The sequence below is a fragment of the Antrostomus carolinensis genome, unplaced genomic scaffold (assembly GCF_000700745.2).
Source record: "Antrostomus carolinensis isolate BGI_N321 unplaced genomic scaffold, ASM70074v2 scaffold305, whole genome shotgun sequence".
Classification (NCBI taxonomy): domain Eukaryota; kingdom Metazoa; phylum Chordata; class Aves; order Caprimulgiformes; family Caprimulgidae; genus Antrostomus; species Antrostomus carolinensis.
Window position 1 is genome coordinate 1 of NW_010318221.1, and position 70155 is coordinate 70155.

General features: G+C 38.6%; 2 protein-coding genes across 2 annotated transcripts; both read right to left on the reverse strand.

Annotated features, from left to right (window-relative positions):
* Nucleotides 1–80: 80 nt before the first annotated feature.
* KCNE4 (potassium voltage-gated channel subfamily E regulatory subunit 4) lies at nt 81–1278 on the reverse strand. Its single transcript, XM_010168798.1, has 2 exons — nt 1222–1278; nt 81–785 (listed from the first exon to the last, which is right to left on the reverse strand). The coding sequence occupies exon 2, from the start codon at nt 757–759 to the stop codon at nt 268–270; it is 492 nt and encodes a 163-aa protein (XP_010167100.1). The 5' UTR covers nt 760–785; nt 1222–1278; the 3' UTR covers nt 81–267.
* An 18390-nt stretch (nt 1279–19668) lies between these two features.
* Nucleotides 19669–50761, reverse strand: ACSL3 (acyl-CoA synthetase long chain family member 3). Its single transcript, XM_010168799.1, has 14 exons — nt 50337–50761; nt 43910–44087; nt 37480–37589; nt 36048–36186; nt 34015–34165; nt 33305–33428; nt 32962–33033; nt 32313–32452; nt 31428–31600; nt 30268–30342; nt 28945–29136; nt 27531–27645; nt 22696–22853; nt 19669–20357 (listed from the first exon to the last, which is right to left on the reverse strand). Exons 1-14 carry the CDS (start codon nt 50685–50687, stop codon nt 20194–20196), a joined length of 2142 nt encoding a protein of 713 aa, XP_010167101.1. The 5' UTR covers nt 50688–50761; the 3' UTR covers nt 19669–20193.
* Between the last annotated feature and the right edge of the window lie 19394 nt (nt 50762–70155).

The following is a 70155-nucleotide window of genomic DNA, read 5'->3' on the forward strand; positions in this document are numbered from 1 at the left end:
TATATATATATATTCTCCTTGTTCTTAGCTCTTATGGTAAGAAATAACAATGCAAAAAAATAAAACTAAGCATCCCAATTATGTGCAAGTTACACGTTGGAGTTGGGTACCACTGCTTCCTTGTCCTGCCAGCTCTCAGGAACACCTCAGGCCCTGGGGCACAGACACCCAATGAGAGTTCATTGGAGAGCAGGAAAGTAGAACCACAAGTTCTTAGTGGGAGCTCCACTTATGCTTTGGCAGCTGATCATGGGAGCCCTGCAAGTGCTAGGAGTTCTTGTGGATGTTTTCCGCAGATCCCTCGCTACTCTCGTTGAGGAGTGTTTCTGACACTTCCCCCAGTTCAGCATCCAGCACTTCCTCCTGGATGGTGAAGTGCACATCTGGGGAGGAGGATTCGGAGCTCACACTGCTGCCTTCCATTGAGCAGACAGCACAGGACAGGGATGGCACCATGCTCTCCTGCAGCATGTTCAGCATCATGGGAATCTGGACAGATTTCAGCCCTGATACAGTTGGTAGAGGCTTCACAGCTTCCCCCCATTCTCTTTCCTCATCTTTGTAGAGCAGAAACAAATTTGACTTCTTCTCTTTTCTTTTGGATTTCATGTAGCCCAGCATTATCCCTATCAGGAAGATCCCGTAGAAAGACATGACAATCAGAATGTAAAAATACTCGTTGCTGTTGTTGTTCTCCACGTTGTGGGATTCAGCATCAAGCATGGCTTGGGTTATGTTTGCATGGTCCATCTTCAGCATGGGAAATGTTTTACCACTGCTAAAGCCTGGAGGAGAATGTGTAGATATATGTAAGATCAAACTTCAGATCAAAGATGTGAAAGAAACATCTGAAAAAAAGATACCCCAAAACTATTTGTTGCGACTTGTAATTTGTAAGCTTGCAGGACACATGTGATTGAAACTTGCAGTCTATCATAACTCTGCATTAGTATTGTAAATGAAAGAACCGTTATTCAGCTACAGAAAACATTAGAGGAAAGAAAACACATAATATTAAATCATGTTGAGTTCTATGCTGAATTATAAAACCCCAAACCCACATGACTAAAGAAAGAAAACTATATAGAAAAACTATATAGAAATACTCTGCTAGGGACTTAAACATAGTTTTGTGCTCCTTGACCATATTTTCATAGGGGGGAAAAAGTTAGAAGTATTATTTTATTCAATGGTGCAGGAAAAAATCAAAAAGCAACTTACGTTGGTATGCAAATAATTCCTCCTTTTGCAAAGCTCAAGAGACCTTTCCTCTACCAAATGCCGGGTGTTCTGAAAACTTTCCTCTGCTGCAGTTGGAATAAATAGCTCTCAAGAAATGTTTCATCACGTGTTTTAGAGGCACAGTTTATAATAGTTTTGTGTTGGAGTCAACAGATGAACTTGAAGGATTGCAGTTCAACTCACTGAACTCTTAACAGCTGTGAAAAGAAAAAGAGTTGGGAATACAGATTTTACTCTTTCCTAACCAGTTCAGCACTGGCCCTTTCAGCTTGTGAATCTGTTCCTTTCACTGCCATCCCAATTGCTAAATCTGACCTGTTACCTTGAGAGCTGCTATGCAGAATGGAAAACCAGCAAACCATTATTCTGTGATTGTCATGAAATACAGAAAAATATACATGTGAATTTTACAGTAGACACTATCGAGTTATTTACATGCCTGCTATGCACAGTTTTCCCTGAAGAGGTGGGAGAGGAAACAGGTCATTTTCTTTGCCTGGGACTAGTGGCAAAGCTTTACAAAGCGTGTGCAAAACAAAGTGCGACTTTCAACTCATGTTGCAGCTCCAGTTTGCACAAGGTGTAGGGCTGTGGAGAACTGGGCCCTGGATCTCAAGTGAGTTTTGCATGGAGGGGTGCTGGTGCTGCCTAACTTCAGCCATCACAGCAGCCACTATGGGATTTTGGTTCCCCATATCATCAGTGGAAGGGTGCAGACTCCTCCAGAGAGCAACTCAGAGCTCCTGAAGTTAGTAGTCTCTTTCTCTCACTGTTTGTAGAAGAAGCCAAGAGTTACGTGGTCTGCAAGCTGTTCATGCATAAATAGACCAGGACCACTGAGTTAATGCAGATTTTAGTATGAAGGAATGTTAATGACTGCTGGGCAGAGGGCTGCTCTCTGAGCGACTGCTGGAGGCTGTTGCAGCTGGCTGCTGGGCTGAGCAGGATGCCTCCCAGACCACTGCAGAGGGCAGAATTAGGATGCAGGCTGGGTCGCAGGGCTCACAGAGCTCCCAGTCATCAGCTCAGTGGTACAGGAGGCTCTGAGACCCCTTTTCAACACGTAAGCAACAGTACAGGCCATGGGAAGAAGGAGGCCCAGCTTGCACCTTGGGGATTTCACTTCCTTATCCTCTCCATCCCCGTTCTTCGCACACAAAGCCCAATTAGTCAGGGCCCACATATGTGATGTGAACGTCACCCCTTCTGCAAAGCTTCAAGGATGTTTATGTAACAGGACACTCCACTTCCAGAAAGTAGCCGACTGGTGTTGGAGTTTCCCAACGGCAGGTCTGGGGTGTTTTTCCCCTGCAGTCACTTGTGGATTCTTTGCATAGATAGCAAATTCTTTTCCAAACTCTGCCCTCACAATCCCTCTGAGGTAAAGGCAGATAGGATTAATCTCTCTTCACATGTAGGAAAAGGCAAGAGAGAGGAGTTAAGCAATTTTAAATGAAGTATTCAAGAAAATACAGAATTGTATCTCTGTTTGGAACCAGCATTTTCCATCATTTCTCTGAATGACTACACAAAGAAAAGAAATAAAATTACATTAGCCAGATTCCCTTCTCTGCCCCTTAAAATAGAGGATCCACCCTTTAGGTTGTTCATTTTATCTCCTTGCACATTCCCATGTGATAGGTCAGGAGCTGTTGATGTTGGACTAACGTCTGCTGGGATTTCATCTGACAAAATCTGTCTGCAGCATCAGCTTGCCAAGTCTGGATTCTTCTTCCCTGTTACCAACAAATTACTGAGCAGGCAGCAACAGCATATTAACTGGTAGGCTGAAGCATAACCCAGAGCATGTCTCTGGATTTTCTAGCTAAATTTGGGGAATTTTTACTTCGTATCTTTCTCAGCTCCATGAGACATCTGCTCCCCCCCCACCCCATTCAGCTCCAGAAATTTAGAATTTGAAAAAATAAAGACAGTATGTCAGGTTTTAGCAATACCCTTTTATGCAGGACTTTCACAGAGTGGTGAGGAAATGTCTAGCATTGCTGGGTCAATGAAAATTGGCTCGATACAAGGAGAAATCCTTTCTCTGTGCCCATGACACACTAGGAAACCAGCTCTGAAGCTGCTTGATCCTGGGAACAAGAAGACACAAAGCCTGTCCTGCTGCCTCCTGTTGTCAACATTAGGTACAGGTCATCACCCACCTCAACACGAAGAGCACTCTCAGGCATCCAGAGGTACTGACATCCCACAGCTCCCACCAGCGAGCCATCACAGCAGAAGCAGACCAGTTCTTCTGCAGGCATCCGCAGGTGTAAATAGGGTCTCTTATTTGCTCCAAAGCCTCATATTCTTCACATCGATGAAGTTCTGTGCAAAGTTACCAAGGTGAACTGCAGCACCCAACAGGAGCCCAGAAAGACTGGTCAGGTACATCCACAGATTTATGCAATCCCCCAAAGTTCAACTGAAAAATGACTGAATTGCATAATTATGCATAGTTATTGCTAAAAACTCTTTGCAACTATATTTTCTTTGGCTAGCTGATGACAACAACTCTTCTCCATCTGTTAGCCCATGATTCTGAAAAACTAACTTGAAAAAGGTCTGGAAAGGATCCCTGAGCCTTCTATAGACATGGAGAGGAGGGATAGGAAGACACTGGGGAATAACCACCTGAAAAACATATGCCACTTGTGTAGTGGTGCCATAAGACAGATTTCTCAATCTGTACCCTGTAGAAACTATATTTTTATCAAAAAACAAGACGTAGAAAATTGAAAATTGGAGCCTTTCAATTTCGTTTCAAAATTACTTCTGTTGCAAATTGCATTACACATTGCAAAATAGAAAACCGTTGATCATGGCAAAAATACTTGCTTTAAGTAATTTCTTTTTTGGAGTTAGGGTCGCTAGCTATTTCTTGCTTGAAGTTTCTTCCTTCTTTTTGGATCAAAATTCTTTTCCCAAACCTCACAGAATTTCCCCTGAAATTTCACTTACAGGTCTCTCGCACTTTCAGCAATTGCCTCTCACAAGTTCCTTTTTGCCTTTGCATCACTCCCGACCTGGGCTATAACATTTAAGAATAATCCTTATGCTGTTGCTCCCATCTTCCAGAGTCCCCCTTTGGAAAACAATCAGCCTAATAAAGCAGAGTAACAGCCAGGCACTCCAACGATGAGAAGGTCACAACAAAGTTGCTAATGCCAGATTTTTTTTCTCAAGGTCCCTGTCCCGAAGAGAGCCTTTTGTGGCAGCAACCTCCGTCACCAAAGGACGCAAAAGTTGAGGCTTGAGGAATCCCATGGGGCAGGAATTCTTTACAACATGGCTTAACAGAGAGTATAATATAAACCCTTTCTCCAAATAAAAATTTAAGAACAGTCAGAAAACTGAACAAAGACAGAATCCATTATGAAGAAAACATGAAATGTCCTTAGATGACTCTCTGCAGGCTGCCATGGAAAATATGTGTCTAACCCTTCATTATGGTCATAATCCATGGCCTGATGCTGCATTTTTCTTTCTTTTTCCAGTTAGTGAGTTATTAAGACTAAAGATACAAGACACAACTATGAAAGGGCTAGCTCCTATGGGAAGGCGAGCCTGTTTGTTTGATAAGTGTAGGCTAACAGTATGGCTCTGAAGAGTATCTGAGCATGTGCATTTTTGGAGTAATAAACTGAAAATCTGGGGGAAAAAAAAAAAAAAAAAGAAAACAAAAAGAGAAATGGGAAGGACAAAGGTGTTGGGGTTTTTTCTTCCTGCATGTGGACCTTTAATGGTTGGGAATTTACCACTAGGGAGAAAAGGAGGGAGAGTTTTACAGTGCAAATATTGACTAAATTATGATTTAGACCTCACAGACACTGCAGTTGGGAAAGGACAGCAAAGACGATCAACATTTTTCACTCACAAAGCAAAATTAGAGATCAAGAGCTGAGTTTGACACCATGAAGGAAGACACAATGAAAAGGGATATTTGTGCCTTTGAGTTGGTCTTTAAAGATTTGCTTTCATTCAAATTTTATTTAACCTTCACAGCAGATCCCCATAGTATGAAACTTTAAGTTTCTCAAGCGTTCCCTGCACCTGGAGCAGCAAAAACTCTCTATCTTAACCAATAGTAGCAAATACAGGATTTAGAAGCACTTCACAGCCAACGTAGCCATCTGCACTAGCAGTCTCAACCCCAGCAGTGACAAAAGATTTCCCAGAAGTCACATCTGGGGCATTGCAATTGCCCTCCAGCACATAACAAAGACGTGTAAGGCAAACTGGTTCCTGATCCTGAGAGACGATAAGCAACAGAAAACCTCAATGATACCTGTAATACCGTAAATGCTAAATAAGCGTAAACTGTTAAGGCATGTGTTATGAGAATCTAGGAGTTAGGGGATAGGCATTTATTTGCAAACTCTAAACTGAATTTTGGAAAGCTATGAGTGAATGGAAACAAATAGAGTGGAAAGAGGTAACTCATTATAGCAATAACAAGAAATTACATTTAAAATAGAAAGATTTTTCAGTGGCTGTGAGAATCTGAGTCTGAAGTTATAACACCCTCAATTCTCTTTCCTGTAGCAGAGCCATTACAAAATTATTTTGTCAGTATATATTTCTATAAAATAAAGTGAAACTTATGCTTCATTTTACCGTATCTTTTTTTCTTTGATGTGGCACTGAGGATGTAGGTACATTTTATTTGAAAATGCTTTTTTTTCTTTTTTTTCTTTTTTTTCTTTTTTTTAATAAAATTATAGTGTTGGATGCACAACCTTCAAAAACAAAATAAATTAAGAACCTCTAAATTTGATTAGCAGTATTTAGAAGAAATTCACTTACAAATCCAAACACACATTTCTGTTTCTTCAGCAAAGAGACAGCACTTACTCTTCCAACTGTGAAAAGGTGCCTTATGAAAGACCTTTATTGCTCTCTCTGAACTGCTTCTGACTCTAATCTGCTTAAAAGTAGCACTTTGATTTACATTATAGAAGGCTTCTAACAAACAAATTGCAGGTGAAAGGATATGAATGTATCTTTAGAGGGTTTTTTAAAAACTGCTCTGCACACAGCATGAAGATCTCTCCTCACTTTTCTATTTCTTTTGTTCATTTAAAGATTCTTCATGATCTAAAAAAACCCAGCATATGCCAGTAATTGAGAAGCATAAGAAATAAAAGGAACAAAACCACTGAAAACCTTCAAGTCCTTTACTTGAACCCTCATCTGATTACAGATCAGAAATTAGAGGAAGATCTTTGGGAAAGTTAAGAGATTCTTGCACAGTGTAAGGTGGAAAGCTTATAGAGACATTGATAAACATCTAGGTATCCAGTTAAACATAACTGAAGATCAAACAGGAAAGCATGCATTCATTCCCTCGTGCTAGGAAACATTTTGTTGGGTTGCATTCATTTTAGTTAGAACTCTGCTGCCTTCTTCACAAGGAGCAGCTACCCAGTACCTATTGCCACTCACACAAGTCCATGCCTCCCTCCAGTTAATCTCTTCTGCTTCTCAGTTCTGCTGGCTATTTGGAAGCCCAGCATGGTTTGGTCATTTTGCTTTGGGGTCTTTTAAAAATAGTATTTGGAAACCAAGGAGAACAGGGGAGCAGGATGCTATCTCATTAAATGAATGGAGCAAGTTTCACACACCCAGTGACTTCACCTGCACTAGCACAGAGGTGTATCAGTTCTCAAAGTCCACCACACTTGTAAGAATTTGAGAAGAAAACCAAACAGACAAATTTAACCACTGGGGAAGCCACAGGCACTGAATTCAAGGAGACATCTGTTGCTTAGTCTTTCTAAACCACAGCTTTGCAGTTTTAAGTATCATACATCAATAAATGGTAAAGACCCCAACGTTTAGATAAGCAAGTCCTGCCTCAGATGTGTCCAGAACTCCCACTGAATCCCACAGCAGGATTTTGGTGAGTGTAAAGAATACAACTGCTAATACAGAGCAAAGTACCAGTCTGGCTTCCTGCATGGTCTGGGTCTAGTTTTCTGCCTCAAGATTTAAGCACTTGCCAGTATATAAGGGGTATTTCATATTAATCTCTAACACTGCTCTTGAGAACAGGGTTGAATACAGAGTGTTCAAAAGATATTTTAAAAAGGGAGGGAGATCATCATGACATTTACCACAAAAGCAATTCTACCCCTTTAGGAACTTGTGACAGCACACAACAAAGAATACAACACAAGTGTCACAGCGATCTTCCATCCTCTCAAGGAAACACATGCAGAGGTAAGTTCACTCTCACCTCCCAGAAACAGGTGTAGAGAAGAGAGGAAAGGGACAGATAGTGCTTTCTCAGTGGCACACATCCAGCCCAGCTCAAGTGAAAGCACTTGCAAGGCCTTAGAGGAACAAGCCACATTTCTCTTATTATTTTTTCAAATCTTGGAAAATTTGTTCACAAAGTAAAAAGCAGCCCATTCTGTTTCACAGCCACGTCAGCGTCGCATCCCAGGTCGCTGTGACCTTCAGCGCATACAGGATTTTTCACTTTCACATGAACACCAGATGTTAAGCCCTCTCTCCCTCTGATGTTCAAGGCTCTCGGGCATTTGTACAACATCAGGCACTCAGCATCATGTGTGTTTGTAACACTCCCTTCAAGTTTTTGTTGTGAAACCTCCACGTCTACCGTAGCTGTTGCGACAAACATCACACTCCATTAATTTCTGATCTCAACCTTATTGACCTGAATCTTCATAGGACTGCAAATGCAGTTCAGATTTCACCACTGCCTTTTTCTACAGCAGTCCCCATTCAAGCTGAAGCAACTAAGACAGCACTTCAGTTTGATTTATTACGTCTTGGTATCTGTTAACTATACTCACTTTTAGAGCATAAAATACTCAGAACAGCCATTTGTATTCTTATTCCAAAAGTCTGCTTTGGAAATCACAACACAAGGCACAAAATAGCAATCTGGGGTGTAAACACCATCAGTTGGATGAACCTCAGGTGCACAGCAAAGAAGAAAGTGATACCAGAGAAAAGAAACTTAGCAACACGTAAATGCCTACTTTAAGCAGAGGCGGCTTACTTGCAAATGATGAAAGAAATCAGTGGGCATGTATTTTTCAAGTGCAGGCATTTATACCTCAGTGGGGAGGCATCATCCCTTCTTGAATGTATTTTGTTAAAGCAAAGACAACCATTAGTTTGATGGAATTATGCTTTTAGAACTTCGGGGAAAACAATCTCCTTGGCTGCTCATAACATGTGAGTAATCAGCACAAAGTAAACAACACATGGTCTTGTGTGGTCTTTTTGCTCTTCACATGAGGCTGGTATTTCACTCAGAGCTAAGAAGCAATGGGAAGTGGGGAATTCTGCACAGATACAGGAGATCCTGCGCTTTCCTAAGAAGCTCTAAAAATGCAGCATGTTTTGGGAAAAAAAAAATTGCTGTTCCAGATGGGAAATTAAAAAAAAAACAACAAACATCTATACACAAAGAATTAATTAATACTTCTTTGAGCTGCTTAACTGAAGAATTTTTTATGTGACCATATTCTCAAAATTTCCCAACTCTTTCATAAGCATTTGAATTTTCAAGTGTCAGTGGAGTACTAATCAGTTCTTAAACTGAAGTGTTAAAGGAGTTCCTGAAAGCAATAGAACTGCTGTATTATTTGTACATACAATTCACGGTGTGCGGTGGCTGCCCACGTAAATCATCCACTTAGAGAAGAGAAATAGTGCTCCGGCAGATGAAAGGGCTCAGCACAGCAGGGTCTGTGTTCCCTTTGCTGTTGCGCTGCAGGCGAGGGTTCTGAAGGACCGTGGCTGTTTAACACACTGCTACCCGTGTGCGAATGAATATGGGGAGTGGAAAGTCCGTGTTGGTTTTCTTACCCACTTTCACTTGCTCACTCAACCCCAGCACACCCTGCCTACACTCGTCATGGCAGGGGACACACACAAACCATTTGCTCCCTGTGTTTTCCAACTGCCCGCTCCCTTTCCCGACCACACAACTTCTCTTCCACATGACTCATCCACGTCCCCATCTCTCTGACTTCCTCAGCATGGTCTTGACCTCCACCCTGCCAAGCCATTCAGTCCAGCTCAGCCAAACCCAGGAGGGTTTTGCTGCCTCCACAGGATTTGTCTGGCTCCCTCTGCCCCACGGGCTCAGCTCCATGCGCTGTGTATCACACAGGCAAGAGGACACAGGCTATTCTCACATCAAGTCCTTCAACTGTGAACTGGAAATGCAAACTGAAAACTGTTGCTTTGAAAACAGGAACTCTTAGTCCTTACCTACACTTCAGAGTTTACCTCCTCCTGAGTTAAATCTCCCTCCACCTTCTCCATCAACAACTCTTGGTCCTCTTCTTTGATCCCTCCCATGTTACCTCATTTTCACCATCAATGTCCTTCACAAACCAGGTTGACAAATCATTTCCTTCAAACCCCTCTAAAACCCACCTGCTTGACTATAGGGGTAGTGGGGAAGAGAGATAGGGAACAGATTTTAAGGAAAGTTGCAAATGTTTCCTCCCTGGAAATGTTCAAGGCCAGGTTGGATGAGGCTCTGAGCAACCTGATCTAGTGGAAGGTGTCCCTGCTGATGGCAGGGGGGTTGGAACCAGATGATCTTTAGGGTCCCTTCCAATCCAGACCATTCTATGATTCTGTGAAAGTCTAAATAACCTTAAAAGACAATGAAAAATACCCTCATGCACATTACTCAGCACCACACATCCATACTACTTGTCTATGTCGTCTGTAGATTTTCTCTGACATTTCTGTTTATAAACATACTTACTGGGTTGTACCAAACCACACTGCTGTGTTTTTGCTGGGGCAGGACTGTGCCTTTATCAAGATACCTCGCATTTTTTCTGAGCCCTGAAATAGCCATCACACCCCATACATCTGTTAAGCACGCTCAGCTGGGACAGTTCTGCACAGCTCTAAGTGGTTTCCCAATATCTCCCTCCAAGAAAAAGCTGCCAGAAATGGTTCCTTCCTTATCCCAAAAGATAAACTCCCTTTGCTGCATCTCCCTGGGGCTGCAGCTCAGCCCCTTGCCCCCCGCGGCGGCGGCGCTGGGGCGGGTGTGAGGCGCATTCCAGGAATGCTTCCAGCCAGTGCGTCCTGTGCTTCTCTCCTCCTTTTCCTAAACGTTCAGCCATGGTTTAGCCAGACTTTGTTTTATTATTATTATTATTATTATTATTATTTTAAATAGTTGCTCATTCTCAAGCAGAGAATCTATTCTGGAAGGTTCCCTGCCCAGGTTCTCATTGCCTGGTATATCTTACTTGGATTAGAGCCCAGAGCTAGAAAACATTCATTAAGAAATAATTTGTGTTTGTAAATAACAGATTAAAATTTAAAACTGCATGCAGATTTAATTGCTGTGGATATAATAATTTCAACATTAGGATTAGCTAGCAGCATAAGGAAAAAAAAAAACCCAACCCCAAAACCCTCCCAAAACCTCCCCAAACCCCCCCTCAAAAAAAACAACAACCAAAAAACAAACAAAAAAAACCCCCAACCCACAACAAAAAAACCCCCGTTATCTGGGACTAAGGAGTCTCGACAATTAAGCTTTACGATTTGCTGCCGAACCAAGCAACACATCTAAAACATGTAATCATTTTTTCCTAAACCCAAGAACTAATGAGATAAACTAAAACAAATTCTCATCAATGTTTTGGTCTATTATGAATTCTTTTTTGAAATATCAAGTTGACTCTTTGAAGACTACATCAGAAGATAATTAAATAATAGGCAGCACAAAATCATCGTGAAACTGGGTGATGAGCTGTGCCAGGCTACAAGTTTGAGGCAGCGAGGGCAGAACCACCTTGTGCTGGTCTCCTGCGTGATGAGGGAGTGAACAAAACAAAATTAATCTCTTGCAGTTATGAGAAGGACAAAAAGCAGCTGCAAAATCATTCAGAACAGGGCACAGATCAGAAACCCCGGAGGATGCCACACCACTTTGTTTGAATCACAGTTTCTACAAATTCTGCAGGGGTCAGACTGTTGTTGCCGACTGTGGAACTGAAAAGCACGCTACTAGATGGGGAACACAGCTGCCAGAGAAGCAGCAGATTTAAGGGTCAACGCTGAGGCTGATTACCTTCGGTACTGGCAGGGCTCTGCCACAGCCCATGCAGCTTGCTCTGGAGGCAGGGCTGAGCTGATGGACCGTAACGGATCCTGAAAGCTCCTGGGAGGAAGCTCACAGCCCCTGTGCTCTCTCTCAGACTCCCACTACGTCTGATTTCAAGGAAAGAAAGGATCTGCCCTATTACAGCCAGTCAACAAGCGCAGGCTCAGCCTGTGAAGCTCTCATTTCCATTAGACGGAGCAAACCCTCACGGGGGTCATTTCCCACTGAAGTCACTAGGTTTGTTTGTTTTTCTATAAGGTGAATCATACGCTGCCCTTGGGGCTTAATACCTAAATTATTTTCTAGATAAGATTCCCATTAACCCGGCTCTGTAAGTCGCCATCCTCATAACCTCGTACCCCATCGATATCAATAGGGCTTGGTCACCTCTCCATAGTGCCCCAAAACACAGTAGCTGTCTTACTACAAACCTGTCCCCTTTGCAGACATCGCTGCAGCACCTCCAGGTCTGATGGGTTAATGTTTCCCAGTCTCTGGCACAACCCTGCCATCACCTCCCTCTCAAACACAGCTCATCTGTACCCAGTAAACCACAACAGGCTTCAATACTTTGAAAGTTGTAAAATGTCCTGTCTTGTCACTGGAAAGCTGTGGGGAAGCCTGGGTCATTGCCAAAACACCGGGTTTTAGGTTTTTTGGTGTTCATTTGTTTGTTTTCCCCTCCCTCTTATGACCGGTTTCAGGACCTGATCAGTCTCAAAAAGGAATAAAAGACACAGCATCGATTCAGGTATCCAGTGCTCAGCCACTTCAAACAAACTGCCCAGCTCCTCTCTGTAATTAAGCTCAGGAAAGCAGCCAATTTACTAAATTAAAGATTTTAGAAGTCTTATGAGTAAAGCGAGCCCAGGCTTTGCCCCCTAATTTATTAGCAGTTTCCTTTCATTCCTCCTGTCTTCCTCAACCCTTTTCAGGACCGGTCAAGTTTCAACCAAGTGGGTTCATTATCACATGGAAAAACCCACATGCTAGACTAGTGCTATAGACTGTACTAGCACCCTTAAAAATAATAGCTACAGCAGAAGCGAGCTGCCACGTCCCTAACGCGGGCCAGCTCCGACTCCCTGTCACCCCACATTGCCATGGCTACGAGCGATGCTCAGAAACCAGCGCTGCCTCGGAGATGAGATTGCCATGACACCAAGGCAAGTGGGAGGCTATGCTGGGCAGGAACACGTTCCAAACACTGGATGTCATCACTTTAATTAATGAGGGAATATAATGTAGCCACCTACAGGTGGGTAATGCAGAACTTCAGTAGTGTTTCTGTTGAATTAAAATCGAGGAGAGGTTTTAATCTAGCTTTAAAAACAAACGGCAAAAATACAAGATCTTGTTAACAAAACAAATTACAGACAAAATATATTTGGTTTCCCTTGTTACAACAATGAATTGGAAACAATTAACATGCACTACACAACTAAAAACCAAATGAGGATCCCTTACACCTACATTAACTACATATTACTGCCTTTCTAAAGATGAGGGGTAAAGGCTTCTGAGGAGTCAATTACAGTGCAAGAGAAACCAAGCAAGAAGCAAAGTCCTCCATACCAGGATTTTTAATACTGGAAACTTGTCCATGACTGGGAGTGTACAGGACTCAGCCTGTGTGATCCATGAGGACCCTTAAGCAGGACCCATGTCACCGACTGCCCCATTTCACCAGGTACCTGGCAGTACTGAGATACTCGGCTCCTGCTATTCAGTTGCCAATACACCATTCACACTTCTGACTCCCCATCAGCATCAGCGAATAATCTTCTGTTGGCTGGATTTCAAAGAGCTCCAGCAGGATTCAAGGTTGCTACAAGAAAAGAAGGCAGCAAGAAAGAAAAGCTGCTTGTTCTTGCAGTCAAAAGTATAGCCCCTGGTTTTTGTACGCCTCAGATAACCAGGAAACCAGAAAATAAAACCCCAGATCCAGTACTTTCTTAAGTCTAATCATCTGGGGATCTGAATTGGGATGTTTGAATAACTTGCTTGGAGTTAGCAGAAGCAAAGCAGCAGCCATGGTCACAAGTGCCCCCGTTTCTACTCTCCTCTCTCTCAGGTGTTAAGTAAGCTTTCACTGCTTATAGCCACAGCTGGGTCCCCAGCAGCCCAGAGCACAGCCCCAACATTTCTCAGCCGCTCTCCCATGTTGTTCAAAACACAAGTGATTTGAGCAGAGGTCCTGGCAAGGGCACAGGAATCGTTCATCCTGGGCAAAGGTGCAGGGAGCCGCGTCCCAGCAGCGGGGCTGAGGGAAGCCCTGCTGCAGAGGCCAGCTGGTGCTGCTGCCCACGCAGACCGTGGGGCTGGCATGGACCAGCTCAGAGACACTGAAAAATCCCAGCCAGCCTCATCTCACCCCATCATTTTGCCCTGTCTGAAACAGGGGTGCTGTTATCTTTGCTTCTCCTCTCCTCTGAGGATGCAATCAAAGCACTTCTGAAAGGCTGCTGCCTCCGCAACAGTAAATCCACAGTGGGGAAATCGGTCCCACAGATCTCAGAGCCTGAGCAAAAGCCAGACATGTTTAGTAATCAGCGTGTTTACAGGGCTGGATACTGTAGGCTTGGCATTGCTGTAGCACTCGATACATATGTTTACCATTTAGGTAAAGGTGGCAGAGAGAGATGAACACCAAAGCTAGCAGGGAGCCAGAGACACAATAAATGCCCAAGTGCCCAACCTCTGCTGTAGCCACAAGACTATCCTTACAGGTGAAACCCACTCAAACCCTTTCCTCCGCAACAAGAAATCTCTCTGCTACTGGCTCCCCAGCACAAAGAAAAGGCGTATTTACCAGCTGTTCCCCTAGCTTGCAGACAAATCCACTTTATTCACAGGATTTCTAGGGGTAAAAAAGTGTTAATTTTCCACACCATTTGCCCTTCATCTGCTCCCCAATTTTCACACTCAGAGGGGGGGCAGACAGCCTCACCGGGTCCCAGCTGGCCAGGACACCCCCCTGCAGCCCTGCTCATGAAAGAGTGAGGCCATTCCTAAACCGCTACGACACGATGCACGTCAGAACAGGTACAGCTGCAGAAGCGTGGCACAGGCATTGTTCTTGGTTTAAATTCTACCATCAAGAAATATATATATATTTTTAAGTATTATTGCTAAGTATTCAAAGAAAATTCTATTTCTTTCAAAAATCACTCACTTTTTCAGCTATTTGGGCACTCCCTTAGTGTGCCTCCCCTAGATTTTTCTGCTGTAAACAACAAAGCAATTCAGGACTTCGATTTTTTTAGTTGTAATTTTATTTTATCTATTATTTTAAATCCTATATCCCTCTAATGGTTTCCTTAACATAATATTTTCATAAAACTAAGGCTCCTAAAGTGGTTACATGTTTATTCTTTTCTGAAATTAGCTGCTATAATAAATTACCTACTAGAACTGTTTAGAACTGTTTACTTTTATTTATTTTATTAAAGGGCCCCCTAAAGGCAGTTTAGCAGCTGTGGATGCCTAAGGGGAAAAAAAACCAAACCAATAACCCAGAAAAATCAATTAAATTGTGTCATATTATCCGAAATTAATTTGAAATAAAAAGTTTTCAGTGTTATAAAGCCCAGTTTTTTTGAAGGAAAGAAAACAAACAACTACTTTGAATATAACAAAGTCAGGAGGAAGCTGGAGGGATAAAAAATAAAGATCAGCTATTCAGTAGGGAAGGCTTGACATTTAGCCAACACTATGACCACAGGCATCTGGGGGAACTGTAAATGAAGACACAAAACGGAAGCAAATGAGGCATCTATCAAGTTGAGATACCTCCAGGTTGGATGGTCACCAGCAACCGTTTGTGAGTTTGTAATCAAAACCTTAAATTTAAGTGCTCAGTATGTTTAAGTCCAATTGCAAACATCTAACACTTATTTGGGATCTGACCCTTCAGCCCACAAACTTAAGGAAACTTAAACACCAGACGTAAGTACTAGCACACCTGGATAGCAAAGACTGTTATAAGCTTACAGCTTTACATCAAGCATTACTTAAAGACAGGCAAGTAGCAGGTCAGATGCAGATGAAATAGGGATGGTAACTTGCCTGTAGTGGAAAACCAGATGAATTGGGCAACTAGTGTTCCTGCATTCATCCTGAAACAGTCACATTTACTTTGACTATAAATCATCTAGGCTCAGACAGACGAAAATGAAATGCCATTTAAAAAACTAGACATATGGGGCCTGATTTGTGAAATTAATTTTATTTTTGAAACATGATATCCAATTACAAATAAATAATTCATATAATATAACTCAATTAGGATATACAATGATCAGGCAGTTCATAGTAACAACCAAGATGACACTGAAAATGAGTTTACATTAAATAACCAATTACAATAATATACAACTGGTCATTCATCTTTTCAGCCTGGTCCAACATATATGCAAGTTGAAGATTGTTCCTCTTACCAGTAAAGAAACAGATGTACACGATTTTATACCAAGTCCAAAGTAGTTAATACATCACATTAATAAAAATTTAAAATGCTGCACTGCATCACCTAAATGTAGTTTTAGAAAAGAATAAAAGCTTGTGAATTTTAGCAGGACAAAAGTTATTGCAAAGGAGTTATTTCCTGTAGCAATTTCTGCATAAACTTACAAGCTTTACAGGATGTTTTTATGTATGGTTTCAATTCCATACCCTTCTCTGCATCCTCTCTATAAAACCAGTAGGACGTAGGTACGCATTATATTCCTAGTTTCAGTTGCATATTGTTTTCCACTTTCATTTCAGCAAAATATTTTACTGCTAAGATACAGCTTCCCATGGAGGTATGGTCCTGCTGGTGTGGAAACTGCAGGAGCAGCAGCATCAGTAAACTTGCAAGGCCTTTTCTGACATGTAGTTTTTTAATTTCCTAATCTACTCCAGAAACACTATACTCTGCAAAGAACACTTATGACATCTAGGTTGAATTTAGCCTAAAGTCCTGAAATATTTTTAAATAATTGTAAGAATTTAAAGGAGATTCACAGCATCCTTGGAATTTCTTGGTCAGTCATTTTTAAAAATGAAATGTAAGTTTTCACAACAGAATAAGTAGTTACAATTTCCAATGATTCAGAGTCCTGGGAAGTTCATATTTACAAAAGCTTTGTTAAAAATCCCCCCTTTCTGAGGCCCCTCAAGTGAGGTATATACCCTTTCTTCTTAGTTTGAACTCCGAAAGACCATTTAAAAGTTACAGCTCTTTCTATTACAAAATTCCCCACATGACAGAGACCATTACTTCCAGTCATGCTCCATTCCTAATTTACTCTACTGCTGCCCACAGGCTTTGGGACACGTACAGTACATTCCAGCAGGTACTTCTGTTGTTCTTGTTACACTGGGCATGGGAAGACATAGGAGAGGAAGAAAAAAAAATAAAAAATAAAAAAGAGGGAGACACCAGCTACATTCCTGGCTGGCATGTAGTGCATCTATGGAGGGTTTCAACAAACTCCCCCACAGTTGTCCCTCTGCTCAGCAACGCAGAAGCACAGGGTGAGAACACGGTGGCACCAAAAAGCATGCGACAGGCATAGCAGAGCACAGGGCTAGGACTGCTGGAGCAAGGAAGCCCCACACCTGAGCAACTGTCACTGACCATCTCATTACAGCCCTGGTTGATTAATGAGAAGTCGTGGGCACCCATGGGACAGCTGGCCTCAACAGGACATAGAAGTACTCAGAATCTATCAGCATTAAAGTCTGTCTTTTCTTATAAATCAGAAGAAAAGCCAGACTTATCACAAATATTTTAAGCCCATACAATTATTTTAAAAATCTTCCTATCTTCAATGCTGAGGTTAAAATTAATGAACTGCTTTATTTTCACATTCTGCAGAAGAAATAAATGTCCATAATGTATCTGATGTCTAAAGAAGGAGGAACTATATATATCAACATCCGTTTTAAATATAAAAAAACTGAACTGTAAAATCAAATGCACAGTTACTGCAACCCAGCCTTGTGACTGGATTAGAATAAAAATTAAAACTATTTCCAAATAATTTTTAAGTTTCATTTATGCAATTTATCTAAAAGTGGATTTCAGCTCTTCACAGAATAAAACACTAACTTCAGATTTCTTCTGAATTAATCAAAAGCAGACTTATTTTCTTAAATCTGCTGCACAATGCACCAAGCTATATACATAGTACTTCAGCAATTTATTAATTTTCATGAAAAATCACAAAAAATATTTGAACAATTTACATCCTGTGCTGAGCATGAACTATTTAAGAACCCGTTGATGGAGCACAAATACATATTTAAGTATTAGTAATGTCTAATATATGGTGTGACACTTCTCTACAGACTTGGCAATTTCCACATTCAGATTCTTGAGTCATTTTTCCAACATCGGTCCTATGTCTATTTGCCAGAAGTTTTTAATTTCTGATCTAGATACCTGAAGGCATTAATCTCATAAATGCAGTTCTGATTTCTTTTTGTTGCTCTTATTTCCATTTCACTAGTTACACCAAAATTCACCAAATGGTAACAGTTTTTCACAGACAGCAGCAGGGGAAATCCATTAAGAGTGGGAGAGATGATAATATAACATAAAAACATAGAATGATGGAATGATTTGGGTTGGAAGAGACCTTAAAGATCATCTAGTTCCAACCCCCCTGCCATCAGCAGGGACATCTTCTACTAGATCAGGTTGCTCAGAGCCTCACCCAACCTGGCCCTGTGAAACCCTCCCGGGGAGGCCCAGCCACAACTTCCTTGGGCAACCTGTTCCAGTGTCTGACCACCCTCACAGTGAAGAATTTCTTCCTAATATCTAATCTAAACCTGCCCTCTTCCAGATTATAGGCATTTCCCCTTGTTCTGTCACTACCTGCCCTTGTAAAAAGTCCCTCCCCAGCCTTCCTGTAGCCCCTTCAGGTACTGGGAGGCCACTATAAGGTCTCCCCGGAGTCTCCTCTTCTCCAAGCTGAACAGCCCCAACTCTCTCAGCCTGTCCTCACAGCAGAGGTGCTCCAGCCCTCAGATCATCCTCGTGGCCTCCTCTGGACTCGCTCCAGTAGGTCCATGTCCTGCTGATGTTGGGGGCCCCAGAAATGCATGTAGTATTGCAGGTGGGGTCTCACGAGAGCAGATACAGCACAAACCTTCCTTCACCAAAACTAGAGTACAGGGAACCTACCTGATAACTTTTGACTCCTATGAAACTGTTTTCTGTAATCAATGAAAAGTGTCAATTTAAATAATGTATCAATTTTTTAAAGTGAGAATTTGTATATCAAACATCTCCCAAAACTCCCATGTCACAAATGCTAACAACAGGAACTCCCCGCCCGAAACACAGCTTCTGCCACTCAGAATTGCTACATGCTACCATAGTAGGGTACTAAGTGAGCATCAAGTCCTTGATTTTTAGTACTACAAGTAAATGATACACATAAGAGAATAATCTCCAAATTAAAGCCATTTTAATATTTGCTTCATCACAAAGTTGATGGATGTATGCTTTTTCACATTCTCATGTAACCCTGATTAAAATATCCTCTCTAGAAATATTTTGAAAATAAAATTCACATCTGGAACAAGTCTAAACACTATCACTGAAGAAGAAAAGATCCTCCACAGTTCTTCAACAATATTCACATATCTGTAGTAAAACAGAAATTGAGACTCCTTCACAAAGTAAGAATTCGGTGTAACAAACCAAGCAACATCAATAACTGGCTGACAAACACTTCAAATATCTGTTTTTAAAGTGAAAAATGCTTAATAAAAGAATATAGAATTAAAGGGAGATTTTTAATGGCACAAAGGGCAGCTAGGCACTGTGTGAGCTGAGAACATAACTGTCATTATGACTTTAAAAATCCCCCAGTAGGATTTGGGTTGCAGCTAGGGCAGAACAGGGGTCTTGCCAGACTTTCACAAACAACAGAAGATCAAACCCAGTGTAATGTCCAAACCTAATGAGAATAGACAAAAGTTGTTACAGTCCTTCTGCTAAAAGGACACTATTAAACTTACAAAGTGTTAACTGAAATTAATGCTGAGAGTTCTTATTAGCTCTGCACAATTCAACTACTAGATCAAATGGTCATGAGCTATTTAAAGAAGTTTCTGTATTTGAGAGATTATTCTTAGGTTTAACTTCTGCTGTGTTAGTAGCATCTTTTGTATTAAACAAGCTTTAACTAACACCTGCAAGAGTACCTGCCTTTATGCAGAGCTGTGTGCCATGACCATTTTTTAATTTTCAGCTAAAATAAAAGTAACCATTAGGCACATATTGAAGGTGTATTACATATTTTCTCCCTCATACACAGAAAAATAGCACAGCAGCAAATAACCTGGTCCTCTGTTCAACAATGATCCTGTTACAAGCATTTTCAGTGTACATAATGTCACAACATCAATACCTTCTTATCTTTAAATAATTAGGTTAAAAAAGGCCCCAGTATAACCATTTCTTTTATAGCCAAGTTCTCTCTATATACATCCAAATTTTAAAGATACAAATAAAACATTATACAGGATTTATAAATGTTTAAAAACTTGAGGCTTCAGAATCATGGTTTCCCAAAAAGACTTTGGAAAATCCACAGACTGACAAGGTAGCAGAAAAAACTGGAAAAAAGGAGAGAGACACGAGTTTGCTGCCGTAACATTTTACTAAACTTGCCAGTCACCATGGTGATGTTATCAGAAATAACAGTTTAAGCTGCAAATGAGGAATGGTGGTTTTGTGTGTTGATCTCAAGTGTTGAGACAGGCAATTCAAGTATTTCCTATTTGATCCAAGCTCATTGTAGCAAAGTGGTGCAGAAAAAGAATTATTTTACATTTTTTCCATACATTCGATCAATGTCCATTTGATAGTACGCTGTAAGCTCTTTGCGTTTCAGTTTGAATGCATCTGTCACTAGACCAGTCTCAGGGGTCCATGGATCAGGGCTCAAACGAATTTTTACTGGTATTTCAAACTTCTCCAGATTAGCTGTAAAGATAAACATTTTTAAATACAAATGCAACAATTTTTCTACAATTAAGCGCTTACAAAAGGAGGAACCATATTCTCACACACAAAAGCATGTGACAAATGAAGAAGTGCTCCTCAAACCCTCCATGGTTAGCTCTGAAAACCCGTGTGGTCAGAACTGACAGGATCCACCAGTAACTGCTCTCCAGTTTGCACAGAAGTATTGAAATGAAGCGCAGCTGTATCTGAGCTGCTCCCTAACTTCAGAAAAGCTTTAGTGCCTGGAAGCAACATCCTCAAAATATACACTGTTGTATCAGTGTTATGATACTCATCTTCTGGAGATAAAGTCTTAAAATAGATACTATTAAAGCTTGAAAAAACAAGAGGGTTTTGTGTTTTCACCTGATAGTCCTAAATTGTTCAAGGAAGGTAACACGGTAGATGTTCCCCTTACTGAAACAGAACAGTGCCCTGTATGTTATACCTTTAGCACAAAACACTATCATTTGCAAGAGCTTCTGTGACGGTTTCAGGCATAAAAAGAAGAAAGCCAAATAACTCCACAAAAAGTAATCAATAGATGGGCAATATTAAAAAAAAAATTCAAGTTAAATAAAAAAAAATTCACAAATGTATAATTATCCTGTGCCACCTGCCATTTTTAGATTTTCTTGCATCTTTTACTCCTTTTGACATCAAATCAATATGGTTTTTTGTTTTGTTTTTGCACTTTAGCACTAAAAATCATAGTATTACTTTAAAAGTAAATCCTATGATACCCAAGGAAAAAGCAAAAACAAATAAAAAAAACATCAAAATATGTAAAAATGCCTCAGGATTAAATAAAATATTCAATTTCATGGATTTTAATAACATATTTAATTCTCTACAATAGTTAATGCTGCACAAAAAAGAAAAAGAAAGTGACTTTGTACATGTCCTCCATTGCAGCAGCTTCTTAGAATTGCTTTGCCCATATGTTCCACTTAGTGAATTAAAATGGACTAGAGACATGGGGCAAGGAAAAAAGTCTGGTGCAATATTGAGATTGCACTCATAAGAGTAGGTGCCTGTAACAGAAGTCTGCAAATATACTAATTATAGAGTTTAACATAATCACAAGTAATATGGAGAGGAGACAATGATTAACAAAAAGATTTTTGGAAGCGTAAAGTTATCCAGGGTAGAAAAGATGAGGACAAATTGCAAAGAGTTACAGAAGGACATTGTAATACTGAGCAAATGCAGAACAGACAGCAGAAAACATTCATTGCAGAAAGGTGTAAAAGAGAACGCATATGAAAAACAAATTTAACATCCACAATGACCACTTAAAAAACATCCTGTGGCCATAATTCACAGCTTTATGAAAAAAGCTCAGTGTTTAGTACCGGTCAAAAGCAAAAACAAGGCAGAAATTATTATGGAAGAACAAAAAATATCACTGTGCCACTGTTTAATTCTGCCCTGGAATAGCTAAGTAGACCACTACCAATTAGCATGAAAAAGATACAGCTGAGGCGGAAGTAGAATAGACACTGGAAAAAAATCACGACTGCCACTGTGACTGTTCACTGCCTCTTCCCATACAAGAGCTCGGCATAACCAACTTGAACAAGCAGATGGCAGGGTTAAAACAAACAAGAGGCATTTCTTCACAGGAACGTTGCTGAGCTGTGCAGCTCGGCCACAAGACAGTGTGGATACTGATACAGAATATTTAGGCAACTTTAAAATGTGACTAAACGAGTTAAAAGAAGAGACGTCTACTGAAAATTATTAACTACAAAGACACTTTCAGTTTAGGAAATCCCTCAGATGCAAGTCACTGGAAGCTAGGGGAGTCCCTGTCACCGTGGCTTATTTCAACTTTGCATAGGTAAGTAGCATGTGAGACTGTATGATACCCAACACACATATCGTGGATCTCCAGATGACTCACATTCTTTTGGACCAGCAGCTAAGGCCAGAAAGATATTACAGGACATCTTAGTGCCAGACACACACATACACGTATCTATATATACAGGGAACTGAATTAGGCTTGTTGAGTTTGCCCTGGTTTTATATTCTTTTCTCAGCTACTGGCCATGGTTAAAAAAAAAACCAAACAAACAAAAAAACCACAACAAAAAACACAAAAAACCCAAACAAACCAAAAAAACCCACACAAGTTACACCAAAAGGACTGACCCAACTCATGTTTTGTTGTTGGGTTTTTTTATATGAAAATGTCACTTCATATATGATTTATGAAATATACACACACAAGGAAATATTTTTAGGGCCTATGCTTATCTGTTTCACAGACATTAAGGTCCACAAGGTTAATACTATCTACCCAGTTACTCACCTGCCATGGCAGCCTCAGCTAGCACCTTCAGTACCTCTTTTTCCATCTCAGGACTGTTACAGATCTCTTCCCAGGTTCCTTTAAATCCTTTCTTTCGAGCTAGTTCTATGAGCTCCTTTTGATTTGGCACAACAAATCCAATGACATAGGAATGGAAACTGAGAAGTAAAATGTATTTTAGTATGAATTTTGTAAAGTTAATGAGTCTTCAAAAATAACATTTCAAGTTGGGGGGTTTGCACTTCAGACAGAGATATTGCTCTTAACAGTTGGCTTTTGTTCACCTGATAATCTTTCTGAAATAGTACACAAATTACCTTTGCCTGCTTAAAAATAAGTAGAAAGAGAAGCTACTTACCTTACAGCAACTGGACTGCTTCAAGGTGTGCTGTCCATATGCATATTCCACTGTGTCTCATGCTCAAAGCTTTGGGGAAGCAGTACCCATACGATGTCAATGCGCCCTGCCTCTCATGTTTTGCATCCCGGTATGAAGACTGGTGTGCGGCTTCCCTACCTCAGTTTCCTCTCAACTGCAGAATCCAGTTACTGTAGAGGAGTAGAGGACTGCAGTGAAGAGGGGTTGGAGAGCAGGTTGTGGAATGAGCATATGCACAACACATCTCAAAGAATGCCTGCTTCTGTAAGGGAAGTGACTTCTCTCTCTTTCAAGTGATTGTCCATACGCTCACTCTACTGTTGGCAATCTTTGCCTGCCCCTGAAATTCCTAGAACATTTGAATCTGTGATCTCAAAGTCTTTGGAAAACACTGAAGCACAATTCACCCTTAAACAGGTATTCAGGTTTTTTCAGATCGTGTAAAGTTTAGGGAAAATGTAAGCAGACCTCATACAGCAACTCTACACATTCTAACAGAGCAGCTCACAGAATCAGAGAGCTGAAAGCATCTCAGAAGATTATCCAATTCATTCACCTGCCCTGAAGCAAGGTCAGCTACATCTAACACATGTTTGTCTAACCCTGTTCTTAAACATCAGGCAAATCCTAATGCCAATGCTTCTTAGCACTGGTAAGCTGTTCCTGAAGGCTATTCCTGACTCTTCCCCTCTGCAGTTTACACCAGTTGTATTTTCATACAGCCAGTAGTCAGATGCTCCCCTCCTTCCCACAAAAGTAATTTATTCATTCACAGACTATTACTATTTTTTTTTTCCTTCCCAACTTCCTAGTCTTCCTTCCCTTCTTAAGTTTCTTTAGGATCTTAAGCAATGTCCTTTCATCCTAAGTCATGCATCACAGATCTCAGCCCAGACACTCACATTTTTCCCCCTGGACTCTTTTCAAGAGGTCTACCTTTTCTGAAGCATTGTACGTGGAACTCTTTAATGCTTGGTTGAGCAGAAAGATTATCGTGCATCTTGTAGTCTATACATGTGATTATACTCTATTATTTACCTCCTTATAACAGCATGGCACTTGTTGACTCATGTCAGCTCCTACGAAACTGCTACCAGATAGTGGTCCTCACCCTGTATTTCTGCAGTTTATTTAGGTTTAAGTATAATTTATATCTCCCCTCTTTAAGCTGAGCGGTGTTTTCAAGCAAATCTCCATCTAGTCAAGCTTGCTCTGAATTCTAATTCTGTCCTCCACTGTAGCTTTGGTCCTGTCCTGCCTTAACATCTACAGATTTATTAAATATTTTCAACTCTCTCTTTCACTGGAAAGATCATTAATGCAAAATACAGAACTTTAACCCCAGTCTGGAGATTTCTTTAGCTTATCCTTTAAGGTCTCCAAGAAAATTTTAAAATATTAACTCTAAATACCCTTTTGGTTATTGTACATTGCAATTTTTTCCTTTGTTAGTAGCATGAATTATAATGGGCATCTGACAGCAGCGGTGAAGACTGTACAAAAGTCCATTACAAACACAGGCTTCCCCAGCATCATGTGTTGACAGGCTTTGCCTGTTGGCTGACCTGAAACTGTTCCCATTATTCTCTTACTAAGAATGTACTTAGAGAACTTAAAGACTTCAGATTAGCCTCTAACTCTACCCTAGCAAAATCAGGACAGTATCATTTACTGCTTGCACCTCACCTTCTGTCTTTGCCTCTCTCCAATTTTCCCCCCACACACACTTGTGCTTATACTTTGTACTGAACCCTTGTAACTTCACCTAGGATCTACTCTGCAATATACACGTCCTGTGTATGAAGGCTCCCAGAACACAAAGGACTCAGGCACTTTCATCCCTGGTTCCTGTAGTCTTTTGACATGCTTAAGGTCAGGTCCAGCAGTATCACCAGTGTCTCCAGGGTAAGCAGCATACAGAAGTAATCAGTTGGCTGGGTAAGCCTCAAACTTCCGGTTCACCTAAAATTCAGCCTCTTGAGCAGAAGCATACTTCCTCTAGACAAATGGGTTCATCCAACTATGCTTTTTCCTGGAAATAACACCTTGGAGCTCACAGCTCCTGGAACATGTAGCTTTTCATTCTGTACCAGTAAGTTTAATCTTCACTTGCTGTGGTTCAAATGCTAAAGTGCCATTTGTCTTGAGAAGTATCCTGAAGATTACACCTCTTTGGAGCAGCTACTTCCCTCTCCACTACTGTTCCTTCTGCTGATCTTTTGAATTTGGTAGCTTCTTCAGGCTTGGAGGTCATAACAACAGCACAAAGGAAGAACTTTTCAGAATTCAGTACTCAAGTCCTCCTTAGTCCTCTCCTCCACGCGAAGAGATTTTGCTGAAATGTCTCTGCTACACTAGGCATCATCATTCCCTTGCTGTGCTTGAGATCCCACCTGAGTATGGCCCTCAGATCTATGGTAAGAGACAAATACAGTGGCACTACATGTTAATATCTCCATTTCTATTCTGTAAAGTGAGATCCTTACCAGCTCTCCTTGAGCTTCCTCTTGAGAACTCCCTTAGGGTTTTTTGCCATGTTTGTTCATTCCTCAGGTAACTGACCTACTTATTTTCCTGATGTGATGCTTGAGACCTACTGAATGCATCTTGGATGGCTGAAGTGCTGATAAAGCAGTAGGGAACTCCTCCTCTGAAGCAGCTCTAATCATGATTCCTTTCAGCAAACATTTTATTCCTTATCTCACTAAGTATTTTGTCTAAAGTGGTCAATTAATATAGCTTTTGAAGCAGCTATATCATGCAAGCAATTCCCTACTACCAAGGCCAGAGTACCCCAAGATCTAAGGTCAAATCACAGATCTAACCCATTTGTAAAAAGGTCTGCCCCCCTTGTCCTTTTGCATGTGGGAGATAGAACAGTCACAAATGAAGGACTCCTCTTGCATGCAAGAACACCCAGGCAAAGTATAAGGAGAGATAGGATATAAGAGAGGTCACAGGCACAAGCTCACACTGCTGAGGTGAGTATATACCCACAATGAAAGGTGCATATGGACAATCATTCAGAGAATCCGTATTACATGGCTACTTATGCCAAATTACACACATGAAAGTTAAGAAGAAATACAGCAGCACCAGATAAAGCAATCTGGAATGTACTTGACTCTGTTTGTAAATTACCTTTAAAAACTGCTCATAGATTTTCCTATTTTTAAGTAATAGAAAAGACACAGACTATCAGAGTCAAGTGCTTGTCTGACAAGTGCATTTTAGCCTCCAGTGTTATGCTGATCTGGCAAAATTAACACAAAATTTGATAGTACAATTCCAACATTGAACTTCAATCCTAGAACAGTAGAAATCACCATCTGTAGGAACCTCTTTCTCCACAGACTACAGAAGGTGCTCAGAACAAGCACATAACCTCAGGTAGTCAAAGTAAGCAAACATGAGACTCCCAATGGGTCAAAACCACAATTAAAGCTTAATATAATGGATGTTTTCTCAGCAGTGGCATGGCCAATGCATGCACATCTATTGATCCACAACTGTGAAAACTGAAGTTACAGGGTGACTGCCATTAGTTAACACAAAAAAACCCCACAAAACCATAAAACAAACCACACCACAGAAAACCAGGTGAACAAACCAAAAGTTAATTTTCTCTTTATTACTACTGAGCAATTCTCTGGTATGCTTGTCCTGGCCTCTTTCAATCAAAGGTATCAAGTGGGGCTTTTTTGGCCATACTGGAAATCAGAGTATTTCTGATGCTTCAGAAGCTCCAAAATTACTTTCCAAACATCAAAATTACAACAGGATGAAACGACCACCTGAAGTACATTTATACACATAAGTCTGTTATGCATAGGTGGGAAATTCTAGAAATAGAAACTTAAAAAGTGTTCGAGCCCTTATACGGCCAATTCAGTAGTACACGTAGAAAGCAAATAGAAAGGCCCTTTGATTGTCATTGATTGTGTGTTTGCACAGTGTTTAGAGTGTTTTCTCTCATGCTTCAAGGATTCTGCTGGTGTACAGCAGGGGTTAAAGAAAAGCATTTTTAATATGCAAGCCAGCTTCTGGGCTCTTGATGTTTTTTTCCCTGCCTTCCTCTGAAGTACAACAGTACTTCCTCTAAAGAACAGATTCAACTAAATACAGCAAGGAACAAGGTGTCCTGTAGGTAACAACGTCTCAAGTGCTGAATTGATGCCTGTCATGAATGTAGTCACAGCTTAGCTGCTTTTCAGATTGGGGGAAAAAGAAACAGACTCATTCTTGGCATTTTCCAATGAATGGTGAAAAAAAAAAAAAAGAGAGAAAGGAAAAATAAAAACATACATTTCAGATGTTTTAGCTTTGATAGAGAAAGTTATTCCATTGTATTATAGAGTAAAATCCTTTTTCAACTGGTTTAAAAAATTCCACACAGAGTGGCAAAAAAATTTGGACAGACAAAGAATACAGCAACAAAGTATCAGCTGCCTCTTACCTGCTTGCATATGCACAAATATTATCTACCAGTGGAAGATTCTTTAGAGCTGCTTCTACTTTGCCAAGAGAAACATATTCTCCTGCCTGGAGTTTTACAAGATCTTTTTTACGATCTATTGAGGAAAAAAGGAACTAAGTGTTAATTACAAAACACAAAACTTCAGACACTGATTTTCTGTTTTTCTGAAATGTATGTATAAATGCCAAAAGGTAAACTGACTCATGTCTGGTGAATGTACCAGAAAAATTTAATATCAGGTTTCCAGACTGCATTTCATCAATCTGTCCCTCACATTAAAATGAGATACATTTAAATTCCATAGAACAGCATTTCCTATATGACATCACTGTTACATGACTGGAAGACAACAAGGATTATGCAAAAGCCAGTGTTTGGCTAGAAGCACACTTTTTGTGCTGTCTGGTCCAGATGCTTAAGGCAGGAGATGCACCATTTGGTGACATTTTGTTATTTATTCCCAGGCTAAATCCATATTTAAAGAGCAACTGTCCAGCTGTTATTTGAAACACAACAAGAACCAAAAATTAAGCCCATGTTACTTGAGCTTATTGTATGTAGCTCAAAGGTGGCAAAGGTGATTACAGGGCCTTGCCCACCTAGCTGTGGTGGCAGCCAGGAGTACCTCTCCTCTGCCATACACCTTCACGCTGGTTTGTGTGACCAGGCAAGGTAGTTTTGTAGCTGTCTGACCTGTTTCACCAGCACAAGGCAGCTGCAATTGGATCTAAGACTCTTCTCATACAATAAACCAAATAAGCTTAGTTTTCAGGATTAAAGAGCACCCTGAATCAGCCACTTCAAGAGACACACCTGGTAGTTTATAGGGCACCTATTTTTGTGCCTGTGGGTGTCAAAGATTTATAAGCCTCTCATAGGTTTATGTGTAACACCTTTACCTTAGTATATTTTTCCCCTAGTTGCTTTATGATAAAGGGATATTCTTATTATGAAGAATGGCAAGATTAAAAAAAAGGCTTATTTAATTCCTGAGCACATATTACCAGAAGAGGTCTTTCACTGAATCGAATCCCACACTTAGAAAATTATAAAGTCTAAGGCTGCTTATCTAGCTCAATTAGCCTATAGTTAACTCTCCAATTACTACCCAGTCTCACTAATGTAGCAGAGTTAATGCAAAAACTGTTTTAAAAGGAAGCAATTGTTTTAAAAATCAGCTTTCAAAACACACAATTCAGCTTATGTTAACATATCAGAATTCCCCTGGGATACATGGTAGGGCTATAGACTACATGCCAAGATATGGAGATTTTTTTGGTTCATTACAGGATTTAGTAGCCCTGGAAAAATGTGTGTGTGTGTGTGTATGTATATATATATATATATCTATCTATCTATCTGTGTGTGTGTTCTTCTGAATTTATTAACTCACCAATAATTTTTAGACATCCATCTTGATGGAACTCTCCAATGTCTCCAGTATGGAGCCACCTCTGCCCATTCTCATCAACAGTGAAATCTTTTTTGGTTCTTTCTTCATTTTTGTAGTAGCCCACAGTCACATTTTGCCCTCCAATAAGAATCTCACCTCTAGGATATGGTTTATCAGTGTTGTAATATCCACCTAAAAAGTACATTTTTTATTAAGTTAACAAGAATTAAAATATATTCCAAAGCAAGAATTCCTACTATTTTTACTATTTAAATATAGAACCAAAAACTTTGGTGAGTCCTCAGCCAAGTTACCATTTGCCTAAACAGTTCAGTGAGAGAAGAGGTGGTTCCAATTCTTTTCAGCATATAAACAGCTATTTAACGTGTTTACAAACAATAAAATTCACACACATGTAGAGGGCAAATAACACCTCTATGCAATCCTTCTGCTGGGACTAACGTGCTCTATCAGTTTCATATGAGCTCAAATTAAAAAAAAAAAAAAAAAAAAAAAAGGTAATTTTTGCCTCATATTTTAGGAAAGAAAAAAACTATAACGTTTCACATTAGGCCAAACACCCTTAAGCATTATGTGTTTCTACTCTACAATACATAAAAGTCTACAGTGAAAGGTAATCATCTAAATACATTTCAAACTTCATTAAATATATTTTCACAGAATCACAGAATGTTAGGGATTGGAAGGGACCTTGAAAGATCATCTAGTCCAATCCCCCAATTGTATGGATGCTGTATATTTTATACAGCATCCATTAGGCTTCTATGCATATGCCAATTTTTTAATGATTGTATTAATAATAATATTATGAAAACTATTTTAAAATAATTTCTTAATGGCAACAGAAAGTATCATGTCTGCACTTCAGGTGAAGTCTCCTGAATCCAGCACATCTAATGACAACATACAAGACCTACACCCTGTCCTGCAAGAGTCCTGATCTAAATCAGGAAGAGGGACAATGCTGTATACTTTTACACAATATGCATATACAATTATAGCAACTGGATTAAAAAAAAAACAGTATAGCCAAAGAGAGTCATAACACAACGTAGTCAAAATGCCACCCACATTAATAGCTTCTGTCTAGATATTTGTATATGTATTTAAAAACCAGAGGAACTTATTTTACCTTTTTTCCCTCCCCAAGATCAAACTTTTATGGGTAAAAGTAGTATTTACAATTTAAAAAGCCAAGAAATAGTCTCCTAATTGCTTCTACTGAGCAAATCTCAATGGAAAAACAGCTATATAAAGTTCTTACAAACACACTATAATTTAATCACATACAGAAATTCTCACCTTCTTCCCAGTTCAGTAACTTGATTTCACAACAGACCAGAGGTGCTCCCACTCTCCCTGTAGTGTAGTCCCAAACTAGAATTTTTAAAACAGCATTTTTCAGAAAAAAATTTTACCAAAACTTATAAGAAAAATCTTTGTTTTCATGCATCTTATTTAGGGAAAATAAACTGCTATTTATTTCTCAACTTTAATTCAGAGAACAGAACTTCCAAGAAAACCAATGGATCTATCAAGGTAATGCAGATAAAATCCTCATCCTGCAAAGAGAATAGATGGCTGTATTTACAGATAGCTCCAGTCATATTAACACAGTTTTCATAGTAAGCTGTCCACATGGATCACAATTCAGAATCAGCATAATAACTTTAAATAGTGTTTGCTGGACTCTGAAATAAGTAGTAAGATTTCATAATAATTCAGGGATTCTATATTTTGATTCATTTTCCTGAAGTCTCAATTCCAAACACTTCTGCATCTAGTCACTGGAGACTACCTCATTTGTATTACAGTTCCACTCTTTTTTTTTCCCCTCCAAGCTACTGAGGAAGACATTTCCAAAGACCTTTGGAATAAAAACCACATCACAGCAGTTTGCAGATCACCAAGGAACATAATACATGTTCTACAATCTGGCATAATTTAGCAATGAACCCTAGATACTCCTCATATGATTCCTAGGTAGATCACATTATTGCCAAAAAATAGCAGCTCTGACTGTTTCTGCCACCACCAAATACGAGTGGAATTCTAGGACTAAAAGGCAACAGAAAACATTAAGTTCTGTTATATGAAATTAACATCTGGTGCAGGTTTTTGCATTCCATTTTTAATTTTCCTAATGTCTCAATATACTCACCAAAATGAGAAATAATTTATTCAGTTAAACCGGTAAGTGCAATAATGCCAAGATCCCATTCACACTACTATAGTTTCTCTATCACAAATGAGAATGTTCATTTCATATGTAGGTCACCAGCTTTAGCACAATGTGTCAAAATTAGTACTCCTACTGTTGGATACATTTATGATTAGAAGTAATTTCCAGGATTCCCCAATTATGTTTGGTGGCATACAGCAAATGAATAGACTGTCAAAGACTGCACACACAGAGCGCTCAGCATGGATCACAGCACTCAGAGGGATGCACTGACACCAACCTTCCATGATTGTTCCAGCTCCAGCTGATTCCGTTAGTCCATACCCCTGTCCTACAGGGCAACAGAAACAAATGTTCATAAACCGCTGAGTTGCTGCAGAGAGCGGGGCTCCTCCACAAAGCAGGATGCGAATTTTTCCACCTAGCAGCATTCGTACTTTCCGGAATATGAGGCTAAAATGCAAAGATCAGGACATATATTTGTTGCTTAAAAACACAACAAGAGTGTACTTAATTTTGTATCTGAACTGTTGAACTGAAAGTCTTCACCATCTTCAAATAAACTTTTATGGCATTCGAGGAAAACTTTGAAGGAGCACATTTAAGTTTTCAAAAATACAGGCAGAGATTTCTAAGCTTGTTTCCGCATTCTAATTCAAAGATGGGTTAAATGTTTTGAGAATGTAGAATTAGTAAGATAGTAAAGATTTGTGATTTTCTCCTCAAAAATAATTTAAATAAGCTGTGTAAGTTTTACAATTATATTATCCCTTAGTCTCACTAACATTAGGAGTTGGACTCGATGATGCTTATGGGTTGCTTCCAACTTGAGGTATTCTATGATTCACTTATGTGGAACTGTGAATAGGCTTCCCATCTTACCCAAGAATTGTAAAAATCCATTATTAAAGTCTTGATTAAAATAATGCAATTAATATAAAACTCCAATCAGTTTTAAGTTAAATATTAAGTAATATCAGTAAATATTTAAAACCATCACACAAACTACTGATTTGTTGTTTCAATTTACACTTAATTACAGACTTGTTCAGGTTCAAAGTGTCAACATTAAAACAAAGAAAAGCAAAAAAAAATCAGATACTGCTCCTGTGGCAAGACTGATAAGAATTTTTTTTTGTGATATTAAAAATAAAATTAAAATTACCTATCACAGAGCGGGGTAGTGTAACCTTTGGAAATCTGTTCCATTTTGTAGTTGTAGGCCAATATAAATAGATTCCGCTGGAAACTAGTCATTTCATTCACTTTATTCATGACATTTTTGTAGATCCGATCCATAATTTCCTAGTTACATAAAAAGATTAACTTTAACTCAAAGAAACAGAAATCCTAAATTCAGTACAACAAAAAGGAAACATGATTTAGCAATTCTGGTATGTTTTGGATGACAACCGCTCCCAGGTTGCTTCCTCTTCCATTGCTAAGAGACAGCAAGATGTTCACAGAAAGGAGGAAAGCAAACATCTGAGCAGAAGCACTAGTTAACCCCAAGCTGCCTGCTGCCAACTATCTTTGTTCCATACATTTACTACAATGAACAACAGATGATCATTTAAAATGGCAATCTAATTCTCACAGCTATTTAAACTTTGAAAAAATGTTAAAATTCAGATGATGAATGTTTATCCCCAACATAAAATAAATAAACCAAAGATATTATTTTAAGCTAGCTCAGCAAAGGTTCTACCTTTTTTATTTAAATGATCATTGCATTAATTTTGTTATTAAAATTTTGCATTATGAATTATATTTTTAAAATAATTTTTAAAATTATTTATTCTTCAGTTACTTACCGGCACAGCTGCCATTAGGGTTGGCTTAAGCGTAGTAACATCACCTTTGCTTCCTTTCTTTATTTTAGAGGACTAAAGCAAAGAACAAGTTTACTAGCAGACACATTCAATATTTTTAACATGAGAAACAAAATGACACAACTTTCAAACAATAATTTTCATTTAAATTACACTTTAAAAATTAAAAGTAGTCTAGAGTACCAGTCATAACCACCAATACCCTGTTTCATGAAGTGCAGGAAATAAAATTCGTTGTAATATTTTTTTAAGAAATACTACAAAGATCTGATGTGAGTAATTTTATTTTTTTTTTTTACCCTAAGGGCTTACATCTACAACATACCTGGTCAGCTAATGTCTGAGGTGAAGAGTAACCAATGCGGCATCCGTGAGACAGACACACAAGTTCAGCACTCAGCTCCAGAACATGGGCAAGAGGTAAATAGCCAATATAAATGTCTTTTTCCCTGTAAAGAATTTTCAAAAGACAGGTTTATGTTGTACCATTAGAGTCCTCAGATGAGTCATTAAGCTAAAATTGACACAGAGTTTACTGCAGAACCAGAGAAAGTGGAAAAGTGCCTTTGTGCTTGAGAACATATTTCAAATAATATGGATTTTGTTTCATGTAGGTTTAAAGCATTAACAAAGTGTGATGTTTACTCATCCCAAGACAATTAACCATGTGTTATGGCTGCAAAGGCAAGTCTGTGGACAAGATTAAAAACTGCACCAAACAAAGAGACCACAGAATTTAACACTAACAAAAAGAAGTACTGCTTAGGGAAGCTTTCAACCACTCCAGTGCAAGTTGGTCTCACAGGCTTTTGTGTCGCGGTCTTGCCCACATACAGAAGACAAGAGAACAAACAGCACATGAAGTAGTCAGGTAATTTAATGCAGTATCAGAAGATGCTCAGACATCAGTGCATAGTATGATGTGTCATGGACAAAGCAATAGAGGACAGTTAATATTTTACACAGCAATTAATCTAAAGTTATATGCAATTACATGAATTCTTTATTTGCTGGTAAGTAACTGTTGGTACATACCCCAGATTTGGAATCCTCTCAGCCATTCCAGTTATCCCAGCGATTATGTTGCAATGGGAGATCATAACTCCTTTGGGAACCCCTGTGGATCCACTTGTGTACATGATCACCGCAATATCTGAGGGCACAGGCCTGGCCTGCTGTTTGTTTCCTGTAATTTGGGTTAAAAAAGAGAATGCATAATGTGCAGAGAGCCTGTCAGACTTAGAGATCTGATATACTAACGTATTTCAGTACTCATTCCAGTATAACACTACATGACTATTGCTACTACATTTTGCCTACATTTAAAAAGATTGTGGTCAAGCTTAAATGCCTTCACAAAGAGCAGGAACTTCTTTGTATTAGCTGAGCAATACTTTGAGTGATCGTCCTGGTGTGCCATGACAAAATTTTTTCTATTATGTTTCCAATATTCCTGCAGAGGAGAGAAAAATGGGCAGAGCTTTGGCTTCTCCAAAATGCCACTGAGCTTCACATCCTTATGAAGGTACACTGCGCTGGTTCCACACTGCCGCGGGGTCAATCCCCATTTGCAAAGCTGCTGCCACATGTGCTCCCCAGCAGGGGAACAACACGCTGCCTCATTTGCAACACCTGCAGCAAGGCACTGCTGAGCCAACATGAGGTCCAGTTTCTATAAATATTTATAGGCATTTCAATAGCTTTAATAGGATTAAAGTGGTTTTTTTAAATACTTGCACTGAGAGCAAGAAAATATAAAACCGATTGTGTTTATTCAGAGGAAAAACTGCCTAATGCGCAATACGTGCCGCACAACATACACGCTGAATGAGAAGAGTGAAATCATATTGAATAATTTCCTGCCCACTGAATCCTGTCCATCCCACACGAAGAGCAACAGAGGGGGAAAAAAAAAAAAAACCATAAGCAGCAGCTCATGTACTTACTATAACATTAATTGAACATGCTTGACCATAAACAATTCATTGCAGTATTCCACAATTTATGAATGGTTAACTTGACAAAGATAATGTTCCTTTATTATAGTGCATAGTATGTGATATTTCAAAGACTGAAGAAAAGAGGATTAGACACCTTCTTCCGTAGCACACGGATTAACAAATCTCATGGAGCTAATGAATCATAGACATAATGTTTCCTGTTGGTGTTGTCTGAAACAGTTTTAATAGTACATAAAACTGGTACATCAGGAAGGGAAAGCATCTTTTAAAGAAATTAAGATGTCATGATGTTGGGAGCAAATCTGCCATTCCCCTGAACATCAACAGCAGATGGATTAACCACTCACCCTACATCTAAAACAAAACTCAATACAACATTCATGTGCCCTCAGTGGTTAAAAGATTCTGAAAACACAAAGAATAAGAACAGAAGAAAGCAACTACTGGATATAATGAAATCTTAGGATACTAAGTTTAGCAGCTCTTCAGAGCCAAAAAATAAAAATTTGTTGTAATAGTTAAAACACCTTCTGAAATCCTGAATTCCAATTCTAAAAATGTTATAGATTGGAAATAGATTTTGATAAATTTACTAGTGGAATGATACTTTCAGAAACGCAATAAAAGTGACTTAAGTTCTGTCAGATTTAAATATTTATTTTACATTTTGCTGTTCATTAATTTAACAGAACTTAAGGGTAGCAAATGACTGATGTCTTTTGCTATAAAATGCACAATAATTTTCTCTGTGCGCTCTGAATAATCTGGTTTTAATAAGCGTGATCATAAGAATGCTTTCTAAGTTTCTATTCTGGCCTAAATGCTTATCCTAAAAATTATTCAACATATGACAATTGTTGTGGAGAAGACAGTTTTTTTTAAAAGCATTTTACTCTACTCTGTTGAAAAACAAAACAAAAAACCACATCCCAAAATCCAGCCACAACCGAGTCAAAAAACCCCACAGATTTTATTTAAAGAAAAAGCAGATGATACAAGGTTAATGACTGCATAATTTTTTGAGATCTGCAATTTCCCCAAGTTTACTTAACAGGGTCAAAGTAGGACAACAAATGAGACGATCCAAGCAGAAAGAAGAGAACCTACCAGTATCTGCCTTGGCCCCCATAGCTTGCACGGAAGCCATAGTGTGAACAATGACACCTTTGGGAAACTCTGCCCATGTTGTTGGTTTGCCATCCACTGTAATAATGTGTCGCAGCAGTGGAACTTGAGAAATAACTTCCTGTGGAAATGAACATGTGTTCAGAAATCAAACTTGAGGTTTGTGCCAACAAGAAGGAAGGGAGAAAAAAAAAACAAAAACAAACAATCTATCTACTTTATACATTAAAAAAAAAAAAAAGCATAGACATAAAATATCTGAGGATTCATTTGTCTAGCTCAAACAGCTTTAAACTTTCCACATTTTAATTTGCAGGACTAACTGAACTTTCCACTTACAAGTCCAAAAACTTTTCCAGCCGTTTACTGATCTGGGTCTTATTTCAAGAAAAGTCTACAGATAAGACTCCAAAGATTTGTAGAGACAACTGACTTTCCACTCCTATAGAACACTGAGAAGAAAAAGTCCTGGGCAGCAGGTGACACTGAGCTTACAATAATTCTTATGTTGCTCCTTGATTACTATGCTATTTAAAATAAGCAAAAGCTAGCAAAAATAAAGAAAATTATTAGTTAAGCACTAGTTGAGCATTTCAAACAAAATGTCAGTTCTAAAACAATTATCAGTGTTGTAGTGGAAAAAGAGATTATTATAATCTCTAGCAAAAGAAATTAATTCTCTTGCTGCAAGCTGAAACAAATGTGCATTGTACATATACTGTCATTCTAGTAACTTTAAAAAAAATAAGGTTTGTGAAATTCTCATTCAAAATTCAGCAATAGCACATAGTTTTTAATTAAAACAATTCTCTTATGTGAAATGTCTTGTTCTCCCAAAACACATAATGATGAAACTCATGCAGATGAGTTGTCCTACTTGTGTATTCGATCTGGGTCAGTAAGTAAAAAAATTTTTTTTAATTGTTCTCAATGTTTCATAAGCTTTCCCCTGCACTGGAAAACAGCTCTAAATGTTTGAGCACCTGCCTTTAGATTTAAGAGCCATTCTCTGCTGGGAAAACATCCAACAATAAATCAAGAGGATAATCACATTTAGCTATTCATATACAGTTCATATGCTGTTCTGTTCTTCCCATTTGTTTAAACTGTTAAATTTATAGGCATTAAATCCACCTAGAAATAACAGTTTCTTGTAAAGGTGTTGTTCCAGGCAGCACTGCAGCTCTTCAAAAGTGCAAATTGCTCATCCTCATCCTCCAAAGTCACTGAGGAACCTAAATACCACCGAAGGCTAACTATGTTTTTTTCTGTACATGGAGATACATAAATCTTATTCTAAAAATGTCTGTCCTATCAAAAGGCAATAAATCATTGCTGTGTACAAGGGAACCCAGCTTTTTAACATAATGAACATATACATCGGGAAGAGATGGACAAAGAACAGTTTTCTGACCTTCAGTTTTGTTTGCAAAAGTTCTTTACTAGTAATGATGGTCGTCACCTCCGTTTCATTTAGCCCATGTACTATTGCTGGGCCTCCCAGAGTAGCATACAGAGTAACAACTGGAACAGAAAATGGGGGGAAAAAAAAATGGTGAATCTCTATTTTACAGTTTCAAGTATAGTTTACAATAAATGGCCGAGATTAACCTATTCTAAGTTAGGCAAAACAGTAAAAGTACTTAACTAATATGACGGTGGTACAGTTTTGTGCTTTAAAAAAATATATATTACATGGATTTAAATACAGCATAATTGTTGTATTTAATTAAACAATCATTGTTTATGCAACTGTTTACTACTTTTCAACCATTTTTCAAGGTCTAACCAGAGATACCAAAATCACATTACCCTGTGTAATTCTCTTCTAGATCTACTCTTGCACCTTCATGGCTTTTACCATTTTAAAAGCAGGCATCTGTTCTCATTTTAATACTGTTTAACAGTCGTCTTGTACACAGGAAAGAAACAGCTGTCATTTACCTGACTTTTCAGAACTCACATGCTCTGTTACTAGCTTTTTACAATCAACCGCTAATAAGAAATTGTAACATTCTAATGCATGTCATCAGCAGATTAAGTCTCACACTGCATAATAAATCTGTGACTATCATATTCTCCCATCTATTTAAAATAACACAATAAACATTTAGTCATCACAATCATTAAGACATCATTGAACTGACATCATGAGAATACAGATCAGCAAAGAAAGAACATATTTAGGAAACTGACTATTAGAAACACTGTTTCCTGTATTTAAGGACAGTTCCTTATCGACAGTGTTAAATCACAATTATTTCATATTAAAAATTTAAAAATCATATTTAATTTCTTGCCACTTTTATGGGAACTACATGAGAAAATACAGGAAGAGACTGGGGAAGAAAAAGGTGTTTCAAAAAGGTAGAGAGGTATTGCTCTCAAAAAAATTGTAATTGCCTACATTCCAAGCAGAACGCTAAACAGGAGCATCTCAGAAAAGCTGTAAGGTCAATCAACACAATCACTCGTAATTGCAACATCAGTGCTGTAAATTTTGTTCGTATTAGGTATTTAAATGTCTTCTTTATTTTAATCTGGAGTTAGCTGAATATTTATACAACTTAATTATTAAAACAAGACACCCCATTGTACATTATAGGGTTGTAACTATACCACGTTCACTACAGCAAGAATAAAAAAATAAAAATAACTAATAATCTAACTCTGTTGTATTCTGAGACTTGAAATTCAGGGAATTACTAACCCAGTGCAGCACACTAAAGAAGAACTCAAAAGTAGTTTTCTTACACACAAAAGTAAATAGTTGACCTCTACTTACTTTTTCCTTGTTAAAACAGCCCATCATAGTTCAGAACTGTTGCAGGGCAAATGCACATGCACTGTGTTTTCTTTAATTTGGTGGGAGCAAAGTCCAGAAGAGTGCCTCTACTAGTTCCCACGAGCTCTCTCTACTTACTGCAGTGACCCCTGTTATATAAACATCTCGCAGAAATTCAGTTTCCCCAAGCTAACAAGCACAACCGAGACAACACACCAGCCAGGAAGTATAATCTCTGAAACAGCCATTTATTTAGTTAATTACTCATCTACAAATAAGTACCTCAAGGACAACTCAGATCTATATGACAGAGCCAAAGAGAAAGAGAGAGACAGCACTTATTTAATGGTATGCTGATGTCACAGAGAGAAAAAAACTGACCAATGACTCTGATCTGTGAAATTCTCACTAAATTGGCACCTAAAACTTCCTCAGGCAAATGTGGAAGTTTAGGTAATTTTTTTCTCTCCTTTTTCTCTTGAAGACATACCGAGAAGGGATTATCATTAGTGTTTATTTTTACATATGCAACAGTACAAATATATAAGCAAAAGCGAGTCTTTGATATCTGGATTTCTGCTAGGAATACTGCTCTAAAAGTCTGACAAAAAGAAAAATCTCAACACTACCAAAATCTTCAGCTAATACAAGAACAAAGCCTTGCCCTCAAGAAACCAACAGAACTTTTGCCATTTATTTCAATGTAACCAAAATGTTAAACTGAGTACTTAATTTCAGCATCCATCATACATAAAAAATAAAAAGCAAAATATACCTTTAAAGGCTTCAGCCAAATCAGTTCTGACAAAACCACTTCTACTCAAGCTTCAGGAAGGTACGATAGAAAAATGAAACACAACCTTTCCTATTTATTTCATTATTTGATTATACACTCAGGTGTTTTATCTGTCCGCTCTGGTGAAGAGATCTTCACACAGATGAAGAGGAGATACTTTGGAAAAAAAAAAAAAAAAAATCTGTTTTCATGTTAGTACTTTTTTTCCTCCATTTTTGAACTAACAATCCACTCTACCTCCTGCAAACACAAGACTTAAACAGCTTCAACAATGTAAAATTTACAATCAAGCAAGTATTTCTAATCATAATACCACTTGTTTGTGCGAGTAATCCGTAGCATAAAAATTACTTTCCCCATTTTAATTCTGTAGTATGAAAGTCATTCTCTCCAACACTAGATATGAAGCAGATAAACCTGCTCTCTTGGCATCAGTTCTGGGCATGCACCATCAGATTCAATACATTTCACATTCAGAAATAATGTCACAACACTACCACAGCCGTTAGCTGCTGTGAAACTTGTAAACTGAAAAATGCTACTATAAGTCATCTAGCAATATCTGGCCACCCTGCTTCTTCAACATCATCTGAATGTTATAATTCATTCAGCAAACTGGCTACGTGAATACTGCATGATAATATCATTATCTGCCAACACACAAGTCAGCCAAGTTCACGTAAGATGACACACAGCTTAGATACTAAATACCACGTCAGACAGTGTGCCGAAGCACGTCTCAAAAAGGGAATTTAAAACATTAATCCAACAAAACCAAAAAACCCCATGCATACCATTCTACACACGACATCCATCCACTAACTCTTTTTTTTTTTTTTTTCCTCAAATCACAAAATCTTCCTAGCATTTGTAAGTGTACTTCACTTCCAAAGAAAAAATAACTGATACAAGCCTTTGCATTTTATTCTCAGAATAGTCACTAGGAATCTAATAGATCCCAAAAGTGATAAAAGGGAACTGACATGGTGTATTATGAGACATGTAATTTAAAAGCAACACAGGTATCTTGTTTGAGAACAGCCTGTGCAGATCTCTGCTCTGGCAGGCAAGTTAGCAGCAGTTACTCAGTGAAGAAAGGACCAAAATACCACAGAATTTAGGTTGGAAGGCACCTGGGAAGATCACCTGCACTAAACAGTTCATTAGAGCAGAGCGCTCAGGGCCATGGCCAGTCCAGTTCTAAGTATCTCCAAGGATGGAGATTTCACAACCATTCTAGGCTCTTGTTCTGGTATTTAACCACCCTCACAATGAAGGCGTTTGTCCTAATATCTAATCAAATTTTCCTGTGTTTCAACTTGTGCCTGTTGCCTCCAGTCTTATCCAAACACACCTTTGAGCAGAGTCTGGCTTCATCCTCTTTGTACGCTTGCTTTAGATGATTTATAGACAGCAACAAGATCTCACCTCACTCATCTTAATGCTGAACACACCCCACTCTATCAGCCTCTCCTATGTCACGCTCTCCAACCCTTTCAGCATTCTGGCAGCCCTTCAATGGACTCACTCCAGTATATCAAGGTCTTTTTTTTTCTACTGGGAAGCCCAAAACTGGGCACAGTACTCCAAGATGTGTACTCACTAGCATACAAATGGAGGAGAAGGACCACTTCCCTAGACCTGCCTGCTATGCTCCTGTTACGACCACTCAGGATGCTGTTAGCCTTCACTGCAAGAAGGCACTGCGTTCTCATGGTTGACTCATTACCCACCAGGACCCCCAGGTCCTTTTCTGCAAAGCTGCTCTCTATCCAGTTGTCCCCCAGCCTGTATCAGTGCATTAGGTTGTTTTAGCATACACACAGGAATTTATAATTGCCTTCATGAGGTTCCCAACAGCCCACTTTTCCAGCTGACAGGCCCCTCTGAACATCAGCTCTGCCCTGCAGTGTACTGGCTGCCCCTACCAATTTGCTATGGGCTGCAACCTGCTGTGTCTACGCTCTGTCCCATCATCCAGGTCCTCAATAAAGACATTAAACAGTATCAGACTCAGTATTAAACCTTGAGGGCTGGCAGCTAACTTGGTCCTGCTGATCACAATCCTTTCAGCCAAACAGACCAATGAGTTTTCCGTCCATCTTACCAGCTACTTATCCAGTCTCTAAATAGTCTGGATGTACAGACACTACAGGAGACCCTGTCAAAGGCCTTGCTCAGGTCACAGGATACAACATCCACTCTCTCCTTGTCCATAGAGCCAGTCATCATACAAGGCAAGCAGGCCAATTTTGAAATGGTATGTGCTAGGACAGTACATCTTGTAACCAACTTCACCCTTAAAACTGAGGGAATAACACAGTGTAAGGGCATACACAAAATAACCACATAGACTCACAGTAAAGATTTATTTAAAAGAAAACTGCCATATATTAATGAATGTATGGTTTCTCAAACTGAAATAGACTCGTGCTTTGAGCAGAGAAGGACCAATTTTCTTGTTAGGCTTGCTTCCAAAAATCTGAAAAAAAGTCTACGTGATATACAGCTTCTGAATCTTGGGACTGTCCTCTGCTAGGGCAAGAGTTGGACTCGATGATCCTTGTGGGTCCCTTCCAACTCACAACATTCTATGATTCTATGATTCAGTATAGGTAGACAGTAAATCAGGAATTTCTGCACATCTGGCTTTTACAGCCCATCTCTTACTGAAGTAAGGTAAATGCGGTAGAGGAGAGAAGAGGCCAAAGCTTGTGAGGGACGGCAGCTTTCAGAGTGGCCTGTGGGAAAATAAGCAATGTCTACACTGAGAACATCACAGAACCCAGCCAGGCTGGGCTTACATTTAGGTGAATGACATATTGAGGAGTGATGATGAAACAGACATTTGAAAACAATTCCCATACCAAGTTGAGATCAGCACTCAATAGCTGTTTCTCAACAAGAAAAATGGGCCTAGAGCTCCTACGCATATCCTTGTGCCTGGGCTCAGGCTGGGTTAAGGTATACAGCAGGCTTCCCACCGTGGCAGAGATCACCTCGGACACAGTTGCAGCTCTCTACATGACTCGAGTGAAAGGGGAACAGACTTGGCTTTGCATTTGTCTCTGCCCTGTGCTGAGAAGCTGTGCAAGGACACCTCCAGCCAGTCTGTCCTACTCTGTCACTTCTCAAAGGCACCAACAACACAGCCTGCAACTGCGCTGTGTACACATCCTGCCAAGAAGGCACCTTCTCCTCCTTGACCAGACTCAGCTCTGCTCCAACACAGTTAGTGGTCTCCACAATAAAACAGCAGAAGACTAAAGGATAAATAACTAGAAGTTACAGAATGGGACTAAGACTGTCATTTGGACAGAAGAGCCCAAAAGACACTTCTCTTACGGTCACTCCATGAGAAAATCAGGAGTATCGACCAGGTCAGAGAACCTAGTCTCAGACCACTGCCAGAGTTAAGGATCCAGCTAGTGTATGACTAAACCAGGTACTATGAATGAGACTGACTTTAAATAGCTCACCAAAACTAAACACAGTTTTAAAGTTTCTGAAGTAATAACTCGGACTCAAGCTTGTCCCTCAGCATAGTCTCAAATCAGCATTCAGGTTAAATTAGTATGTATGAAATGACATGCAGTGGACTACGAGAAAGTCAAGAGGTGGAGAGAAGAAATAAAAATATTAAAATATTTAAAAATATATCAGGCTCAGTCTAAGCTTTGAGTTAAGGAATTACTTTCAGTTTAGTAAAGGAGTTACTAAGCAGCTTTTTAATTTGAAAGAACTGTACAAAGTAAGTTCAGGACTTACTCATTCCTTTTCACTTTTTAGAGATAACAATACAATAAACTCTAACCAAAATCAAAATTGAAGAGCTGACAAACTATCCAGCTAAAACAGAACTTACAGGCACAGATGAAGGTTTGACATTAGCTCCTGAAACTGAGTCAATGAATTCATTGATTAATGTGATTTTTGTCTGTTTGTTTTTAGAAACTTGGGAATCTGTACTGATTTGAGATTAAAAGAAAATAAGCCTGTCACAAATTCATTGAGCAAGATATGCTTACAGAGACCATACTCCAGCTGCAAATAGATACACATTTCTCTACTCAGTACGGTAAAACACTACAAAGTGCATAGTCCCTACCTTATGCAGTATTTTTTATTTGTAGTTTTAAACACCCTGTATAAACTTTATATGAAGTTTTCTGAGTGTGTGAAGTGAAGTAAGAAAAAGATTTGTTTTCAGATTGTGTTGTAAGATCAAAAGACATAAATATTTTAGGAAAAACGCATACTTACGCTGGTAGTTGCACATAAAGCAGGCCTGTGCTGCAATCATCCACTCAGCTCTAGTCTCACAAAAGATAGCAATGTTAGTCTTTGGTCGCTGACCCAACACTGCCAAGCCATTCCCAAAATTAACAGCTTTAATGTATACATCTTCGTATGAAAGCCAGGTGTACTTGCCAAGGATGACCTAATAAGAATAATAAATTCAATTCAGAAAACAAAAATCCTTAACACACGCTCTAGTACACCTTTATCCACATGAAGAAACCACAGGTATTTGAAATAAAAGTCGCTTAAATTCTAAAAGCAGTTTATTCCAGATAACAAAAACTACAGGGACTATGGAAGTTCTAACACAAATACTGCAATATCTCCACACATTTTATCACCTCGGTTTCTGTTTTCAGACTAGGAAAGCACACAATTCCCACTGTATTTTGTAGGTTCAGAAGCCCTCCGAAAGGCTGTGGTTATCTGATCCATATGCCTTTACATTTTTACAAAGGCTTGGTTTATTTTATATAAAGGGTGACAAGCACTAGCTAGTACAATACACACTCTGTATTTGATTTCTTGGCTATCTGGGCTACAATTCTCCTACACAAATATGAGATACTTAGGTGTTCATTCTCAAAAAAAGGGGTGGGGAGGATGGACAGACCAGAATCCAGGAAGCTGTGTATTAACAGGTCCTCAGTCAGAAATTGTGAAACCCCCTTCCCTTTGTTTGTTCCAAAACAAATATCTGGAGGAAGAGGAGCAATCTTTTTGCCCTTTGTCACTGCTAAACAAACGTGGGTCAGAAGACTGGACTGGAAATTACTGACAAATCTCAGTACTGAAAAGTCTTGTGGAAAAAGTTAAGCAATCTAATTTTCTTCTATACAGGAAAGCTGATGCACACTAAAAACTGGATTTGAATTCACATTTCACTACTTGTTGTAAATTTCTATGTGTGCACTTACACCTTGCAGTACCATTTTCTCACTGAGTGATAGGTTATTTCTTTGACGACATCCTAGAAATTTTAGTATACAGATACAGTACAAAGAAGATGTTTCACACTGAAAAAATCAGACTCAAATTATTATACTTTACCTGTCTAGTTATACAAGCACCTTGACAATTCTGAAAACTAATTCCTATTAGTCAAGTATTCTGGATACTTCCTTTGGCTATCTAGCATTAGTAATAAATGCAAGCAAACAATTAAAAGAAGGAAAAAAAAAAGGTAGAAAAGCTAATTTCTCCCTCCTCCATTTATTTGATTTTCCAGATTTCATTTATCAACTTTAACTAAATTTCAAACTTGCTGTAAAATCTAACAAAATTTTGGCACAAAACTACATTTCCAATGAGTCTGTATTTATACATTTACTTCCTTAATAAGATAAATTTGAAAATCTCTCTGAAATTCTAATGGAAAAACAAAATCTAATAGATTTCTTTTATCAAAACACTTTTTCAAACTGCTGAAGTTTACTACTGAGTAAATGAACTGTACCTACTACAGCCTTATTGGATATTGCTCATCAACCTACTCGTTTAGCAGGACAAACCTTTCTTAACTCTTACCTGGTCTCACAGCTACAGCCCCCCAGGGAGAAGGACCCAGGAGTTCCCTTCCATTTCGATACACCAAGATATTTCTAGTGTGGAAAACTTCTACTGCTTCCAAATAAAATACTGCACCTCTTCCTGCCCATCCAAATTTCAGTAATCTGTAATTTTAATTCCAATTTGGGACATTTTTCCCCCAAATGCAGTATTTTTTGGCAGACTTGGAAATTCTTGACAAGCTCATCAGTTGAAAACAATTTACAGAAATGAATCAGGCAACACCCTTTCCAACATTACACTCTACCTACAGCATGGCCTCAGGGATGCTGCTCTCAAATAATTAGGCCAAGAAATACAAGCAGATTCTTGTTACTGTTTCTGGTAAGTTTGCCAATCCATAAATGAACAGGTTTTGGTAATTTCCACCATTCACTATGTAACTCACTAAAGTTGAAATAATAAATAATTAAAGGGGCAAAAGTGGATCTTTTTGAATAACACTTTTAATTCTGATTTTCTCCCTTTTTTAATTCTCTTAAATAATTTATCCTCATTGTTTAGAAGTAGTGAAATAAAGCCTTACTGTTTTTTTCCTTTCTTAAGAGGTTATGAACCCCACAGAAAAGTAGTATAGCACTGTTAGTTACAGTTATTTTTCTTTATATATAGAAATATATTTCTGAAGAAAACTAATGTGTGAAAACAGATGAGAAGACCTTTTAAAATGCAGCTATTTAGAATTTGACTTTTCCCACAGGCTTCCATATATTTAAATTCCCATGTTCCCTTCCTCCCCATGGCCAGCATTTCTTCTCTATTCCCTCCCTATGATATACTAATATACTGCTTCTCTGTATGTCCCTTTCTTCTGCATTTCTCTATATGCTTCTTTTCCAGGACACAGAGCAGGTTATGGTTTTTCTCATCCTTCCTTATGTTCGAGTATGTCTCCAAATCTATCTCCCTTCTTGGCCCTTCCCTCAGTAGCTTTTGCTATTATTTTCCAATGTACGGTTGCTACTGTAAACAGCTGTTAAGACTGATGGTAAGTGCCGTAATCTTTTAAACATTCACATATGTTTAATTTTACAACTTTCAGAACTTATTTCTGCTAGATAACTACTTACATATATAAAGAAAGTAACTGTCCAAGAGTTTGCAAGAGAATGGCCGAAGAAGTCAAGATTATTGAGAACTGATTAAACACACATAAAACCAAACACTAAATCAACAGATAGCAGCTCTGAATATCTGCTTCAAAATAGTACATTAAATAGAAAACTAGTGCCCTCTAGTGCATCTGCTTTTAAACATACTTACACTGCAAGTTATTAAAAATATTTGAGTCATCTATTTAATGCATTGGAAAATATTATTAAATATCAGTACTGTATTAATATTCGGAAATCCAGCAAAGTATAGAGATGAAATACTCACTGCACAGTGAACATTTCTTTAATCTAGATTTTACTCAAATTATTCAAATTTTATTATTCAAATTTTTAGTGTGAAGGTGTCATAAAACGTTCTCAAAAAAGCTGCAGGCACATGTAGAGTCATTAAACTTCAGTTACTTTTTAAGGTCTTCCTAAAAGTAGCTTATAAGGCTCAAAGAACCTTGACTACAATTCGAAAATTGGTGATCATGAGTTAAATATATTCTCTTGTAGAAAATATATTAAAAATATTACAAAGGAGGTTATCCAAAACGTCCATTTTTGACCTTTTTTGCAAGGAAACGTGGATTGCAGCTGAACACTTCTCAAAAACCCCACCCTAAAATATTACTTACATAGCACCCTATGTTTTTCAACATCATAAGCTGCTCTTTTACGACTCAATGACTTGGCATGGCAAGAACCTTCCTGTAACTTCACAGTAAGTTTCCATATCATCTATAATGAGTAACATTCTGAATGTGCTTGCTCACATGCTTATTGTTTCATCTGAGTCCCACGGGCTTTAGATGCATCACTTTCCCTTACCAAAGTAGTGTTTAGTTTTCCCCACTATGTCTTATTTGTTATGTTTCCATTAATTCTGTTCTTGGTTACTAACTCTTTTTAAAATACAACAAACCAACCAAACACCACCTCCCCCCTCCTCCAAGAAAAAAAAAACCAAAAACCAACAGAAGAACACACAAACAAACAAAGCAAAATCCACATACCAAGATATATAAAAGTAAGCACATGATAATATAATCAGTAACTAAGATGATATAAAATAATCAACCAGCAGAATAAAGTTCATTGTTTGGGCATCATAAAATTTAAGATGTGTTTAAACTAATTAATTTTTCCATATAGTTACATCTTAATCTCTAAATTTTTTTCTACATTAATTTATCCTAATTTAAACACATACTTTATGAAATTAATATTAGGCATGCTCTCCAATTCATGTATTAAAGGACACTACAGAAGAAAACAGGAAAACTAACTTCATATTATAAACTATATTATATTATAACTACACATATGATAAAATGCAAAAAAGTAAGCAGAAGCAAGTATTTGTATTTTAGTAACATCCGTTAATTTCTGCTACTCTAGCAAATACACAGGAATAAATCTTTTTAACAATATAAAAATTCAAGAAATTACAGATTATCTGGGATATCACTGCTCTCAGAATAAATAAATTTACTATCTTATCTTAAAGATGTTAAATATCTAGCTTTAAATAATTTTAGCTAGAAGTGTGAGCACACTTAATTCTCCTAAGCATTAGAAGCTTTATATTTTACTTTTTTGAGATATATATTTACCCATTAATTAATGAATCATTAATTAAGCTAATCTAGCCCATTGTAATTTCCAGAGATACATCTTCCAATAGGTAATGCACTTCAGTACACAGACCCATGATCTACTTTCAGATCTGCCCCTGACTTGCAGATAACCTCAAAGAAATAAATCAATCATTCCCACCACCGTGTTTAAATTCTGAAAGGGAAAAAAATAATTAACAAGTCTTGCAACTCCCGTAAGGCATAGAAATTATATGCACTATATCTAAGAATTAAAATTGTCATGCACCTTTTCAAAAAGTTGCACCAAATAAACCTCAACAAGTTGCCTTTACTAAAGGGAACCACGCAATAAAAAGATGTGTTATGAAAGACAAAAACCAAAGGAAAAGAACCCTGACATTCAGAATCAACAAGCTATCTTGTGAAATTTTCCACTTTTCCTTGCTTTGCTAAAACATGTTAGGAGGTATTAAGAAACACTGTATTCCTTAATGGAAAAAAAAAATTAAAGTACAACTTGCTAATGCCACAACTTGGAACAGAATACGATGAGGGCAAGTATGGCAATCGACCATAATGAACTGTTGTGTCAAGCTTAGACAAAATTACTTTAGGTAATTTCTAAGTCTAAATACTTAGAAACACGTAACTTAAGTAGGTCAACACCAACATTCTTCAGCTTTCCAATATTCAGACGACTTTGCTTGCATAATGGAAAAGGCTAAAACGCCTAAGTTCTTAAGCCTTACATTACTAATTATGTTTTAAAAAATGTGCACAAATAATGGGCAGCCAAAATTCCGATTTGTGCTCAGAAGCCCACTTTGTACAACATGAACTTTCCATTTCTTTGTTGGGCAATGAGGCAGCAAAATGTGCATCAAGAAAGATTCTATGTACCTGTTTCTCCCAGCATTTCCTTCATACTGAAAAATGAACTCCATAGCTGGGAGGAAGTTTCATTAACAATTAAAGCTTCTATAAACACTTTAGCAGAACTAAACTGTGCCATGAATTGCGATATTAACCAAATGCTTTAAACATTATATTCCTATATCAGAATTAAAATTAGCAGTATTTAAGGAATCCTTTATCATAGGAGGAGATAAATTTTTCTTCTGCAGGAAAACGAATCTTCACTAAAAATTGTCTTTATAGTGTGTAGTTAACAACTACTAATAAAGAAGTGCAGACCTTTAACACATATCAGCACATATAAGCGTATCTTATTAATGGTATCTTGACTCACTTTTCCAGGCAAAACTGCGTTTTTCATACCCCTGAACAAATACAAAGCAGCAACTGACAATATAGGCCTGAACTTAAGACTATAAAAGGCAGTCCCTTGAAACAACAGTTTTATATTGAAACTACATCTCTCACACACACCTTGATTACAGACTAGCAGAAAAGTAGTTCATAAAGGAGATAGAAAGAAAAAAGAAAAAAAAAAGACAGCTCTTCCAATTAAAGTCTGCCCAATCCTTTTCCAAACAAAAATTTCATTTAAGCCTTGAATTCACAGGGTACAACAGTGAATCCTTAAGTTACAATGAAGTTTACTGGAATGGCATATCTGAGTATAGGTATCTAGTAACTTTTCTATATTTATCTGATCACAGTTCAGAATAACACAAAAGGAGAGATTTTTTTTAAATTCCCTTAAAAGTAAAACTTTAAAGCCAGCTACATCAACAGCTAAACATTAAAAACAAATACCTAAAACACATTTGCATTTTTTTTTCGTATTTATCTGATCATAGTTCAGAATAACACAAAGGGAGAGTTTGTTTTTTTTTAATTCCCTTAAAAGTAAAACTTTAAAGCCAGCTACATCAACAGCTAAACATTAAAAACAAATACCTAAAACACATTTGCATTTTTTTTTCTTTCTCTGAAACCATTTAAAAAAAAAATATATCTATGTAAGGATGCAAAAAGAAGGTTCCAATTCAATTTAAATACTGAGTAATGAAAGGTCAGGAATTGGAGAATTTAACTCTTTTCATGACTACTTAATCTAAGCAGAGAAACTTATTTTTCTCCCCGATTTGCTTTACTGGACTAGAAAGTAAACACACTTTGAAAAACTTCTTGAAGGCAGACTGCAAAAAGACATACCTTTTTAAAAACTTTTCCTGATGGCTGGATTTCATCTTCCTCTTTTAGGATTTCACGTGTTCCCAAGAGCTTTTTGTCCTTAAATTTAGTTTTAGCATATTTAAAAACTTTGTCAAGTGTATCACACCCAGGATATAAAACTGAAGCTAAACAATGTAGACTGTTAACAGATCTGTATGCACTGCCAGGCTTGTTATTCACAGGTTTAGCTTTCACCTGCTTGGCTTTTGCTATAGCCTGTCTTGATCCTGAAAATAAGTACCACGGAATGTACGTTACAAAGGAGTACACCAAGACTATAAAGTTTATAAACTGTAGAAGAACAGGGTTGATGTCATGCTTCAACTTCATTTTGGCAGCTTTTGAAGTTCACAAGGAAGAGTTCGGAAACATGTATCAGTTAGACAGGAATCCAAAAAGATCTGAAAAGAGAAGAGAAAATCTAAGTGATAACTCTACTGCTGTTGGCAAGGGGGTTATTTTCAAATATATTATTGCAATCCATAACAAAGTAGGTCTTTTTATGCAGGAATTAGGCTAAAAGTCTTAATCCCCACCACAAACGAAACAAGACACCAACACACAAGGAAAAACTCTTCAATTCCCATTAACAGATTGCAGTACTTAATAATACTTTTATTTCTTTGGACACTACACAATGCAAACACAGAACCTAAGGAATTCGGGATCTGGGTTTTTAATTAAATGACATCTGAATGGCATGTATTCATCTGAAAATGTTATGTGATTGTATAATTTAAAAGATTCTCTCCAAACACATGAGAATACCTACATGTGTATCTTCACTAGCAATCTCCATGACTTTTGACTGTAAATCATCAACCTCCACACAAGCCCTAAGAACACAAGTAATGCCACCACTCTGCACCTGGGAATCCTGATCACTAAGTTTGTTGAAATGCTTTCCAAACATCATTCAGACTGGGACACCAACATAGGAGAAGGGAAACGGAAACCTTCCCCCATGAAGGCCCTGTACGTGACAGAACTTTGCTGGTTCTTTTATTCCTTCGAGGCTTTCCATCAGTCAGTCCTACAATTTCAGTCTCAGTACCAGTACGCAATGGACACAGTTGTTATATAAATAAATAGACAGTAAGTTAACTAAGATTTAGTAAATATTGGAAAATGACTTAGAAATATCCACCAAATCCTACAAACAGCACTACGAAGAGATGTGTAACTCTTCCTAGGGTCCCTAACAATGCCAAGATATGCACTTTGACTTGTTTTAAAGCATCATTTATCATATCTAAAGAACACAACGATGTAACTTCCTAACATATTCTGCTGTTGAAGCAAGAAATTATGCCATCTATCTCCAAGATAAAAAAAAAAAAATCAAGAAAATAATTAAAATCATTATGGGAAACAGGGACACTTCTTGCAACAGTTGAAGAATTTCTGCAGTGGTGAACGAGCTACCAGGTACAAAAATGAGTGTTTTGCACATAAAAGGAAAATGAACTATAAATACACTCGCTCATTTAGCTTTTCAAATGTATTGACACAACTGTATTAAAAGCAATACCATAAATCAAACAACTAATAATGATGTGTACGTAGGATGCAAACTTTGGTAACCTTTCTAAATTTAGTAAGTTTTCATTCGTAAGATACAGTGGCAATACTATAATTATTCTTTGCTGATACCTTATATTCATTGACTCTTTGAAAACCTTAATCAAAATAAATTTTAGTTGAAAAAGTAATGTTTAAATCATGTAAGATCCTTCAGTAGTAATGGAAAGAAATCCTACTTCATGAATCTTAGATTTGTAGATCCTTTTGGAAACAGATCAATCCAATAGCCTTCATTTGTAGGATGAGGTTCATTCCATCTTTCTCTAAACTATACAATTTCTTAAAACATCAAGCAAAAATATTTCACCATCAACTTCTGCCCTAACAAGCTACTGTAACCTCACCGTTAACACTGCATTGCTACAGGCAGTTTGAAGGAACCAAGCAACATCGAGGGCTATTTTGCAAAGCACCCAGAGCCACATATTCAACTAAAGCATAGGAGCTCTTCACAGTAGCGACTTACTGGATCAAACAGCAGAGGGAAAAAGGGATTTAAACCCCCCCCAAAAAATATGTAAGTTAATATATTTTTATTTTCAGATCAAAGGCAAAAAAAGATGACAAATTAAAAAAAAACTTCAATAGGTTAAAGGGCAAATTCAGTAATCGTCTGAAGAGACTTATGTTCTTAGGCTGTCACTGAAAGATACTTAATGGGAATAATCATGTGCCAGCCAGCAAGCTACTGCAGTCCAAAAAAATTACAGTGTTGTTGATAGCAGCATAGAACATGATGTTTTAAAGCTGAATCCAGAGTTCACACAACAAAAAGTTTACCCATTTTTCAAATAGTTTTATGTTGTACTATAATTTTGTACCGCCCAATTCAGGGGGGGGCACACTTTTTTTCTCCTTATAAAGCTGGAGAACATCTCTGTGCCTACAAAATAGAAACAGAATTTAACCAAACATGTTAGAAGCAAAAATTAAGGCAACTGATTTAATACCTTTTGGAAAATTGTTCTTCAAAGAAATTCCCTGTCTGACTAACAATTAAGCTTGTCCAAAAATACTCCCTCTGGGTTTCATACCTTACCCTGGTTAGAGAGGCATCGAGCCCTTCTAGAATAGCAGCTTCCCTTTTGATTTTGCAGTTATCCCAACAGCTTTTTTCCTACCTCAGAAGAAGAGAGGAACCTTTCCCACCATTTCTAAATAACCATGCCAAGGTCTCATGTCAAGCTCTCTCCTCTGGCTTACCTGAAGATTTGCACATAACCCAAAAACCTGGAAATGTTTGCCTTTAATTGCAAATCATAAATTGTACTATGCCCACAATTTCATAAAGGCTACATCGCAAGAGAAGGTCTAAGGAACACTCCAATAGGACAGGCTAAGAGGAAATATTTTGGCATGTCAGCCTGGTTCAGAAAAGTACACATCCTGCTCTAGAACTCTATTCTGATGTACATCTGTTACCATAAGTAAATTGCAAACTATTTCAGTTTATGCTTCAGTAAAGCAAGGCTGTTACAAGTCATCTATTTCAAACAGTTTCTTTTAAAAATTAACACTTACAAATATTTTTTTCCCCACTTAAAATGCAATTTTTCAAGGATAAAAAAGTATCTTTCACAAATGCAGTTTCTTGCCTTAAAGGCCAAATAAGACCCCATTTTTCTTTCTTTAAAATCTTTTAACTAGGAGATAGCAAACTCTAGCGAGAGAGTGTGCTCCTGTGCCAGTCTCTTAACAATTTGGCAATCAATTTCAGACTGTATTTACAGAGCATCTATGCTTCTAACTAATTGTAATCATAATTAGAATTGTAATTACCATTGTAATTGGGAGTGGGAAAAGCGAAGTCCCTTTTTGAACAAGCAAGAAAAATTTATTCTAGTATTCTCATTAGAAGGGCAGGTTCCAATATCTTTGTAGGGTGATGGTTCTAAAGAGAGACAAGCTGCAACACAAAGGAAGTTTCTTGGTGGCAATGTAAAAGCTCCACCTCTTTCCTTGTAGAACTGAAGAACGCAAGATGCATTTATCTCATCATTTCATCTATTTGTTTGCCATGTTGTCAAGGAGAAAAATTCCAGATAAGCATCAAAGGAGGTGCTTTTCTGCAGTTTAAAATGCCATCATCCAACAGATTAATCATTGTCATTGCCAGCAGAAGAACATCAAAGTCAGCTAAATGGATCACTAAGCACCCAATAAAAAAGCAAAGACATTTTGATGACAATGTAGAAGCAAAACTTAACCCTAACTGGAGACTGGAGTGCTAGCAGTAAGGCAATTTTTTTTTTTTTTTTTTTTTACTGCAAGAAAAAACAAAGTAGTTGAACATGACAGTATATTTTTGGGGCTTTTTTAAATAAAAGGTCATTTAACCTACCCAAAAAAAACCAGTTCTAATGACACTGTAAAAGAAAAAGATTGTTTTCATTAAGATACAATGTTTGTACATGCATTTTTCTCTATAATAATTGCTATTTTGAACCTTTAATGCAAGGTATTTTAAAAACTCAGAATGAAAATAAATAATTAATCATCAATTTGCAGAACTAATCTGAAAAGTAAAAGTTTTAGGGAAATTTTCAAGGTTATATGACATTTGAAAGGGAGGCACTGTTTGCTGTTTAATATTCTGTCTTTAAAAAGTATTAAACAAAAAACCCTCTGAAAGACTTAGTGAAATACTACACTGGGGCATTAAAATTTCATTGAAATACAATTTGTGGTCACCTCATTAAATCTGGAAGTATATGACTGCTTTTGACTGTAAAAAGAGGGTAAGTAAACTCAACATTTTGGGGCATGGAATAGAAAGCAGAGGACAACAGGATCCTAAGCAGTTTTAGTAAGTATTAGTTAGAATATAACAATGTGAAATAGTCCACTGCCTTTACAATACTGGAATTTTGTTCTGAGGTAACTCCCGCTTAATCACCGACAAATGAAAATTCATGACACATGAAAATATTTTTAACTGAGTGGTTTGGGTCTGCAGATTAGCTGTAAACATGTACGTTCTTATAGAACATGCATCCATTCTGCTTCTTTCACATAATCCTGTCAGGGTTTGTGAGGAATCAGTTGTTCAAACTCTGAATAGTGATGCAGGAAATGTTGGCAGATTAAATCCTTGAGAAAAAAGCTGCTATTTTTGGCAAAAATACAACTTACAGAAAAACTCCAAGTGAATGTTTCTGCACACACATAACTGTTCAGTTTTCTATTTCATTATGTAGTCAAAGACAAAAGTACAAGACCACAAAGTAAAACATCATACACTTTTTCAATAGCAATGAGAAGAGGCAACCAGCACACTCGTTGGTGAGTCTGGAGAAGTAAACCAGCAGTTTTCAGGACTGATCCTGCTTAACGCGTAATCAGTGATTTGGCCTGATATATTACTTATACTAATACTGTTACACCCTTTAGTTTTAGAAGAAAACTTTTGTTAAATGAGAAAAAAAAAATCCTTAAAGGAATGTGTTCACTAATTGACCTGCTTATAATAATTACACTACAATAAAAGCATGAATAACAAGAATAAGAGACCTTATGCAACGTCTCATCGTGGCAGGGATAGGGACAAAACTCAGTTTACTCAACAGGAGGTGTCACAGGCAACTGCGTGAAATCTAAAAATGGAAAATTCCCATTAAATAAGGCAATTATAAAACACATCCTCCATTCTTTCACTTGTCTGTTATAACAAATAAATAAAACCTTTTTCTCATCTAACACAGCAATGTATCATCTCAGAGAGTCTAGGCTCACTACATCTAAGTTAAATAAAGCCTATCACAACACACAACAAAGTACTCATGGCTCGTACTCAAATACAGTATAGTCGAGGCGGCTGGAACAGTATTAGTTACATTCAGCAGCTCACACCACTTGGCTACCCAACAAACTCTTAACTCCCCAGGCTCTTTCAGTGTAACACTGGTTCTACCATGTGGGGTGGAAAAAATGTACCTATCTTTGTATATCTGTCTACACTGAGACTCCATTTCAGTCCGAGTAATAAATATTCCTGGACTCCTTTTAAAAAGACTACATAAAATAGTAATCATTACATATATTGACTCTGCTCTACTATACATCAAGGTTTCATTTATGGCCCTTTGCAGAAGTAAGTCTCACTTAAAAACCTGTGCCAGCAATTCACATTGAAAATATGCAGCAAATACAAACATTTCATATCTATTACCTGTCTACGTATTATTTACACAGCCATTCAGCTCTTAGGCTGATAATCTTTTCCAGAAAAACAATTTCAGTGGTTTGACTATTTGCTGCTTGATGTAATACCCACAGTATACACACCTCGTTTCTGGACTTCCACGATCTCACATGTACTTAAACAAAAATCAAACTCAAACGCAGAGATTTCAATATACACACACACACACAAAAAAAATCAGTCAACAGTTAATAGTCGCGGAAGCGCACATTAGACTTCTCTTAACAGTGAGCCTTACAAAGAAACTGATTTGTTAGCATTCAGAAAAGCATAAAAAAGATTACTTACAGGGTTAGGCTTCATTGGACAAAACAACTGAAAATTATGAAACTGAAACCAAAATTTATTGCCCGATACCTTCATTACAAAACTAACAATCCAAGTACTCACAACAATATAACAAAGCTAATACAGAATTTTAATTGTATTAGAAATTGACCTCTACTAGTTTACATCTAGACTTAAAAAAACAATATTAACAATTCTAAGGAAGCAGATTTTTTACTACCTCTGCACTTTGCTATTAGAGCTGTGAAAACATTTCATTGCCAGCATTCAGCAAGTAAGCTCTTATTTTACAAAAATAAATTTTAAAAAATCAAATTACTATTATTAATTTATAAACACTCAGGTACCCACCTATATAAAAAGAAAAGAAAACCAAACGTACACAGAAGCAACAGCCTATGCTTCACAAGGAAACTCCCTTGACTATGAAGCAAGGTAGAGCCTGAGGTAATGAATGGTTCTGAGGAAAAAATCCGAAGTGTATAGCCACCTATGCAGAAGATCTGCTTTGCAACATGGATTTAAGACAGCTATATTTGAAAACAAATGTTCCTCACAGCTACAATAGAAGTGTTTTCACACATTTCTTGAAACGGAGAGGACAGAAATCTCAACAAGCCCTACAGAATGGTGGAAACGATGCTTCAGTCCCCAGAGAAGAGTTCATGCTCAGCATGCTTTCCCGAATTTGAAGCAACTGCAGAGTGAATGCAAGGATCCACCTCGGCTCCCAAACTCACACTCCCTGCTGCTTTCCACAGCAAGCCTCCTCACACCACCTCCCGCACCCCCAGAGCCGCTGTCCCAGGACTGCTCATGGGACCTCCGCTGCTCCCCAGGGCCCAGCTCCCTCCAAGCCATCCCAATGGTCCCCTCTGCGCCAAGCCCAGTGGTTCCCACGCACGCACAAACACAGTCCTTGATCCCTGCTCGCTTATTATCCAGCCTCTCCACGCCACCCTTTCCCAGGCTGATGCCTGGGTCTCAGCATCAATTGTAGAGCAAAGGAGACCTTCCACGTGCCTCTCAAACATCCACAAAGCCCTTCACCAGGCAGACCTGAAACCCTGTTCCAAAACGGACTGCCTCTATCGAGTCAAGTGGGAACAGATCTGCAACTCTGTCCAAAAGGACATCTGCTTGCAAGAGGGAGGAAAAAAATGCTCGGTGCACCAACCCTTCAGTTACTGGAAACAAACCCAGCAGCAGCACCTTCCTCTACAGCTCTGCCTGACCACGCAGGAATTGTTACGGTTATTAAAAAGCCTTTTCTAAAGAACGATCTAGGAGAACAGGACTGCATGGCTGTAACAGTCTGACCTACATCCTGCTACAGGTTTCATGAAATGTTTTCAAGCAGGCAGACCCAGAATATCCTTAATTCCCACATCATCTCCAGTCCTTGACTTCTTGCTCAAAGTCCTGAACAAGAGATACCGGTGTCGCCCTGAACTTTGCCACTACACATGTTATAAACTGTTATTAGCTTGCACAGAAAGAGGTACAGTGGGAAACCAAAATTACAACTTTTCTCTCAAAAGTACACAGATTTTCTGGATGTGGGTCATTTTGAACTACGTTGCTCAGATTAGCTTGGAGCCTCCACCTGTGACCCACCTCTCGAACAACCCTGGGTGAATACTCAGGCTCTTGTTGCTCTGCGGGGGATCACAGACACGCACAGGCAGACTCCTGGAGCCGCCTAAAGCCCCGCCACTCCTGCTCACACAACTCTTCCTGGGAGGCTTCAGCACAAGCAAATCCACAGCAGAACTCCAGTCCTGGCGGCAACTCAGGCACTTCTGCGCACGGGTGTGTTTCTGGAAAGTACAGGAGGGTGCACAGAGACCATTAGGAAGACACATCATGACCTGGAACAAACCAATTTCCAAGGTAAGTGTTTAACAGACTACTGGGGCAGCCAAGGTTGTTCATGAAGTGCATGGCCTGAGGGTATGGTTTCACTTTGGCTTGAGCAGATTTAATGCTGGGCTGCTAATAAAAACAGACCGTTCATCTCCAAAACGTAATTCAACTTTCCCTCCACCATACCAACAAACGAGTGCCTGTGTGGCTAGGAATGAGTCAGATTAGCTTGCTGATCTAGTTTAAACCCTCTCCTTCTCAGGGCAGAGGGGTGGATTTTCTTTTGTATCAACTTTAGTACTTACTTGAGCCTAGAGTGAGTCATCGCAGGAACCTAAATCAACAGAAAATTAGCACTACAAAAGAAGTTATTCTTCTGCTATCTGAAATTGGGTAACCATGAATAGACAGGCATTAATGCCACCACAAACAGGGAACACACAGCTGGAGGAGCGGGAAGGAGCCTGGCAGTCATGCTGTAAATCAAACCTCCCCTTGGCTGTAGGAGAACCAAGTTCAGCAAAGATCAATACACGAAATGCCGTGTGACCTGGTTGTCACCAGTACACTGTGGGATCAGAGAAGAGCTATCGTCTGGTGGATTAACCTTCTGCTCTCACTACCCATAATCTCACTATTGACTTTGTCTGGATCTCATCCTCAATGGTTTCAAGTGCTACAGTATAAATACCTATAAATTTTGGATGTAGGCTACTAAATATTCCTATAAATACAAAGGGGTTTAATTTATGTCCCTCACATGTAAATGCTACATTTGTAAAATGATACTCCTGTTTCCTTCGGAGGCAGCCAGAAGGCATGCTATTAGGATAAATACATTATTATGTACTTGTTTGACACCAAGACACTATAACGGTAGGAATCACATGAACCAAAGAAGTCCTTTACCCTAAGGAGAGATTTTTCTACTATATTGACTAAATCTTGAGACAAAGGAAATAGTTTTATTGTCTAGAAAAGTTTGCAAAGCATTAACATTTTCTTTTCCTCTTAGTAGACCCATTTACGGCAAGGGGGAAAAACCTGTACCTACTGGTGGCAGACAGCAGGGAGACAAATGTGGTAGTGTAGAACTAAATTAGATAGAAGCAAGTGACATTTATTGAGGGCAAAGACCTCTTTCTTAAATAGATCCTTGGTAATCCAGTTATTTCTAAAGAGATAATGGTGAGCGTTAAAAACATTTTAAAATGTATTTTCCTTAAATCAGTTTTTTAACTTATATAAGACAGATTAAATATTTAGTAGACTGATGAATATTAAGAAGAGTAATAAAACACAGCTCTAAGGTAACAATTGTCAGTAAACCTGAAAGAACTTCCCAAGAAATTAACATCATTGTTACTACTAATACAGAGAAGAAAACAGCGTGATGAAAACATTTACTAAAAGTAATGGCTATGCCAGGAACACAATCCAGTGCTGCTACATGTTTGTCTCCTTTTCTTTCCACTGCATAATATTGTTTCAGGGTAAACAAGTGTCATACTCGTTTCAGGCACTTTGATCAGATATTTTCAATATATTGCTTCCATTCTGAAGTCAAAATACTAAAAGTTAAAGTTAAACCTACTAGACCATTGGAAATTGGGGAACTAAGGTTTTAAAAAACATGCCTTTGTTTGATCTGTCTAAAAGCAGAAGCATAAAATGATGAAATGTTAGCTTTGCTAGCAACTGTGAAGAACTGCTTAGGTTTGCCAAAACAGGAGAAATCACTGAAGAAACTAGAGGAAAGGTAATTCTGGCAAGGGGAGCCACGATCACCAACTCACAGACCCCGTACCCAAACCACCAAATCAAAACAAGTAGGCGGAATAACAAGACTGAGCGTGCATACTAATTTACACACGAGGCGAAGAGACTGGGACCCAACATTTAATGAAATAACAATACATATGTATTAGAGGCTGAATATGTTAATGCTTTGTGTATAAATAATCATAGATTTGGAGATTTGGTGTGCCGTCTTGGCACAGGCATCCATATATGCAGTAAAAGGAAATACTTCCACTCCGTGTGCAGCTTGGCTCTTTGCACACCAGGTAACGGACCCAAGTTTCAGGACAACACTCCTTCGCATAAGCAGTTATGAGAGCATTTAAGAGATGTATTTAATGCCAAACTAAATTAAATGTTTTCACATCTGTGTCAGAGAAACAAAGAAAAGTACCTTACTACCAGAGAAGACCCCAGCCTAACTTTGGTATCTGCAAATTAACTATCAAAAAGACAAAACCACCGATTTCCCAAGTATGCTGTTAGATTTTTAAACCACAGATACAAATTAAACAAGGAAGAGCACTTAAACAAGAACACCAAAACCACTGCACACACAATATGAAAAAAGTCTGCCTAAAAATAAACCAGAAGCTTCATCATTACCCCCAATCTTTGGCTACTGGAGAAGTGGAGAAATAGCCCAGTTATCGCTGCCAGCTTACCACTGTCCAAATTCCTACATTTTCCAACTGTTTAAGACAATCCTCCTAAGTACTTCCACTGGGAGGCAGACTCTGCTTTCCATTCAAATAGGAAGGACGGACCAGAACAGTACAACGTGCCATTTTCTACCACAAAATACAGCCTCAGATCAGGTCTCTAATTTCTGAGAAATCTGAACTGCTAAGGAGTGAACAGGTCTGGTCTGTTTGTTCCTTAAAAATCAAAACATAAATAGATGCTCTGTTGCTATATAGTCTATCTGTTTGTGTGCTGTATTCTAGATATGTATTTGTCAGATCAGAAGAAAAATCTAACATAACAATACCAGAGATTTTTAGCAGTAAAGGTCCTTCTGTTTTTTTTCTCTAGTAGAAGCTATACATGCATGAAAATGTTCTCATCTACTTTTAGTGGAATTAAAGTTCATGTAGTATGGCAGTAAAAATTACTGTCCGTTATCCTATACTCATTTTTTAAAAAATACCAGGTAGCCAGCTCCAAAATCTCGTCAGCCCATGTATTTATATTGTCTTCGCCTTCTTTCTGTAACATTCATTCTTTATTTGATGGGCTCTTGTCATGGATAACCTTAAGCCAGAACCTCTTTAAAGAACACACAGCAGATGAATACGCTCAAGAAACAAAGCAAGTCTGAAAGAACAAAACAGTGATACAGGCTTCAGAAGAATAAGTAAAGGATTTATTCCAAGCCTTTGGAGAAGTTCCTCACAAGAAAAAAAACATCAGCCAGATGAACAATACTTTCAAGAGGAATTTTACAGTACATTTCAAAGGAATAAGGACATCCAGCATCATCAAAGTTATCAAAGCGATAAAGTGGGACGTTTCACCACTTAATTTGAAAGGCTGAGCTGGTGACATTTTCAACACTTTCTCTTTTGAAGGATAAAATACATTTTCAGGTTCCAGTTGGTTGGGTTTTGATGTGTTTGGTTTTGTGGGGGTTTTTTTGGTTGGTTGGGTTTTTGGGGTTTTGTTTGTTCGTTTGTTTTTTAACAACATCATTATTTCTGGTCACCTACAGGGATTTACTACCAAAAATAATTTAATTAATAAGTTCCCATAGGAACACCTGCTTTTCTTCTGTGCTGACTGCATCTCCAGAACAGGAGCAATCCCTCTCCTCTGGCCAGTGATGGAAGTCACAAGTCCCTCAGAGGGGACCACTACCTTTTCAGAGAAGACTACTGCTCCCAAGCCCAGGTGCACGAGGAGAACCCCTACAAGCCACACAGCAGAAAAGCAACAGGAACACAATTTATAGAAATGAGCCCCAGGAAGTGTTGCCTCAAGCCAACACTCGCACAAGACTCACGGGGGTGTTTCATACCTCATGAAGTGAGCCTCTCTGCAAGGACTAAGCAAGACATATCAAAAGCAGTATTTCACTCCAGCAACTATATAAATGCAGAAAATGACTTGTGGAGCTTTTCCTGAGCACAAACAGAAAAGAAGAAATGAAATTCACTTATTCACAGTTCATAAATATGCAATTTTCAAGTACACTTTTAGTAATCTTACCTCTACCTCAAGTTATAAGTCTGTTCTCAAAAACATAGTTTGTTTCTTAGACTGCTTACATTAGTATCTGTGAAATCCCACCTCCTAAACACAGGTGACAGTACTACCCTTGACTCCTAAGCTGTTTCATCTTAAACAAAGTACTTCTGTTAAGTTATATTTTAACATATACTGCAATTGTACTGCAACGCATAGAAACTGCTTTTCTCCTCGCATTTTTCAAAACCTAATGCTAAAAAAATTACTTGGTTTATACAACTCCAGATTTCAAAAAGGCTCAAACTAAACCAAACTGTGATTTGTAAGACACTAGGCACACACAGACAATCAGAAGAAATGGGACTTTAACAACTGCTTCCTATGGATATAAGCAGGACACTATAAACACCAAGCTGCCAAAAGGAACGTCACCTGGAAGCCACTTACTTCATAACTTTCCCCTTTGTCACAGATGCACGGTCCTGTTCTCTGCAACATCAAAGCTGGTCAAAATGGCTCCCAAACTAAGCACTTTGTGAAGTCCAGGGAAGGCTACCACAGAAGCAGGCTTCAGCTGTTAGTGCTTCAGTCTCAGTCCCCAGGTATTTATGGGCAGATAGCATTCTTTCTTTGCACTTAAAAAGTGGAGGGTGACCCACAGGGAGTCACACAAAAGCTTAAGTTACAGAAAGACTAGCAGGCTGTTTCACTGCAAACCACTTATAAGGTTTTTACTTCTCTTGGCTGCTCTGAAATTCTAGGGACAGCAGGGAATACAATATTACAAAAGAAAGAAACAGCAAAGGAGAAATAAAATATTTCAAATTCAGTGTTTTGTAGGTTTTGTATCCATACTGCTTGGGGAAATGACTCCTTCGTTAAAAACTCAGCACTAGAATTCATTAAAGTGTGGCATAAGGATGCCCACCCTGCTCATTTGAGTCATCATCCTATTTTCTAACCTTAGAAGTAAGAGAGCATCAGCACAACTCTCTCATCCACCACACTGGAACAAATATCCTTTTCTCTTTTTTCATTATTATCTCTCTTCTTTGTAAGCAAAGCAAGGCAGGATCAGTTACAAACATGCCCAGCAATTGCATAACATGAAACGAATGCAAAACAAAGACTCATTAAATTAGAGGCCATTTTATTCTATGTGAAGAAGCATTAAAGAAGCATGGTCCTCAGCTCCAAGTCCTTATGTGTCACCCTTAAAAATAAAACTTATAAACATAGGTTTTGAAAATCAGAGGACAACATCCAGTGCCCATAGATGTGGGTTGGAGGGGATGAAGGTGAGGAGGTAACTAAATCTTCACAGGAGATTAATTCAAGTCAGTTGTTCAGAGACAGTATACAAATACTACACAGGTAGATGGAGTTTTTGGCAGAAGTGAATCCTGTTTTTATATTCAGGGAAAACAAACACACCCTTAGACTCTGATTATGTAAACATGACCAAATTATTTAAATACCTGTCTGGGTAGAGCCTTCACCATTAAGTTTTTAAAACAAGAACACTGACCTTTTTAAAAAAGAAAGGTGTCATAGTACCAACATTTGCAGGAATCTGCGAATATTCTCAGGTAAAATTATTTTGCCTGTGTTATACAGATGGTCAGGTTAGATATTAATTTAATTTTATTAAAAAGCTGACAAACTTGAAGTCCAGAATAAACTATTAAATATTTATAGAAGAAGAATATAAATAAAATATTTCATCTGTTTAATGAGCTACTAACATTTGAAAAACCAAAAGAACTACGTCTTGCATTTAAATAAAATCCCCAAAAGAATCAGGAAAAATTAAGGTAATGATGTAATTTAAATATATACAATTTCAACTACTGTACTCTTAGACTCTGCTATCTTAAATGTATACAATTCTACAGATGCATAAAAAAAAACCCGTGAGGCTAGCAGATGTCTCCATTCTTTCACACTCTGGATCTGGCCACAATTGCAATGCGAATGCATAACATGGGATGTGGACAGAATTTTTTTTTTTTTTTAATAAAACTTAATTTTATTGGTAAATGACAGATTTTTGACAACAAAAATAATCAGAAGTGTCTCTGTTCTAGTTAGCATTCCTGATCAAAAGCCCTCACACCACTCTCCAGCACCCACTAACAGCCTTGGCTTTGTAGCTAGGACACACACACACACACACACACACACGCTAGCATTTCGCCCTGCTCCGCTTGACTGGGAAGTGGATTTGTACCTTGTTCTTCAAAGTATTGGATGTTACCGGGTTAAGCTATTTGTGCAGATTGTAAGAGAACTGGATAAAAACCTCAAGAAGCATATTTCCCTAAAGTGGGGGGCGGGGAATTCTACTCAGTTATCAGCACTGCAGAACTGGAAAATATTTTCTAGGCATCTCACAGCTGCCTTTAGGAAAAACATTTCCCTATTCACAGCTTCCCTAGAACAATATGGTGCAGCAATACTTCATCAGAACAATTAAACTACAGCTATAAATGACTGACAAGCCCTGGCAACAGAACTTTCCAAGTAGTTTGTGGACTTCAGTGCTGTGGAACAGACTGAACCCACGTTTTGCCACATAGACAATCAAGCTCCCCGTCTGAGCATTACTGGGACCACTGTCTCCCTCCTGTGCCTGTTGCCTTAACTTCTCTTCAGCACTCAGCAAACATACAAATCCTTGCAAAATCTGCAGACAAAAAAAGCAGATGCATCTCTCTACATAACCACTTAAATTCTCCTGCAACGTCATCACCTCCTGCTTCTCCCACTGCCTTCTGCCTTTCTCCCTACTCACATACTTAAAACACAGACTGTAGACATCATCTTTACCAAACACAAATTACACACACATCTAACTCTTAAAAACTAACCACAGATCCTCCACTTTTCACACTTTTCATAGGTTCTCACAGAATGAGCCCATAAACTTTGATTTTAATAATGGTTTGATGAAACAACCACAGACCATGCTCCACTGTTTCACAGACTGTATTCTGATACTATCTTAAAACTTTGGCTGGTAGAAATCATACTGTATGTCCAATCCAATAAACCTCACATCATCATGCTCACCGATGTATGATACTGCACTAACTGCTCTCAAGTCTTCTGGTCAATAAGCAAAGAAGCCCTGCAAAACCTTCCTGTGGATGGCCGAGGCTTCTCACATCTCAGTAGTCAACCCGAACAAAACAAGGCACGTTCCATACCCTGTCCTGGACAGCAGTAAGGGAAAGGCAGAAAAGTCTTTCCTCTATAGATGCAGAAAAACTGTGCTTATATAGTTTTCAGTTCACAGCACACTTATGAGTTTATCACAAGAGGAGAGAATGTTCTACACGGACAGTAACGTAACACAGCAAATAGATGAGGAACTGAATCTGACGGTGCAGTACTACTGCTATTCTGCTGCTTAATCTTCAGCAAGTCACTTCTAATCTTTATTATCTATTTTCCCCTTCCAGGTCTCATACTGGTTTCAGCTAGTAGGTACAAGCATTCAGGGTAAGGATAATACTTACACAGTACCTAAAACCCCAAAGCACTAGGTTTCCAACTTTTAAGTCAAATGAGGAAAGACTTGCAGTTTGTTATTGCCGTTTTCCACTATCAACAGTGAAAATCCACACATCAGTAACTTTCAATAATCCCATCTTCCCTGCTTTTCAGGAAACCCATAAAACTGAGAAGCCAGCTTGTCCCATTTCAGATATTGTAATTAACTGGCACATCTTCATAATTAACAAGTTTCACAAACACTGAAGGAAACCCAACTTCGCAATGCACATGTGTTGACAAATTGCTGCCACCACCTCCTCCTCCAGGATTACAGACACTAAATCAGCACCTGGACTTCCCCTGAGCTGCAGGCCCACTTATGGAACGAGAGGACACACGTGTGAGTAATTCATTCCCAAGGATTAGTAAAGACTGTTGCAAGTTTTGAAACAGGTTGATTCTAAAACCATTTTGAACAACTTTTTTCTAACTTATTTAGAAGGTAATACAGACTAAGATTTGAGCTTTCTTCAGAGAGCTGCACTTTTTACCCCCTCTATAGTTCTGGATTTTGCAACTGCCATTCAGGTGTGATTAGGTTATGGCCTTGTCCAGGTGATTTCCTTCAACATCCTCAAAATCATTAGATCCCAAACTGTATCTCAAAGCAGAGTACTGAAAACCTTTGAGAGCCCTTCAGTCCTTACTACATGGCAAACCCTGATGTAGATCAGGATCTCAGGATGAAGAGCAGTTCTTCCAACTCCAATTGCACAATTATACAAATAAAGCCCTGCCATTTGAGAGCTGCTTAAGACTGGCTTGAGTGCTTGCTATGTTCCTCCAAGTATGATGAGCAAACCTGCACTGCCAGACCACAGGCAGTCCTAAATAGGCTCAGAAACTTCCACTGCAACTGCTCCGTGGGCAGAAACTAAATAGAGCCACAGGATAATTCAGGTGGGAAAGGACTTCAGGGGGCCTCTGGTTCAACCTCCAGCTCAAAGCAGGGTCACCCATGAGATCACACCTGCTTTCTCAGGGCTTTACCTACTTGGATTTTTAAAGCTTCCATGGAAAACAACTGCACAACCACTCCAGGCAGCAAGTGCTACTGTTTAAGGTTAAAAATGCCTTACAGACATAGACCTCTCTGAGTTCACGTCACACTTAGTGTCTCTTGTCCTCCCAACATGCACCACTGTGAAGAACCTGACTTCATTCTCTTGAAAACCTCCCCATAGGTGCTGGAAGGGCTCCCCAAGCCTTCCCTTCTCCAGGCTCAACAACAGGCAGAGCTCTTCTGCCTCTCCTCACAAGGCAAAAGCTCACACCTCAAGATAATCTTGGTAGCTCTCCACTGAACCAACCCCAGTTTACCAACATTTCCCTTGTCCTGGGGGCAGCACAGCTGGATGCTGTATTTTGGATGTGGTCTAATGACGGCCCAGTGGAAGGTGATAATCGCCTCACTGGACCTATGGCCTGTGCTCCTGTTCATACAGAGTACATGGCTGCCTCATGCTCGGCTTGCTGTCCACCACCACCCCCAGGGTCTTCTCAGCAGAGCTGCTCCCCAGCCAGGCTGGCCGGGGCTGTGCTGGTGCAAGGGGTTACTCCTGCCAGCAAACAAAGCCAGGAGCCCCTCCCCTCCCCCCTTAAATAGCTGTTTAAATGGTAAATTTGCTTAAGCAATCAGCAGTAGACAAAATGGATAGAAATTGGAGCCAAGTCTTCTTAGTGTTAATGCACCTTACTTAGCAGTACTAAGTCGCATCTTAGGGCCATATTCAGATGGCCTAAATTCCACATAAATCCTTCTGCCTCCTATTTCTTATTAGCTGGCTTTCAGACAGCTCCCCATTCAGCATCTTATGTAAATTCTCTGAATTGATCTCCAAAACCACCTAGGTTTCTCCATTGACTGAGAAAAGGGGCCCAAGTGGAATTCAGACCACCAAACTTACACTTTAATGTCTGGTAATGTTGCAGCATCAGACTACATTAATCCTTTGTTTTTGTCACCATGGCATTAAGTAGCAGCTTGTTTGTCAGGACAGGTTTTAGTTTAGTTACTCTTCCACTGGAACATGTATTTTTAAAGAACATGTAGATTTCTAACCAATTCAGAATTCAGTCCTTCCTGCTAAGTTATAGAAATGTACTCCATAGCTGGATCTCCTTGAGCAAGAATGCTTTATCCATAGTTCTCTCGCATTTTGTCCTGAGCCACATGTGCTGCCTTGTTCCAGACGTCTTGACAATTCACTGATCAAAGTTCAGCCTTTTGCATGATTGTGGCTCAAGCCATTCACTGATCTACAGAAAGGTGGAATGAAAGCCCTACATTGGCACTAAACACGGGCTAGGGGAATCAATGGCTTACATGCCCACCACTTCAGCAAAAGCACACCATGAAGACATTTCCTCCACTTCTTCAAAGACTATCAGGTTTCCAATAAATACCATTCTGGTTTTCTTAGGTTTCAGGCTGAACTAGATCTCTTGATTTGAGAAATTATTTCTCATATGCATTATGATTTTATAACAGCGTCATAAATTGAAAAGCTACACGTATCAGCATTCTCAGCCCAACATGCTCTACTCGTGGTCTTACATAATCAGGATCCTCCAAGCAAGAGAGATGGAGCAGGAAGACAGGAACAACCCAGAACACTTCTGAAAAGAGCAACCAGATTCAACGCCCCACAGTCCTGACACCTAACTTCAGGACATTAACATTGCTTTTGTCAAAGCATTCCAGATACACAGGTATGGACAGTCTACCCTTGTCCACAGCTGTAAACTAGGCCTCACTCAAAATATCAAAGTACATCAACAGATACATGACTGTGAAATATACAGAATAATACTGAGGCTGAGGTTTATTATCTTCACACTTACTTTGAGTGGAATGGGACACTTGGAGACAGCACAACTTTCAGAACCAAGTGACAGCTTATTGAGGATCAGACAGGCTATTTTAGAATATATTTTGCAGGTTTGCTTCTCTACAAGGGATTCTGTTTCTATTAGTAAGAAGCTTGCTTTCCTGACCAGGCTGGACCGGTACCACAGGCTGAGCGTGTTCTGTGTTTCCGAAGTTTTGACCACATAGATCAGTAGATCCATCAGATTCACTCAAGTTTGTCAGCCAGCCATCAAAACTGAACATACAAAGCATGAAATTTGGACCTACCTCCTGTCCCTGGGGACTAATAACAAACATGCTGAACAACTACAAACAAAATTAAGTTTTTCAGTCACAACATTTAGCTTCAACCCTTCCTGAAGCATAAATCCAGGGGACAAGGAGGAATTACAAGGCTTAACGATGTCTCTCCTTAACTTCTCAAGGCACACAGGACATGCAAGTACTATGAGATGTGCTTGCTCTCTCAGTGGTGCAGAAGCTTATGAGTACAAAGTCTTATGAGCGCACTCAGATGATTATCTTTCTCTTAGGACACAATTAAGATCTGATAATGCATCTACCATTTCTGACTTTTACTTTTTACCCCCAGGAAGAAAAAAAAAAAAAAAAAGTCACACCACAGTGAATTTTTGCACAATGAGATGCTAAGTCCACTCTGAAGAAAAACTATTTCTACAGCAGAACGCCACCAGACAAAAATCCCATTGCGTCTTTTTGGTTTAATTTTGTCCTTTTTCTTTAAGTTATGCTTAGAACAATATAATTTTAAAAAACCCAATTGTCATGTCAACTGAAATATTCCTTAAGACTTATATAAAATTCTAAAATATTTTGAGTAAAAATGAGTGCATTTAACAAAATGTAGTACCTGGCATTTAAAAAAATTGTATACCAGTTGTTTCACATAATTATTACATGTTTTGTGGGGGTTATTTCTTTAGCAAGCTAAAAAAAAAAAAAAATCCAGCAGTGCCCATAAACTACCTTACAACTATTTTTATTCGAGTCACCGTTTTAATTTTTCTGACAGTTACTGTTTGTTTATTTCCCAAAGATTCTGTATGGGTCCCACAGACTGAACCTTACACTGTTTATGGAACTATCTGAAATAATCTTTTACCCCTTGCTCCTCTCCCAGACCCTATGGGTGAAGAATGTTCCTCTGCTATCTTTCCCGAGCAAGTCCCCGAAGGGAACGTACCTCAGCACCCAATCTAGCACCAAAGCCCTAGAAACCAGCACGAAAACAGTGAAATATGACTGGAAATCCTGAGTGGTACCTCCGTCAGCGGTGCCGGTCCCACACTACAGCACTCACAACACCGGCTGCACGGACTGCGGGCTGTGCGCGAACGCGCTTTCGGTACCGACACCGACGGTCTGGGACACCCCAGCCACGGGGCTGGGCTCGGCGTCCCCCGACCGGCCCCGGCGGGCGC

Coding starts and splice junctions, on each gene's coding strand:
- KCNE4 (XM_010168798.1), bottom strand. CDS start 759: ATGCTGAAGATGGACCATGCAAACATAACCCAAGCCATGCTTGATGCT.
- ACSL3 (XM_010168799.1), bottom strand. CDS start 50,687: ATGAAGTTGAAGCATGACATCAACCCTGTTCTTCTACAGTTTATAAAC. Junction 34,166..36,047: donor GGGGGCCAAGGCAGATACTG/GTAGGTTCTCTT, acceptor CCCAAATTACAG/GAAACAAACAGCAGGCCAGG. Junction 30,343..31,427: donor AGCTGGAACAATCATGGAAG/GTTGGTGTCAGT, acceptor TAAAAATTCTAG/TTTGGGACTACACTACAGGG.